Here is a 72,089-nt window from a genome sequence, read left to right as displayed (position 1 = left end):
GAGAGAGAGAGAGAGAGAGAGAGAGAGAGTCTCCTGAACCAATCAACCTTGGCAATGAATAACCGATGCAATGTACAATGGGAGCAACGGGTCCCATATATACCCACCTCAATAAATTTCCCTACCAGACTTTGACAAATAAGTAAAATAAACACCTAGAAGCCAGAATAAATAATGGGATCACATTGGGTAGTTCACTTGAGATGCCAAAACTCTAGCAACAACCTCTACTAGTGACAACATCATACTTTTGCAAAGATTTCTTGACCGTTTCAAGGAAAACATTGATCCAAGGAAACAACCCACTACGTAATTACGAGCGTACCCCACCCCAAATCAAGTAACTACTTAACCTTGGAGGTTTTCGTCGTTTGACATACAAACAATTATAAAGAAGACATGAACATGGGGATTAAAAGAGTAATTTACTAGGTTAGGTTAGGTTAAGTTCGTACATGTAGCAAAATAGTTATAATAATTTAGCCAGTCTTACTTATTTATGCCAAAAGTGTACAATCCACTGATGTGTTTGTTTATTGCAGGACTAATCAAAGAGATCATTGACAAGCTATCAGATATAGACGTGCCCGATGATCTCGTGATTGTTGAGGATGTAAAGCGATTACTAGCTACAAAAACAACCATCAAGCCCTATATCCTTGAATTGTTGCACTATGCCTACGACATTTCCCTCGACAACATGACAATTAGTGACGCAAGTGAAAGAGGTCAATGAGAAAACGCCATCCAGCACATACCAAAAAATCACGCACCATACAGGGATGTTTACAAAACACGATTCGAAGATCTCGATCCTTACGCCTACATCAACAACCAGAGCCAACACATAAGTCATTTTGCCTTCGCTCAATTTTGTTTAGTTATCAAAATTATGTATTCCATCATCCATGAATTTTACATTTCACACTCCGTCTCACACTGGCCTCATCTTTATTGTACAAAACACGATAGCAAGAACCAAATGTTGCTACTGAAACACGACAAATGAAGCGACAAATATCAGGTACACAATTTATTCCATCACCCAATGACTAAATGGGCGCAAGTACATAGGCACCACAAACAACTACAATAGAAGAAAAAAAGAATACACTAGAACTCCTCCTCCTAAGCTACATAATGATGTACAACGCTACCAACCATTCCATAAAAATTGTATTTTTTAAAACTCTCCACTTAAAGAAATATTCACGTAACATGTACTTTAGGAAAAAATATCATCCATAGATTCAATAACACAAGCTCCATTGATATAACATTTTGCGAGCTCATCCACTGCACTCCAAAAAAATACACCTACCCGAAACAAACAGCCAAGATATAGATTACTTATGCTTCTACTATGTATGCCACATTTAAAATTAACGTTCAGTCAATACATTTCTTCTCTTTCATTGCTTGCCCCTCATTTTTTTGCCTCCTAATGTCCACTAAGTTGATCGCTTACCAATAAAATGCTCACTCCTTCAAATCCAATAAAAGTAAAAATCAAGTACTAGCTGGTGCTGGTATTCCACCCTAAAACTACATATCCTTTAAATTTTCACTAGTCTTTTTGAATTGTATATCCCCTCATAAACTCTTGATGTGCTAGTCTTTACAAGGCCTTCAAATGTCCACTAAGATCATGTTTTGACAGTTACATGCTATTCTCTCAAATCTAAAATAATTCAAAACCACTTAAGTATTAATGTCCACTCATAAATTGTTCACATGTTTGCCTGCTTCGAAGTAGTGTATCCTTTAAATTTTCACATCCACTCAATCATACCCCTCCAAACAGGCCAACCAAGCAAGACTAGTTTGCACAACATTCGTAATCCTTAACTTCTTGATTCTTCCATTATGGCGTTGTGTGTGTGTGTGTGTGTGTGTGTGTGTGTGTGTGTGTGTGTGTGTGTGTGAGAGAGAGAGAGAGAGAGAGAGAGAGAGAGAGAAAAAAAAGGTTTTTAATGCCTATGTGAGGCCAAAGTCGGCCTATGAGACAAATCAAGTATACATGTGTGTATGTCTTCTGTCTATCGGAAAAGAAAAAATATTCAGGCCGGTACAAAATAAAAGAGAGAAGGACGTTTGGTGGGTGATGAAATCTATGGTGGAGCACAACTACTAGGGATACGTGCATATCTATATGTTGAGGGTAGTACATGATGGAAATCTGACCATGTTAGTTAGGGTGGATGACAAACAAACATGGTGCACACAAGTGAGTGTGTGTAGGCTAGATTATTACTCAAGCAAATTAGGTTCCAAGATTAATTAACTTGAATTCATAAACACGATCTTGAGTAGTTGCTATGCCATCACAAGCTCACCATAAACAAGAGAGATGTAATGCAAAATGGAATGAATGTTTATTCATGGAATGAATATTTATTCATGAGTTGAGCTTTAAGTAGCTCTACAGCCTTGCACCAATACATGTGGGATAATTCCACCATTTTCTCTCCTTGACTCATACTCTAGTGAATCTAGGACAAAGCTCACACCTTACAATCCTCCCATTGAGGTTTGGGCTAGGACAATACATTGAAGATTCTTTATTCACTAAGGATGACACATAGTATCCACACAAGATGTCAATACATATCCACTAAGGATGACAAAAAATCCTCCCCTTGAAGAGAGGCTATAATCTTCACAGTATGTCATCGCAGTAGACCAGGTTGTTCTCACCTAGGTCTTCGTTTTCTTCTACTATGTGAGCTGATCCTCTGGTAGGTTTCTTGCCTTTGTAGTTTCTACTCATGGTGCTGCCACTGCTACTTTCTCCACTTGAATAGCATCGAGAAGGAGGATGCCCCTTCTTACAATATTTGTTGCAAGACTTGTTGGTGTAGCAATTCTTTGCTACATGTCCTATTCTCCCAGAATCATAGCACTTCTTTACACTTGATGATGAGGATGCAACAAAAGCTCCGCCTGATGAAGTTATATTTCTTCCTTGCTACTTCTCCTCGGACATTAAAGAGTTGATTACATCTTGGAAATCTGGTGTTAGATCCTTTTCCTCAATAATGGTCATTATCATGTCAAAGCTAGGTGGTAAGGTTGCTAAAAGAACTGCAATTTTGTCCTCCTCTGGTGCTGCATTGTTTACATAAGCTAGTTGTGTGGTCATGCTTTTGAGGCGGTTGGCCAAGCTTGCAGTATCTTCGTTATGTTTCATTTTTAATTTGTTTAGATCCTTCTTTAAGCTCACTTTGCTCTTCTTTCCCTAGCTCCGAAGATTTTTTCCTAGTGCTTCCCATGCAGCTGATGAGGTTTCACAAATCATCAGTAAAGTGTACATAATTGTCATGTAGTGCAGTGAATATGATTCCTAATGTCTGCTCCTCCTTGGTTTGATTTTGTGCGCTCATAGCTTGTGTCTGTATGTATTCTCCATCAATGGATGACGGATCAGTAACTGTTGGCTTGACCATTCCCTACAATTTCTTTTTCATTAATTAGTCTTTCGACTTGGTTTGCAAGTGTGAAAACCCTCCCCGTTAAATTTCATATGCCCTTTCTCTTACATTGCCTAATAGAGGGATCTTAGCTTAGGAGACTCTCCTAGCCAATGTCTACCTCTTTACACAAGCACAACTAGAAGATTATCTCCATAAATAAAGATTATTGTAAATGGTGCTTGGTTGCAAAAAAATTAGAGTCAATAGATAGATAGATAGAGAGAGAGAGAGAGAGAGAGAGAGAGAGAGAGAGAGAGAGAAAATTATTGTGAAGCTCCTCTTCACAGGGGTGAAGCCTCTCTTTATGATCTTTGGTTGCTTGGGGAAGTTTTTGTAGTTTGAGAAACCTTGAAGTTTGAGGCTAGGCTTTGAATGGCCTTGGAGCCCTTTTTTAAAAAATGCTTGATGTAGCCCCCTTTGAGACTTTTTGAAGCTCGAGAGAATTGAATTCAAAGGCACTTGAAGCTTTTGATAGCTTTTAAGATCTGCTTTGAAATGTTGTCATTACTTGCTTTGTAGCTCGCTATTGTGGGAGAATACCCTTGGCAAGGATTTGTCTTAACAAAAAAACCATGAAAATGAGGGCTTAGAAAAGCCATGAAAGAAAAAAAAAACCATTAAAAAAAGCAAATTGCATTGACAGTGAGCCAGAACAACGTTGCGAGCAGGTCAGTGCGAGTGTAAAAGGTTTTGCAGAGCGGATGCTGACAGGTTGAAAGGGTATGTCTGCATGCATCAGCACTTGTTTGCTTGGTAGGACCCCAGTACTTGCCAGTGGCTATAGAAGAGTACGAGGAGTCGGACAAGGTTGCTATAGTAGATGATGAAGACCAAGTCGAAGTGGTGATAGCCGTTTGCAGAGCAGTCATACCCAAAAGGGATTATTCGATCCACTTTAGCACTTGTTTGAAGTCCACCACTCATGAGCCCTGTGACTCTCTATTTGAGGGGTTTCCACCTCGTGCCTCACAAAAAAGTGGTATGGCTTAAGAAAAAGGGACAATTAGCATTAAATGTCCCCAAAAAATAACACACACACACACACTTCCTTGAACTACTACAACAGAATGGTACAAACAAAAGATTCACACACCCCCTAAAATAGGAAATCAAATTAGATGGGCTAATTGTGTCTAAATGAAGAGGTTAGGGGCTCAATGGATTGCTCTCAACGATGGTTTTGCACCCACATTACTCAAGCGAATTAGGTTCCAAGATTAATTAACTTGAACTCATAAACACGATCTTGAGTAGTTGTTAAGCCATCACAAGCTCACCATAAACAAGAGAGATGTAATGCAAAATGGAACGAATCTTTATTCATGAAATGAGATTTAAGTAGCTCTACAACCTTGCACCAATACACGTGGGATAATTCGACCATTTTCTCTCGACACATACTATAGTGACTCTAGGACAAAGCTCACACCTTACATTACAACCATGCAAATGCATCAACCTACCTAGCTCCATTGTGTGCTAATGGGGGGGTGTAAAATGTAGTACATGGGAGGGTTGGAGCAAGGGCTTCCCTGATGAACGCATCTGGGTGAGCTATTATCTAGGCTCGTCTCACCTCAAACGCTCGATGTGATTGAGTCCGGATCTCCTCGATCTATCTGCGGTAGACTCGTGGGGCCTTGGCCTTTGGTAGCTCGCAGGCATCGTCGGGCTCGCCTCAGCCTGCTGAAGGGTCACTCCCCCTGGTGGGTCTGGGAGTGGAAGGGGTGTAGCCCTCTAAAAGAAATCTGTAAGATATAATTGTCCCCCCCCCCCCCCCTCTGTGGGTCTCTGTACGTGACTATAGAAGTGTGTCCTTGTACCTCTGTATCTCTAGCAAGTAATGCCTCAACTATCTCTGATCTTGAGAGTGCATGATATCTCGGAAGGTAGGTTGTCCTCTGAAAGGGGCTCGTATCAGCCTTTGATATCCGCATAAGCTTTGCATTTGCAAACTAAATGCTCCTCGCTCTCCACCTCCTCTCTGCATACTCTACACACTCTCCTCCATGGGAATGTCATGAGCTGGCCCCACCTCGATCTCTAGTCTGTGTGATGACACTATGAGCTAACCAATTGCCACCCGTGAGTTCTGTGGCATGTAGTTGTCCAAATAGCATGGTCGTGTATGAACCCATCCTCCAGTATGGTAAGAAAATCATCTTTGTAGTGTGACATCTTCCATTGGAGGGGGGATGTGATCCAAGACTGTCTAATGTAGAGCTTCCATAGATTGTATCGAATCACTATGTTTCTCTCACTACGTGAGCGATAAAGCTGGGGAGAGTTGGGGTGGTACTGGAAAGGTGAAAAACTCTTTAGGTCAAGGCTGTCTACTTTGAACCGTGCTCTAATATGTGTGTATCATGCTCTGTCGTATCCGATCTCTGATATTTGTATAGCTGACTCAAATGCTCATCGTGTGAGTCTGTCAGTCAAAATCTCTTGCACTCTCTGGAAGAAGCAGACCGTCTGGAAGAGGGACTCCACTACCGGGGGGGAGGGCGGGTAAGCTCTATCCTGATGATGTCCAATGGCACTATGTGCTTGCCTCGAAATAGACAAGAAATCATACAGATTTGTGGTCTCTCAATCCGTGCCCATTGGCTGTCTATTGATCCGGGTACCCACACTGCTACTGCATACATCAAGGCTGGAGTGACTAATGTGTCAAATAGTCACCCCTTCGTGCAGGGCTCTTGAAAGTGTGTCTGATGGCATCTTCGCTCTAGCATGGCCAATGCTGCATATCCTCTTGTGAGTCTGTCAATGGTGGCCTATGCCATGGAGAAGGGCCCCTGTCCGTTGGTGAATGTGACTCATAGGTGTAGGAGGCGACCACCTCTATTGGTCCTCCTGCTACTGTAAATCTGGTTGCTCGTCGAATTCCTCTAGAGGTGTGGAAGATCATGATCATGGTTTTCCAAAGATTCACTGTGAGTCCCTTATCTGTACAAAACTCATCCAAAGCTCTCAAATGGCTGTGTAGGCCCTTTGGTGACTCTTAATTCAATAAAATATCATCAGCATATAGCATAATGTGGAATGTGGTACTTGCTAGGTCCGCTCCTGCCCCTCCTGCTCATAGGATGTAGTCGGAGATCTCGTCAATGTAGAGTCTGAAGGGGGTTGGGAGAGGGGGCGTCCTTGCTTAGCACCAATGGTGCTAGCAATAGACTTTGACATACCGCCTAGTCAGCGAACTCTCCTAGTCACTCTCATAGAGAGCGTAGATGGCCCATATCTGAAGGTATCTCCAGACTCTAGAGTCGCCAAAAGAGCCTCTCCCGTGGGATGGTGTCAAACGCTTTGCACAAATCCACAAAGCAGTAGTAAAGCCTCTTCTTACCCACCTTTATCCCATCAATGAGGCAACGTAGAACAAAGATGTGGTCGATAGTAGAGAAGGTCTGCTTGAACCATGTCTGGCCACGAGCCCGTAGGCCCTCAGCCTCCCCGTATTAACTTAGCTCATCTTCAAGAACTGCCCCATATAGCTTGGCCATTGTATGGCCGATCATGATAGTCCTGTAATTCCATGGGTCCAAAGTGTCTCCAGTCTTGTGGATTGGCACAATGATGTGCCTAGTCCTCTCCTCTGGGAAGTCCTCCCCTATAGCTCGGTTGAATGCATGTGCAATCAACGGGGCTATCGTGGCGGCTACATAAATGAGGTGCTCACTTTGTAAACATGTATGGTCTGATGATCGGCGGTGTTGTAGTCGGCGGATGGCCTTCTTGACCATCTCCGTTGTGAAGAAGGAGGAGCTCGTGGGTTGAGGCCCGGGAGGTTGTGGAATCGGAGGCTCGTTCGTACCTCGTAGAGTTTCTCTACATAGTCGTGTCATACTTGTGGATCTTCAATGGGGGTAGTCGGTTGTGGCTCCTGAAGGGTGCGCCATGTTGTGGAATTGTCCATCCTCATGAACACGTGATATAGTTCTAGCTCATGTGCCTCCTTGAGTGTCTTCATATGGTGTCTCACCTTTGCAAAGGGAGCATCAGTAGCAAGCAGCACGCAAGTGCCGTAGCAGGGGGTGCCACAGAGAGAGAGAGAGAGAGAGAGAGAGAGAGAGAGAGAGAGAGAGAGAGAGAGAGAGAGAGAAGAAGAAGAAGAAGAAGACGAAGAACAAAATTTTAACATCGTAGGAAACTATCCCAAGAGACCTTAAAGATCTATCCAACGAGGAAAGTTGAATTCAAGACCTGTTATATGAGAGAGAGAGAGAGAGAGAGAGAGAGAGAGAGAGAGAGAGAGAGAGAGAGAGAAATGAAACGAAATGTTATATTAACGTCTTCAAAAGGCCAAATTGACCTATGAGACTAGAAAGTTACAATGTGGTTGTTACCATATACATGTGGTAGTGATGTGTGTGAACACACTAGGACCGTCGGGGCATTTTTTCCCTCTTTAGGAGGTTTTTTTCCCCGAGCATTGTATATATGCCCATCACTCTAGGGCTATCTATCTTTCCATTGCACACTAAGTAATACACTCTCTATTGTGTGCCTTGAGCTTCCTTCGTCTTCTTCAAGCCGTGTGCGTTTCTCTTTAACCCTAATTCCAACAATTGGTATCAGAGCAGGTTTCATCCTCCCGGGCTTAGTCTCCAGCAGCTCCAGCACACGCCTGCTCACTTTCTCCGATTTTAGTGAGCTTCGGCAAGCGTTCGCAAGTGGTGTTCCCGCTCCGTTTCTCCTATTTTTGGGCAGTTTTCACATCAGGTGCAGCATTTACCATGGCTGACAACAACACAGATGTGTTCAAGATGCTTGTTGTTGAGGACAGGTTGGATGGGGACAACTACCCTATGTGGGCTTATATGATGCAACATGTTCTTGTGTCAAAGGGCATTTGGAACATTGTGCAGGGCATTGATGTACGTCCTGGTTCTGAGGATGTAGGCGATGTTGAGGATGTTGCAGGTCTTGCTACAAGGATTGCTGCTATTAGAGTTGTTTTGCCTACGGCAGAACAAGCTCATTGGGATGTAAAGGATGAGCAGGCTCATGATTGATTGCGTTGTCTATGAAGCGCACCATTGTTCTTCACATCCATTCAGCAAAATCTGCAAAACAAGCTTGGGATATTCTAGCAGGTCTTTATGCAAGCCGCAATGAGGCTACAATTGCTTTGCTGCGTAAAGAGCTGGAATCGAAGATTATGCATGAGGAAGATGATATGGACACTTTTCTTGTTGGTGTCAAGGATATCAATGAGCAACTTATTTCTGCAGGTGAAGTCATTTCAGACAGTCCCCTTGTGCAGACTATTCTTGATGTCTTGCCAGATTCTTACCAGACTTTTGCTAGTACTTGGAGACTCATGACCCAAGGAAATCCAAAAGTTGTCAAGTTTGATGCACATTGCTGTTGCAAGAGTCACTTTTCAGAAAAAACAGGACTAGACAGCGTGCAGTTGAACAGGCTTTTATTGCTTCTCAAAGAAAGGGTGGTAACAACAATGCAGCCACTTCTTATGGTTCTGCTGCGAGTGGCAAAACTTCTGTTCCCAATGCTTCTGCTGGCAGCACTTCGTCTGGCAATTGTGGTGATAAGGGCAAAAAGAAGATACCTTGTCATTATTGTAAAGCTAATGATCACTTGATCAAGTCGTGTCCTAAATTGAAGGCCAAAGAGGCTAAGAAGAAAGAGGGTGGTTCCACTGCAAATGCTGGCTCCACTACAAATGCAACCATTGTTGAGTCTTCTGTGAAAGGAGACTGTGTTGTTGATATTGATGCAGAATGGGCTTTTAGCACAGAGTGCACTTACAATCCTGCTGTCCATGATGCATGCTTGTCAGTTGTTGCAGATTCATATGTGTGGTATTCTAACAGTGGTACTACAAAGCACATTACCTCACATCCTGAATTGTTTACCTCTCTTGAGTTTGTCCCTCATGGGAATTCGGTCACTTGTGCCAACAATGCCTCTTATCCGGTTCAGAGAGTTGGAAAGATTGTTCTTACTACTGCAAATGACAGTTCCTTCACACTTGTTGATGCGCTTTATGTACGTGGGATCAAGAAGAATCTCTTCTCTGTATCCGCACTTGCTAGACTTGGACTTGTAGTCAAATTTGTGGATGACAGATGTACAGTTCATGATCTCAGTTTTGGTGATGAAATAGTTGCGTCTGGCCTTTTGTGTCGTGGGATGTATAAGCTCACTTTGTATGATAAGTGTGGACAAAATTTTGCAAATGCTGTTGCAGATTCAAGGGCTATTTCATGTGCAAAACTTTGGCATGCACGTTTTGGTCATCTGAATTTTGTCAGTTTACTGCGTTTGCAGAAATCTGGTATGGTTGCTTCTTTTCCGCCTCTTGAAGCACCTGTCAAACATGTTTGTGAAGGCTGTATTTTGGGTAAGATACAGCGTTCTAAGTTTCCAAAGGATGGTTCAGTTCGGGCCACATGCAGGTTGCAACTTGTGCATAGTGATGTTTGTGGACCCATGCAAACTCCGTCCTTGGGCAATTACCTTTACTTCGTGACTTTCATTGATGATTACTCCAGGCATGCATGGGTATTTCCGCTTAAAGCGAAGTCCGAAGTTTTCGTTTTGATCGAGGGGGGGAGTATATGTCTCATGAATTTAATGCATTACTGGCTAGTCGTGGGATAAAACATCAATATACAGTGCCTTATACAGTGCCTTATACACCTCAGAAAAATGGTGTTGCTGAGAGGAAAAACAGGTCACTGACAGAAATGGCACGATGTGCGGTCAAAAGTCAAGCTTTGTCGCATTCTTTTTGGCTTGAGGCCATCATGTGTGCCACTTATGTACTTAACAGGTGTCCTACAAAAGCTTTGCAGTCTATTACTCCATATGAAGCATGGCATGATAGAAAGCCTTCTATTGAGCACATGCGTGTTTTTGGTTGTTTGGCATATGCTTTGGTGCCACAAACACAGCGCAAAAAATTGGATGATAAGGCTGTCAAATGTATTTTTGTTGGCTATAGTGCTGAAAGCAAAGGTTACAGGTTATATCATCCGCAAACAAAGCGTATTCTGGTTTCATGGGATGTAGTGTTTGTAGAAGATTCTGTTCAGCCCTTGCTGTCATGTACTAGAGACAGTAATGTAAGCTCACAGGACATTTATGACACTTTGTTGCCTCTTTTCAATGGTGGAAATGCGAATTTAAGTTCCAATGAGGCAAATGTACAACCTATGGGGGTTTCTGAAAATGTTACAGATCAGCCTATTACTGCTGCAGACGTACATGATGTACTTGATGAGGAAAGGGCTGAAAATGAGCAGGTTAGAGGGATGCCAAAATGGCTGGTGCACACTTTGCGTGACAGTAAATTGGATGCACCTTTGTCTAGTCGTACTCGTTCAGGCTCTCGCCATGCATCTTATGCATCACATTGTTATGCTTTGGTTGTGTCTAGCTTACATGATGTTGAGGAACCTCTGTCTTTTGATGAAGCACAGAATTCAAAAAATTGGATGGCTGCTATGCAATCAGAATATGATGCACTTATAGAAAATGACACATGGACTTTATGTGATTTGCCTCCTGGCAAAAAGGCCATTGGTACGAAGTGGGTTTACAAGTTGAAACGCAAGCCAGATGGTGAGATTGATCGCCATAAGGCTCGACTTGTTGCAAAGGGTTATGCACAGCAAAAAGGCATAGATTATGAAGAGACTTTTGCTCCCACTTGTCGTATGACTACTGTGCGTTTTCTATGTGCATTGGCAGCTCATTTTGGTTGGGATGTACATCAATCAGATATTGTTACTGCTTTCTTGAATGGTGACATATTTGAGGAAGTGTATGTAACGCAGCCTCGCGGTTTTGTCATAAAAGGACAAGAGGACAAAGTGTGCATATGTACGAAGGCTTTGTATGGGTTGAAGCAATCTCCTCGTGCTTGGTATGAGAAAGCTGACACTCATTTGGTCAAACGAGGCTTTTGTAACAGTCCAACAGAAAGCACACTATATGTAAAGCGTGAGGGTGATGTACTTCTCATTGTGTTCTTTATGTCGATGATTTGCTTATCAATGGACCAAATGAGAGACATATTGCTGAATTTAAAGCTGATTTGAGTGCTACTTTCAAGATGAAAGATTTGGGGCTGTTGCATCATTACTTGGGTATACAGTTTAAGCAGTGTGATGGTGGTATTGCCTTGTGTCAGAAAAGTTACATACACACATTGCTATGTAAGTTTGGACTTGAGGATTGCAAACCTATTGCCACTCCCATGGATACAGGTTTGAAGTTGAGTCTACATGATGTTGGCAATCCTGCTGATGTCACTCTTTATCAAACTGTTGTTGGCTGCCTCATTTAGGTATGCAACACGAGGCTGGATATTCAGTTTGTAGTCTCACAGGTTAGATGATTTATGCATAGCCCAGGGTCTAAGCATTGGCAAGCTGTCAAGAGGATTTTCTGCTACCTTAGTGGCACTTTACATCTTGGCTTGTTTTATCCCAAGGAGGGATCATTGCCGCCAGACTTACATGCTTTTTCGGACTCAGATTGGGCTGGTTGTTTTGACACGCGAGTGTGCACAAGTGGTTTTTGTTTCATGCTTGGCAATTCATGTATATCATGGTTGAGCAAGAAGCAACCTACTGTGGCCACTTTGAGTTGTGAGGTTGAGTACAGGGCAGTCTTCACAGCTACGGTTGAGTGTGTATGGCTCAGACGCCTTATGGCTGATTTGGGTGTTGGACAGGACACTGCCAACACTATCTACACTGACAGTCAGAGTGCATTGGCAGTTGCGAGGAACCCAGTTTTTCATGCTCGCACAAAGCACATTGAGATGCATTACCACTATGTCAGGGAGAGGCTCTCAGCAGAAGAGATCAGCCTGGCTTATGTGCCAAGACAAGACACCCTTGCAGATCTTTTCACAAAGGCATTGTCTCATGAGAAGCTTGAAGCTTTCCGCAAAGCTTTGGGCTTACTCCCCTTTGTGAACTGATCATGTCCTCAGGGCATGGCACTTCCCATTACTCATGTGCCAGCTCTCGTTCACCGCATCACTCCAGGGGGGGATTTGTTACCATATACATGTGGTAGTGATGTGTGTGAACACACTAGGACCGCCGGGGCATTTTTTCCCTCTTTAGGAGGTTTTTCCCCCTGAGCATTGTATATATGCCCATCACTCTAGGGCTGTCTATCTTTCCATTGCACACTAAGTAATACACTCTCTATTGTGTGCCTTGAGCTTCCTTCGTCTTCTCCAAGCTGTGTGTGTTTCTGTGCAACCCTAATTCCAACAGTGGTGGATCTGATACAAAGTCAGAGTAACAAAAATGACAAATAAAATACTATGGAATTCTAAACTGCTAGGCATGAGCTAAGCAGCTAGGTGGGATAGCTAAATCACAAAAGATCCAACATCGATCGCTGGCGGATCTCATCAATCTCTTCCATGGTCAATAGCCTAATCGGGCATCGTGCATGTCGGGCCAAAGTTATCCGAATTCTCTGATGCAACCTCCGTTGATGTTGTGTAGTCCTCCGCAGTCGTGGGCGTCTGGATCTCCCTACCATCTCGGTCGCTCGGTCAATCAGTGTCCCTCTGGTGTGAGGTGACGAGCTCTCGTGTGGTAGTAGCTCCTTCGGGTGTCCAGTGTCTGCTCGAAAGAAGTCTGTAATCCATCTATGAGACAGGCTAGCCTCTCCCCTCATCAGGCTCTCTCTGTGTCTGCGCGGCTCGAGCAAAACCAGACCCAAGCATCTCTGATCCTCGTACCGCATGACTCTGGAGAGTGGCCCGAAGCCCTCTCTGAACAAGCAGTGGAAGCGGCCTCGTGTCTCGTAGTAGATGGGACAGTGGCATGTGTAGTGCAACTCTTTCTCAGGCTCCATGTCACACAGGAGGCATGTCCTTGCCTCTGCCGGTACTCCACTGTATCTCCCAGTCTCGATCCGCAGCCGGTGTGAAGATGTGTGTATCTAGCCAATAGCACATAGTATCCCATGAGACAAGTGGGTGTCCATGTATCTGGGCCTCGTCACAAAACCGTTCTCCGTAAGCTAGAGAAGATGCTCTTTGTAGAAAGCCATCTTCGTGCCCAACTCCCGTGCTGGCTGTATCCATGTCCTCCTGATGTCTAGCTGAGTCAGGTCCTAGCGGATGAGCCTGGTGATCCCGGACTATGTAAGAGTCAAAGAGGGTGCATCCAGTGAGTATTGGAAGGCGGGCAATCTGTCTATGTTGAACCCATGCACCTGAAACCATGATGTCATCTCCCCATACCAATAAGATGTATCTCCCTGCATGGCTAACTGTCGAGAGGACTCAAGTGCAAGGCGGGCATATCTGTCTCTAGGAAGTTCCCATATGCGGTGTATGAAGGAGATAGATCTGGTGAACGCCTCCACCACTAGTGGGGGGGCAGCTAGCTCTGCCTGGATAATGGCACGTGGTATTGAAGGCTTGGCTCTAATAAGCCGCAAGATCATAGAGACTAGTGACTTCTCCATGTCCCCCCATCCATCAGTGCGACATGTCCTCCCTTGATGGTCCAATGAAGGTCCCCAAATCTCAGCTCCGTAGAGCAATACAAAAGCCACCAAAGTGTCAAAGAGCCAGAGCTTCATCCGAGGCTCTTGAAACTGAACATGTGAACACATCCTCTCCAATCTACCCAATGCTACATGGGCTCTCGTCAGTCTAGTCTCTGCTGCTCTCCTCAATGAAAATGTTGGTCCACTGAAAATCACTCCAAGGTAAGTGTAAGCATCTGTATACTCCATTGTCTCTTTGCCATATGTGAATGCGGGCATTGACCTCCTGATCCACTGTGGGGTGGTATTAAATACCATGACCTTGGTTTTACCAAGGTTGACAGACAAACCACTTTCATGGGCGAACCTATGCAAAGCATATAAGTGATGTTGCATCCCCTCCGGAGAGTCGGCGATCAACACAATATCATCATCATATAACAATAGTGGAATCCATGTCCCTGCCAATTGTGCACCTCTATCACCATCTCTCTCAATGCAGTCAGAAACCTCATCCACATACATATCAAATAGAGTAGGAGAGAGCTGGCAACCCTGATTCACCCTAATAGTGGAGTGAACCGTTGTAGATAGGCCCTCTGACATGCATACATGCCCCACTATTGACCTATATAATGCCATGACCCCCAAAATGAGCTCTGTGGGTACTCCCATCTCCTGTAATCTACCCATCAATCTAGCTATGAGTACTGTGTCAAATGCTTTGCGGAAGTCCACAAAGCTACAATAGACCTAGAACGACGTCTTTGCTCAGGCTGGGTGTGTAGGTATGTCTCTGCTGCTGCATCATGTAATGTCAGTGTCAGTATAGTAGTAAGCTCCTCTAGAGGTCGCCCTAGCTCTTCTGTACACAAGCGTCTGTAGATCCCATCTATGTATACACAGTTCGTCTCACGCGAGAAGGTGTAGCGAGTAGGGACTGCTGACTGTGGCCTGTGTGCTACACTAAACTGGAAAGAGATAGTCAGCGACACAATAGCATGACCCACTGTTACACCAATAGGTCTAGGTCCAACTATGAGATCCTAGATACTAGAGATAAAACTCGGTTGTGCCATGACATAATCTATTGTGCTAGCTCCATGTCTGTGTGGAAAGCATGTAAAACCCCCCGCATCGGGAAATCTCTGTAGGCCATACAAGATGACCAATGTGCAATCCCCATCCATGTCTATCGAGTGTCGTCCATACTCAGTATGTTCCCCAACATGTGATAGTCTGGATAGGCCCGTCTCTGCAACATGCAGCTCTCTCATCATCTCCTCTGAAGTATCATTAAAAACTATCTGATGATGGGCGGCCCTAGCATTGAAGTCCCCTAGAATGATGATATCACCGTCTCTAGAGAACTCCAAGATGTCATCATCCAAAATAGAAAAGGGGGATTGTCCTCTGGGTGGTGCATACACTAACGTACTCAAGAAAAAGTAGCAAATAGCAATGTAAAGATATATGTCTGTCTCTGCTCTCAATCTCACCCACATGTACCTAGCTTGCTCGTCCCTGCGAGCTATATGTATCAATGGCTGCAAATCCTCCCTTAATAACATTGCCACTCCTCCTGAGCCCCGCCCTCTGTGCTCTGATCGTGTCTCCAATCTACAGGCGGTCTCCCATCTGTATCCACTAATGTGAGGCATAGACTACCAAAGGACCTGATGTGTCTCAATGTAGAAGATGATGTCTCCCCCATTAAAACTTTCCTCAAAAGCACCCACATCAAGATGCATAGATCCATTATAATTCCAAGTAGCAACTTTGAGTGTGGTCCCATAGGTCTCACACCGTCATGTGGAGCGTGGCTCCAATATCACCACTCTTCCATCTCGATAAAATGCAAATTTACCTTTTTTCTTTGCCGCTCTAATCTCTGGCATTACCTCCTGTATACGAGCGATCTGTGAGAGGGTAAGATCATCCCCAAGAAAGATGCCCGTTTTCTTAAGAGTTGCTCTTCTTCAAAAAGTCCTTCGTCGCTTCCATGGAGGAAAAACGAAGAATGAATGTCCTTTCTTTCAAGGTTTCTCCCTTGCTCCCATTTTTCTTGTTGTCCACTCTCTAAGCTTTTGAGTGCATCAGCTCATGAAACCCCATCGAAGCCATGAGTTCTTTTACCTCTTCGTCCACATTGTCCATGTCTTTAAGGCTGCAAATTCTCACATGTAGAGAGCGTGTACGCCTTCTTTGCTCCTCTTCTACTGTCATGTTAACTATGGTGGATGTGGACGTTGTTGTTTCCTTGCTTTTCTCTTTCTTGGCAACCTCAATCCATTTCTCGACCTTATCGGTCTTGTGTTGAGTCTTTGTAATAAACGTCCACTCAAGAGGTCGTCATTTCGTTGTGCTGCTCTTCCCCCTCTTTGATGGCTCGCACTTGCTCTTTGATCGTTTTGAGCTCTTCTATTATTGAAGGTTGCAATTCTCTTTCTTCAAGTGTATTTCGTGATCGTGCCTCAACGAGCTCTCTCTTGGGTGACGCAATCTCTTCGTCTTGGGCTGTCACAAGATCTCCTAGTGTAGTTATCTTGCTTTCTTGGGCCAACACGCGTTCGTCGAGCATTTTTATTGTGCCCAATAAGTTACGTTTGATCTTGTTAATGGTTTCGGTAATTTCTTCTTTACACTTTTAAACTATATCCTCTAACGGCTCGAGCTTATCACTCAATTTCCTCATGCTTGGTCGCCGTAAAAAACGAGAGAAACTTGCGACAGTAGTACACGCACCACATTATGCATACATGTTCTCCCACTTTAAGCATACATTTGCACTTCCTGCAATTTCTGCGAGTCAAGACAAAGTCACGCTTTCTGCAATTGCCAATTCTGCAATTTTTTGTAAATTCTACAATTTTTGAATTTTCTGTAAATTCTGCTTGCAATTTCTGTTTTTCTGCAGGACTGAACAAAACCGTTTTCAAACTCTGTTTTCTCAAAAACCTGCGCGGGGGGGGGGCGGGGGGGGGGGGCGGCGCTGTGGGTTGGGCACTGCCTGCAGATTATTCGATGGGCTGCAGGTTACGCGCGAAAGGAGGGGGGGTGTACTGCAGGGCTTACGCGAGAGAGAGAGAGAGAGAGAGAGAGAGAGAGAGAGCTGCATACACACCCCAGGATGACGCAATCTAAACATGAGGTGCTTCATTTCCATAATAATGTTGGTGAATGTAGTTCAGGACATTACAATCATTGATTACATCTTCTGCGTGCTTAGCATTCGAATACAAAGGAAGCTTGAGGATCATCTATTACACATCCGCTGCTACTTGGCAATAATAGTTAAAAGGCCGACAGTGCAGGTTAGAGTCTCTTAACCAAGCGTTCTCATCACACAGCGATTACTGCTGAATGTTCTCGTCTCTGTAAACGTCTTGTAGCTACTTTGCAGAATCCTTCACTAGAAGATTCGTGTTCTGGGTTACGCCCGTCTCAGTGTTGTTAAAAGTCTGTTTTGGTGCACTGTATCAATTACTAATAAATCTGTTGAGGTGCAGAGGCTTCAACGTGGAAGCATGTTATCTTCCATAACCACCATGCGAAGCATACTCCTCCCTTGACGATCTTCGCACTGTATCACTTTCCAACAGCTCTAACACAGAATTGACCACTCCTTTGCCTTGGTCATGAATATCCAATTGTGGCTGCTCTATCTTTTGTTGCAGGAGGCCATCAAGCTCTCTCCGAAGTTCCTAAATGTGGAAGCAGTGCTCAATAACCAGAAGCTCTTGTATTAAAAAAAAAATCGAAAGAGATGTCGACTTACTTGCACTAAATGCGCCACTTTCTTCGTCGCCGAGAATTGCAAATAGCCCCCTAGCATTTCCATGCCATCTCCCTTCTTGTTTGGGATCAAATTTCCCCCAAACAGAAGTACTGCATAGTCAGTAATATTGGTAGAGTCCCTGATGTAAATGTCTGTTGTTTTCACCTTCTCACTGTAGATGAGCCAAGGAAATGGAAAGTAATTCACTCGTGCATTCACAGATGCTGGGTGAAGGGATACTTTCCCATCTTCTTTTGTAAAACATGCAGTCCGCTTTCCCCTTTGTTTGCACTGGGCGATACTAGGGAATAAACCAGCACACAAGACCGCACGAACCATGTCCAGGTTTGAAGAAAAACGATTGTACAACTGTTGTTGCAGCAACAACCAGAACAAGGGTGAGTACATTGCTAATGTCTGTGTAGGACACGGGTCCTCATGCAGGAGCTTAGTTGAACATACAACCAAAACCATGCAAATTACGGCTTGCCCAAGTTATAACGAGGAAAACAGCACCTAACAGGACACATACATATCAACCACAATAGCTATTGTCTATTAGAAATTTCTGCAAAAAGAAGATAGAAATCTTCACCTGAACACCTCTTGAACGGTTATAAAAACCAATATCTGATAGAAGGTCCAAAAACTGAAGGCGCATTTCTTCCATCAGATTGAGAGTGGCTGAGGACAAGTAATTTTGCCAGCAATACTGTCGATCCCTACCATCATGTTTGGCCATCTGCCATCCTTCAAATGCTCGCAAGATTGCAATATGATCACTACAAAAGGCATCAAAAGCGGTCATTAAAATACCATCCTACAACCATAAATAAGTACCTTCCGAGTACTGAGGCAGACCTGTAAGACTCTCCAGCAAACCTCCTCCTTGCTTCATCAGCTGCTTCCTTTCTGTCAATAGGAAGAACAAAAGGATCTCGATGACCAAGAGCTGCAGCAATCGTCAAAGCAGGTCCTAAACACTGGAAGATAGCTCCCATGAGAAGCATTTTCCCAATCCTCGGATCCATTGGCAGAGTTGCAAGGTGACAACCTTTTCAGAAAGTGGGATCAAAGACTGCCTACTATGATATGGCACCAAATAGCACAAACAGCTCACCTAATGGCGTAAGCTCTTCAGCGTCGTTCAAAGCACCAATCGTCATGAGTAATTCAATGGCATTCTGCACAGCAAGAGGCTCTGGAGGTTGAAGAGCTTTTGATAGGAACTCAGCAATGCGACCCAACCGCAAACTCTTAATCTGTAGACACAGCTCTTGCAGGGGAGTGCGGAGGATCTCTGGCAGTTGATACTGAGGCATGGCTTCAAAAACAAGTTTTGGGTAAAGATGATAGCATACACCAGGTTGCACACGTCCTGCTCGACCCTTTCTCTGCAGTGAATATCAGCACAAATACGCAAAGAACAAGATCAAGTTAAAATGCATGTTTGTTTGTGCAACCAAGGTAGGACTGACTCCTTGTTTCCTGCTTGAAAGGCCAAACCCCTATTTTAAAACCAAAGCAGGATATATACAAAGTACCAATTGTGATCCATACATTCCGTCCGTACATGGGTACGTTGAAAAGATTACATTACCAAATCATGCATGTATTTGATCATTAATCACTCTTAGAAGCTTAGAAAATGACCATCAGGGAAGGTCTTATAGAAGAGACCTAATAGACTTCTATAAAAGGGAGACTATCGCCTAATGGCTACTGTAAGCCTGTTTGACTCGCAATTAAGCAAGTCAACAATGCTTTCACCTCACTCCCACGCTTGTTTCTCTTGCTACTGTCTAATTGTGTTTTTAATGTGCAGCTCTGACAGCAGATGTCTGCATGAAACCTAATGCATGATACAGAATAAACACATGAACTAAAAGAAGGCTGGCACCTGAAGAGCAGAGGCCTTGGAAATCCATGAAGGAAGTAAACAAGCCAGCTTGTTCAACGCATCATAACTTGTTTCCTTGGCTTTCCCACAATCCAGTACGTACACAACATCATCAATGGTTATACTTGTTTCTGCAATATTAGTAGCTACTACAATCTTCCTGTGAGGTACAAACAAAAAGTGTCAGTGCATTGAAAAGTAGTCATAAAGATCGTCTGTTTTTTCTGGCTTTTCATAGTGTGCTTTTCTTTGACTCTAAAAAATGATCATGCCCCCAACAAGCTGTTCAAGAAGAGTGAAGCATAAGAGAAAGCAATTTTCCCCAGCACGAGAAGATGATGACCTCATTCCATCAGGTGGTCGTTGGAAAATCTCACGCTGATTGATAGTGGGCATTGAACCATGCAATGGAAGAATCAAAAACTTGTTTGTGTCTCTCAACAAAGAATTCTCTTTTAGCTTGTCCATAAGCTTTGAGATATCATCCCATCCAGTTAGAAAGACAAGGATGGCCCCCTGTCCTTCATGCCTGCAAATGTACTCAATACTTGCCTCAACCTGTCACCGAAAAATACAGAGCAGAAGAACAGAAAACTGTGTCAGATCTCTCACAAGAGCCCAGTCAGGAAAGAACTATGTTCATTCCAACATTAAAACTATACCCAAGCAAAATGGAAAAACTCTTTTAAAAGACTAAACCCTTCCTAAAACTAGTTCAAATATTTATCTCCAGCACTATGTAGGTACTTGTAAGCCAAGCAAGCCTAATGTCATTAAGAAAAATCGTCTAGACATGATATCGAAGGATCAAAAAAAGTCAACTGGCCCATTCATGACTTCATATACATACAACCTGAAATGAAAGCACAATAAAAGTAGTAGAGAGCTCAAATGAATGCCTTACAAGATCTATATCTAACTTCTCACAATTCCATGCTTGAAGGCTCTGCTTGGTCATCCTACTGAAATTGCAATACTCTTTTTCGATGTCTGTTTCCTGCAGAACAGCAAAAGATTCCCTTACCATGCAGCCTCAAAAACTCAGCAAGCCATGCAAAAGATGTAGAGTCGATCTAACCTCAAAAAGAACTGATAGAGAATCTGCTTTATCTTGATTCCTTCTGTCTTGATAACCTCGTCTTCCACCTCCATCGTCTGAGTTGACCCTATAGCCTGTCCTCTCAAGAACGTCTTCCAAAAAATATTGGGTAACAGGAAAAGTGAAGCCCTGTGCCATAAAGCAAGAGTAGGTCATGACAAAACTAGTTGTGTGAAAGAGCAAGCTAGCACATAGGAACCCATTCCAAGCAGCAATTTTAGACGCCTTGATATTTTTAGTGGTAAAAGTCTTAGCTCCTCGACCAAAAAAAAAAAAATATGCATGCACACAATAAACCTTTTTAACTTCTTGGAGACAGATAATTCAAATAAATGTAAACAACCAGTATGTGTTTGCCTTTGTTACAAGATAAGACTTACTGGGATATGGATCATCGGAGCATTGCTGAAGTACCGAGAAAACATTTCAGCATTAATGGTTGCACTCATCAAAACCAGCCTTAAATCAGGTCTCTGAGGAAGTAGATCTCGAAGTATGATAATCAAAAAGTCTTCGTTCATTCCTCGTTCATGAATCTCATCCACAAGCACATGGCTGGTGCCCTTCAAAGTAGGATCTTGCACCTGATAGGATAATAGATCAGCAGCAACATCGTAGGGATAAGAGAGAAAAGTCTTCATTTACAAGCAAAGCCCAGTTTATCTCGGTTGATTTTCCTATGCATCTATTTCATTGCCATTTGCTAATGACTTGTGCATTACAACAAAAGCCAGACATCTAGATGTAACATTGACATAGAAGCATATTGAGAGCACAGTTACATGCCCAATGGTGATATCTGTTGACATGCACACATTAATGCACAAAAAATACACTAACAACGGAACCATACCAGTTTTCGGAGCAGAACGCCTGTGGTACAAAAAAGTAGCCGGGTACTTGCAGACTGTCTAGATTCAAGCCTGATTTGATACCCAACAGTTTCTCCAAGGTTATCTCCTCTTTCAGCTGCAACACGAGTTGCAACAGATATAGCAGAGATACGACGAGGTTGAGTGCAAATAATATTGCAGTCAGCTCCCCTTCCATTTGCAATTTCATGTTCCAAAATAAACTGAGGTAATTGAGTTGTTTTTCCACAGCCAGTCTCTCCAGACACTACCAGCACCTGCCATGAATCCTTGAGCTGCTACTTTGAATGCTCAAAATTCAAATACTCTATGGTCCTCTGCCAACCAGCAAAAACATGACTGTACCTGACTTCTTGCAACAGCCTGTATCAGCTCATCCCTCATCTTGAATGTGGGAAGCTTATCTCTAAACATAAGCATTGCTCTCACAGAGTCGCTGGCCTGAGTCCAACCATAAAGTAACAAGTTTTAGAGCCTCACACAGAATCACACAACACAAGTGTTGTAGGCTCAACCCATATACTTGTAATCGTTTATTGTAGAGCTTAACTGCCTTTACTGCCAATCCATGTATTCATGGCACAAACCTATCAGCTTCACAAAATAACTGCACTGATGGATACCAAAATTACTTCCTCCACACATTCCTTTGAAGCAATACAAGTTTTATAGCCTCAACCTACTTGCAACCCCTCATGATATATGATTGTAGACCTTTACTAGCTGAACTACCAATCAATGCATTTATGGCACAAGCCTACCAACCACACGAAGTAATTCGGCCTAAGGATATGAAAGCAGCTTCCTCCACACACAGATTTCAAGCTCTACAAGAATATTATTTTTCTTGACTAAAAGTGGAGCAGGTAACACACCTTCCCTGCTCCTCCATAAAACTAATTATACAGTTATTCATGCAAGTGAGCCATCTCTTCATTTTTGACAAAAACTATCCACTATTTATTGTGCCAGGCCGAGCACTCCAGCAGAAGTGTACAATGTTAACAGGAAAAATGACGGGCTCCGTAGGTTTTGATGCATTAAAGATGATGTTAACTCTGGTGATTGATAGTTACAATGTAGACTAGCTAATTGGCATTGAATGTTGTGTTGCTTGATCCCTTTTGAAGACCCCTTAAGACAAGACTGTCATAGCAACAATCTGACAATTTGCAGCCTTACTATATCACATAGTTCTGACAATTGGTGTTTAATTTATGTTGTATTCTTAAACAAAGCGTGTAAATAGTAAGAGATACCTGTAGCTGCTGCTGTTGATTCTTGAGTTGTGTGTTAAGATCATTCTTCTCAGTCTCCAGGGCTTGTGTATCATCCTTGTCTGCAACTTTGAGTTGCTTTGATATTGGAGCTGAACCATTTGAACTGACCTGCCTTGAAGAAGATGCAGCATTTGTGCTTCGAAATTTGGACAGTACATTCTCGACACGCTGCTCAGTGTCAGCAGACATTTGTATCTGCCCAACCCAATCAACAGCTCTCTTTACAAATATTGTAAACTAGAAATGCAAGCTTTATCTGAAAAAAACTCTGAGCTTATAAACTTGATGGCTAAAAAGAAAACCTCAACCACACCATTCAGTCCACAAATTTTCTTGAAGCAAACCTCAAATGATTAAAGTTTTTCGCGAATAGCCCATACATATGTAGATGAGCAGTGATTTAAGGAACATGCCTAATTAACCATATGGACAGAATAACAAGGTACAAACTCTCGGCGGTCATCCAAAAGAATGACTGCTTAAAAGCAACCAAGAGCATCATCATTGCCATGTGTTGATTCTAATCTACGTGATAAGCAGACACTCACAAAACAGCAAAAGAGCCAAAAAATAAGATCGATATTGTTTCTTATGATGCAATTTAATATTTAATATAGAATTAAAACAAGTTAATAAGAATCTGTTACCTCCCGCTGACTGGAACCATGCCTCTTGTCTAAGTCTGCACGGTAATTTGGAAGGGGTATTTTGCTCACAACGCAGACGGTGTTAGTGCCCTTGTTGTATGCATGGCTTCCTTTCACACACACACACACACAGACAATGTTACAAGTCAATTTTTTGAGCAATTTCAAATGTACTGCAAACAAGACAAATTAATGCTTAGTAAGATCATACAAGTAAAGGCCAACTTCAGCAGCTAGTCTCTTCAGTACATCTCCTCCATCACGACCAATGTTCTCCTTGACAATAAGCTCCTCAATGTCTGTCCGAGCTTTTAGATCCTCAAGTTTGCCCATCCATTCATTCTCATCCAGCATTACCTCAGGAGGCCTCTGTTACATAAGTTTCAGAAAACCCCATTAAGTGTTTACAAGATTTGTATTTGATGCCCAGATGCAACCAATCTCTACTATCACCACATCCATTTATCAATAGCATGCTTGGCAAATTTAAAAACCACTCTTGCTCAAGAGAGGCACTGTGGGAGCAGTGCTTCCACCATCCGTCTGTTGGAACATACATTAAACCTGACCCTTCCTACTAAGTCCTATACAGGCAGGTAGCATTCGTGGGCCATTTTGTAGCTCTTCTCAAGCTCCCTTTGACCTGTAAAAATGTTCAAACCTGCAAACCTTCAAGCCTCAGAAAATTTCTTCCAAGTCCCCTCTTAAGCTCTCCTCCGGCGAGTGATTGGACAGAAACAGATAACCGCAATCTACACACTTGGCAACACTTTAGCACTTCAAAACACTTGAATAAAAGAGAGAAAAGACGACACGGCGCGGCGGAGTTCGGGGCCAAGACACGTTGGCCCCAAAGACTAGCGCCCCTTTCGGTATTTCTTTATTATTGACTTGCAAAGGTACAACTCCCATTGGGTCCACATCTTCCAGCTCTGCGTCCAAATGCCTGAAAGAATGGCCCTAGGGGCACTTTTGAGCTTAAATGGATTGCCCAAAAGCCGAGCCCAAAAATCTTATTCCTAAAAGCACTTGGAACCAAAAGCTATGGCACCCAAAAATAGGGCGCAAAAACCTACCAGTGCAGCCTACGGAGATCCATACAATCAGTGCCACGTGGCAGCACAAAACACGGAGGTTGTCCGTACAGTCAACGGAAAACGCGGACAAATCCGTATGGTCTGCCATGTGTCATTCTGTCGCGCAATTTGCGGGGGACCGTACTACCGAGCCACGTCATCTTTTATGCCAGCTTGTGTGTGGGTGTTCCCTCTTTATTAGATTAGGCCCCTCGGCGGAGCTTATCAATTCGTCTCGTCAACTACATACGTACGCATGCAAGCAGAGAAGACAAAATAACGTTTTGCATTGGCTAAATACATTTAAACCATGAACTCTTCTTTTACCTGCCTTTTAATAGCTTAGGCCCTTCGACCGAACCCTTAAATCAATACTTCTTCCCCTCAGCCAAAATCTGCAAAGGGCAATCAAGTTAGTCCTAAACTCAAAGGTTACTCAAATGTCATAGAATCATGCAGAGGTTCTGAAACCGGCCCGTAGGGCGGTAGACGTTAGCTTTCACCCGATTCTTTAACACTTGACTTTACGACACAAAGCAATGACTTAAAGAGGAACCTGTAACTGGGAATGGGATTACACTTCAAATCAAAAGAACGGCCCGGAAGCTAGAATGCTTCCAAGCAGATAGCGACACCTGTAGGCCCCAAAGGTTGGTGCCTAAAACCGGCCCCTGGGACGGTAGACGTTAGCTTTCCCCCGATTCTTTAACACTTGACTATACGACACAAAGCAATGACTTAATAAGGGACCTGTAATTGGGACTGTAATTACACTTCAAAACAAAAGCACGGCCAGGAAGCTAGAATGCTCGCAAGCAGACAGCGACACCTGTAGGCCCCAAAGGTTGGCGCCCCTTTCGGTATTTCTTTATTCTTTCACAGAGGGAATAAAACCTGTGATTTCCTACAAGCTGCCCCGCACAATCTGGGCTGAGTTCCATCTGTTCTGGCCCGATTTCGTCATCATAACTGTACTAGGTCACTTCACAGTCAGTATCCCCACGCAATAGATGACTTTCCCGACGCATACGGACACTTTGCAAAACCTGGCGAGAATCTGCAGCAAGCTGAATTCTCTGTTTTCTGCCCCGAAAATGCGCCAGATCACCTCTACAAGGAAGTCCACTGTCTTGGCATTGTTTCGAATGCTTAGCAAGAAGGAATTGTTGAAGCCATCGGCCACTCGATTTGCCTACTACTTCATCATGTTGGCTAGTCTTGTGGATGAGAGATGTATGCAAGGTGTGCGTAGGCTTATGATTGATGCAAAATTTGTGAAAATGAAGGCATCCAGGACTGCAAAGGCCATAGTGGTCTCGGATATTGTGTTTAATGCATCCTTTTGGCAAGAGGCCAAGTTGATTTTGAAGATTTGTGCTCCCATCTTGAAGATACTTCGTTTGGCTGATAGGGAAGGAGCCACCATGGGGCTTGTGTATGAGCTTACGGATCGCATGGTTGAGCAAATTCAAAACATGCAAGGTATTGATGCGGCAAGGATGCAAGAGATCAAGGACCTATGCGTTGATAGATGGAATCTGATGCACACACCATTGCATGTTGTGCGATACTTGTTGCATCCTATATGGCGAGGAAGAGGGCAGTGAGGTTCATGACAGGTGGATGACATTTTTGGACAGGTATACCAAGGGTGATTTGACCATGCAGGGTACCCTCATTGATGAGTTGGACACTTTCCTCACTAAAAGAAAGTCATTTGCTCATCCTATTGCAAAGGATCCAAAGAGAATGCAAGAGGGTGTAAAATGGTGGGAGACTTTTTTTGGGGCTTGCACGCCCATATTGCAGACTCTTGTACTTAAGGTGCTTTCTCAAGGGACATGTGCCTCTCCATGTGAGAGAAATTGGAGCACCTTCTCTCTCATTCACACCAAGAGAGAAATAGGCTACTTCCTTGCTCATACCGAGAGGCTTGTCTCCATACACACCAACTTGAGGCTCTTATGCAAGATCAAAGAGCGCGGCAATGAGAGAATGGAGGTGACATTGGAGATGCTTAACAAAGAGAAGGATGAGGAGCGCTTGCTTGAGTTGCAGGAGATTCAGGAGGCTATTGCACAAAGCACTGATGATGTTATGGAGTCTCTTCCAATTAGCATGCCCAGTGATATTGGGACTTCATGCTCCGTTGTTGAGGATGAGGATGATGAGGGTGATGATGAGGAGGTGGCCTTTGATGAGAGTTAGAGCTCATTGCATTTTGCTCTAGCCTCGGTCCTAACTCCTCTTAGCTCTACTTATGTTTTGGATTCATCATTTAGCATCGAGCGGATAGACTCCACCCTCTAGGCTCTATTTATGTTTTGTCATTTGAATTTTGGAGTACTCAGTATACAGTCTTGTTGGTTTTGCAGGCTCCATATTTTGCCATCTCCTGCTTTGCTCTAGCCTCTACTTCTAGTATGATCATTGATGTATCATCACTCATGTATGATTGTATCTATTGATCTGAGACCTTGATTTAGCTAGATTCTACATTTTCTAATTTCTATGATGTATCATGTTTTAATGCATTATGTGGCAGCTGGCTTTGGGCTGCTCTCTAGAGTCTAGTATTTTAAATTTAATTGCTATTTGTTATGATATATATATATGCTAATTTTTTAGTGCCGTATGGTATTCCACATATGAAATCTTCGGGGGGTCTGAATCGGGCTTATATTGGGCTTCCATACCCGCCCGAGTGAGACGCATGGTTGACGTATGAAAAAACTATGCTGGAGACTGGTTCCCTATCCATTCAATGCAACAATTTGACCCTAAAAGGTGGCGGGCTGAACTTGCAAAACCTGTGGAGTAGGGATCCTCACCACCTGTTCATGGACAAGAGGGACCTGTCTAAGAGCCTAACGTGACTCCGCAACATGTGTATGCTCCATATCCTGCTCGGTCCCATGGGGGACCTGGGCTTGAGCCACAACGAGCTCTATACGCTGAGGGCATTCCCTTGCCTGCTGTGACTTTAATGGTGCTTGCAGATAATCCATAAACCTGGGATTCTGCACCAACTGAGTGAAGACGTTCACAGCAGCAACTAATTGTGTCCCGAACGCATCCTCTCAAAGTGCCCAGTCATGAACCCTTGAACCTGTTCTCACTGTGCATTCACACGAAGAAAGGCGTAGACAGTGGCGGTCATGAACTCTCCCCAACTTCATGCTATAAATGAATAGCCTGTCTACCCTGGGAAGAGGAACCCTCTTCTCTAGCATCGTCTGTCCTGTCAGCCATAGTGTAATTCCAAGTTCTTGTGGTTTGTGTCTTCGCCACAAACCAACCAAGGCTCACTTCTTGAGAGAAAAGTGATCTTATCCCGGCAATGGAATCATGAAACGGGCCCATAGGGTGGTAGACATTAACTTTCACCCGATTCTTTAACACTTGACTTTATGACACAAAGCAATGACTTAAAAAGGAACCTGTAACTGGGAATGGGATTACACTTCAAATCAAAAGCACGGCCCGGAAGCTAGAATGCTTCCAAGCAGACAGCGACACCTGTAGGCCCCAAAGGTTGGCGCCCTTCTTGACGCATACGAACACTTTGCAAAACCTAGCGAGAATCTGCAGCACGTTGAATTCTCTATTTTCTGCCCCGAAAATGCGCCAGATCACCTCTACAGCAGTCCCTTCACTTCCCCAACCCTCCTGCAGGTATTAGGGACCGTTTAGGGCCGAAACCCTAAACCTGCAAAAATACACAACAGGCTGTAATTCCCTGTTTCGCGCTCCGTTCGCGTGCGGGTCGCATCCGTAGCAAGTCCTCGAGCTCCCACACCTGTAGGGCTACTTGCCCTTTTGAATCGGACGAGATTTCGCACGTGAACCTCTCCAAATTCACCTGTACCTGCGGGCGATTAGCCACTAGCTAATCCAGTACCTGTGCAAGAGGCTCTTGCCTCGGCAATCGCGCATGAACCCACGTAACTGTACATTGGTCAAATGAGAAGACCACTTGAGGGGCATAACATAACTACTCGTAGGGGAGAGAGAGAGAGCAGTGCGTAGCGTGCAGGGCATCACTCCTGGCACCGCACTATACATAAGAGGGAAAGGAAGCACTCCATAGCTCTTGCACCTATTGCAATCCGCCTGTATGCTGAAAAATGCGCCCCCTTTCTCTTCTTGTAGGCTCACCCCAGCTCTCCTAGAGTGGCAGAAATGCTCACAGAGTGACACCTCGCCCAATTTCCGACTTTGGCCAACTTGGCTAAAAATATCTCACTTGGCAGCAGAGCAATAAAATGTTCCCCTTGTCATTCCAGAGCTAATGACGCGAACACATTTTCAGGTCCATAATAGCAGTTCCCTAAATTTTAGGAGATGCTTCCATGGCACTCACACTAGTCATCCGACCAAAAATCACCACTGGAACCACATCGAAAAATGCAATGTCGGCCAGCTATCAGGTGATTTACACTCGTAGCCCCACCGTGGCTATCCTTAGTCCATTTGCCCAACTCCAGTGCTCACTGGCCGTCCGACCTAGACTCTTATTGTCCGCCTCACACCATGCAACTCGGGATTGGCATTTCCAGAGGGGTGCTTTAAAACAAGTCCAATAAAATTCCCCCAAAAAGAAATCAACAAGTAAAGTTGCCACAGACTCGTGACAGGTTCACATATGCAAACACCACATAGAGGATTCTGGCTTTGACCTGGAGATTGGCAGGGACCACCTTTCTAGGGAGAGTGAGTCTGAGACACGCCAAACAAATGCATTGAACCGATGATCTCAACACAAAAACCCTAACCCTAAAACCTGTCACATACCGCCTTCTAAAATCAAAGCAATCGTCCTCGATTGGAATGCAAAATGTTCGCAATTCTAACATTCACGCAACTTAGAATCTCCCAATTGATCATTCAGTCATGCATTCTCGTGTCATGTGTCACAAAGTGATGACGTGGCGGATAGCAGAAACCCTAAAATTCCTGCAAACCCTAATTTCCGAAAATCGCGGAGACTGGAAAAGAAAAATTTTAAAATAATGAGCAACGCGAATTTTGCTTTTTTTATATAAAAAAGAGAAAAGACTCTCTAAGAGAGAGAGAGAACTGATGCTTTTTATTTTAAAAGCTTTTGAGGCTTTGCTTTTGGGCATCCCTTGTAATCTTTAAATTAGTGGTGAGGGCCTCACTTCTCAGAGCATCTGGACGTATAGTCTGAGAGTGAAACCCTAGCCACTCTCTTGTACTTTGAACTGATTAATATAAAAAGAAATACCGAAAGGGGCGCCAGTCTTTGGGGCCAATATCTCTAGGCACGGAACTCCGTCAGGCCAATGCAAATCTATTGTGATCTGTGAATTGTTTTGAAGTGGTTATTTCGTGCTGTCGCGATTGATTTTTGACTTGGAGTGTCCAAGTCTATTACATCATGATGGCCGTGCACACATAAAAGCTAACTACAAACACCTCAAGTGCGTCTCAAAGTCTGTCTTTTGATCGGTACCTTAGCCAACGCCTATAAAAGGTCATTGGATCTTGCTTGGATGTCGATCACACACCCAAGATCTTAGCCAATGCTTATAAAAGGTCGTTGGACCCTACTTGTGGTGCGCGCACATCAAAGATCATAATCATAATCTTTATTATTCATGAATTCATACAGAAGAATTCTCAGTTCATCCTAATCTATATTCATAGTTCTTTCTTAATCTTTGGTCGCTCCTTGAGTAGCTTGATTACTGAAGTCCAACACCAACTCTTTTTCTTGTGCTTCAATTGGATAGTTCGTTCTTTGGCATCAAATCAGGCATGATACTTGTAAAACCATGGCATGCCCAATAGAGCATCACATCCTCCCGAATCCATAATGTAGACGTTAATTGGATCTGTAAATGTCTCAACTTGTAGTCGAAGGGATCCGATCAACGATGTCGATGATCTGTAGGTTCCATTAGCCATTTGTGCTTCAATTTGTGTCCCCTTGGCATATTCCTCAATACTTATTTTTGCAGCTAATTCTGGAGATAAAATTTTGCATGGAGCCTGAATCGAAGAGGATAAGGACATTAACTTTTCCCATAGCTTTATATAATTCGTTGGATGCGTCGATAGAAGAAACACCTATCAAGTCAAAATCAATCCAATTGCAGGTCGGGACTTCTTATTTCATGTGCTTCATGCGTGGAGGGTCTTTTGTTACTGGGGATTTCTGGGCAGTTCCAAGCAATATGATAGTGAAGGCCACATTTGTAACACCTTCTTTTGTTCGGTAATGTGTCATCTCTTCCGGAGTCAGCCGTCGAGTAGATGTGTCGGCCACTGTGCTAGTTTGTAGTAGTGAGGGATCTTAGGCGGATGCGTTGGGGTTCCTGAGGGTCTTGAGGTTCTTGCGGGTCTTGAGGTTCTTGAGGTTCATGAGGGTCTTCTTTCGTTGGCAATCTGTGTTTGACAAGGATCTTCTCTTTACCCAAGTTCTCCTCTTTTCCGCGGACGCACCCTCGGCGGCCTTGCGCTCACACCAAGGTTGCTTTTTCCCACCTCACGTCGATTGGCCGGCCGCTAAGTGCACGGTCCGCTCTCAATGAGTGAAAAGAGGCACAAGGGGAGGTTGGACAAGCCCTTCTTTCTTGGGTTTCCTGTCACTCTTCAAAAACACGATCAAGAATTGACACGCCCAAGAGAACTTGGGTTCGTGCGACCTCAACAAGCAAAAAAAAAAATTATGTGGTTCTTGTGGTTCTTTCCTTGAGTGATACATAACGCTGCCAAAGCTCTTATACCAATGTAAGGTGCAACGGAATGAATGTTTGAACTTTGCTCGAGATGAGTGCTCCGAACTGTGCTCGAGGTTCCTTTTGTTCTTATGGAAGGGAAACCCTTCCGTTCTTAATGAGAGAGTGAAATGATCATAAACAAAGTAAATGGACACTGTGCGTGCAAGTGTATGAGACTGAAAGATAGAGAGAGAAGAGAATACGACACCAGAGACGTTGTAAAACCCTCCTCCGAAGGCCCCTCTCTCTATAGCGAGAGTGGTCTACTTTATGATTGCACAAATCTCTACAATGCTTGGACTTGCCGACGATGTCGACGACGATGAGGACGACGACGAGACGGGCTGAAATCTGAAAATGCTAATGGCTGATCTGCAAATCTTTATCTGCTGAATTCTGACACTTATGTTGGTGACGATGTCAATGACGACGATGCAACGACGACGCGCTGAAAAAGCAGATGCTGAAATCTGTGTTTGCCGGGCTGAAATTGTAAACCTTGCGGAAACTGACCGTGCGGCGAGGAACTACTGCGGGAAGCTGAGATTTGTGAGGTTCGGGACTTGATCTGCGGTCTCCAAGGGCTGAAAACTGAAAACGCTGGTGATTCTTGATGATCCGTCGCAGTAAATCTACAAAACGCTGGGGCTGATCTGCAAATCAAAAATGCTAGGGCTGAAAATGGCTCTGCTGTCGCCGGATGGCCTGCAACTGCAAAACGCTAGGTCTCTTGTTGAGTCTTCTGTCGCCAGGGATCTACAAAAGCAAAACCACTGGCTGATCTGGTCCAAAAACGCTAGGTGGTTGTTGTGGAGCAAAAACGCTACGGCTTCGGGTTCTGCTGAGAAGTTGTCTGTTGAGCAATGGTGCTCTTGCTGCCTCTTCTGCCAATTAGTGCTAGTCTAGGTTTGCTTATATACAAACTTACTCAATTTGTCCTACCTACTTTCCAACAAAAGTCACTTAAAAATAATATGTGAAAAATGTCAAAAATAGGGAAAATAGGCTAAATGCACTGGAAAATTCCCTTGAAGGATTCTGATGGATTCTGGTGGCAATGCTTATGATCATGCTGTGTGCAACCAGAGGATATGCATCTACACTAAGTGCATGTGCATTCACGATCTACGAACAGACTCACAAAAGTGCAAGATCGCTTCTAAATCTAGATTGACTTGACTGACAGAACCCTGGTTGTGTTGTAACTTGTCCACGGACACATAGGGTTGGATGTGTCACGTGACATCCCCTCCTTTTCAAAGTGAGGTACTGGTACCGAACTGTATGGCGTCGAGGGAGATCGCCAACAACATCCGGAATGCTGGAAAGGACTCTTTGTCTGCCCACTCTGAGGTGTGGGTCGTGCTTTACTTGAACATCATAAAGGTCTGCAACGCTTGCTTCTTTGGGCCGCGCCGAAAACGACACAAAGTCTTATGTGGCTCCTTCAATGCTTCAACTTCGTCGAGGGCCATGCTTCTTTCTTCTTCAAGAATCTCCACGGCTGAAAATTCCTGAAACCATTTCCAACACAAAACCATGAACATACCTATTACATGTAAAGTGAGTGGAAAAAATCATGTCTTCCTCAAAGTCTATGCATGCAATGTAGATGAACAAATAGACGGAGTGCCAAACCGTTCACCACACACACGCAAACGATGAGATCGAATCTTTCTCTTATGATCTAGACCAATCAACTATAGCAATTCACAACGGAAATGCCCATGCTTGGTGCTCATACTTTCATGTGCTCTTTCTACAGCAGTGTCATGCCAAGGAAGAGACATGAAATGTGACTTCCTTGAATGCATACTTTTCAGCTTTTCATGAACAATCCGCATACATCCGTGCTCATTCATGAGTGAAACGTGCTCAACGTACAATATATCATGCCTAGTAAAAGGGATCACATAAAGACGCTGACTAAAATATAGGAAACAATCACGAATGAAACACTCGATCAATGCGTGCGGACTAATCATGCAAACACACAATACTTCCTGTGAGGGTTCTTTGGACCTAGGCTCAAGAGCCAAGATCGATCCTTCGTGATTGATCAAATCTGCAATGAGGTTAGCTTCGCTAGAAAAAGCATCAACTAACTCATCATCCTTGTGAACAATCACGTCATCTTCATGCAACTCATCATGCTTGTGAGAAATCACATCTTGATAATGCAAATCATCATGCTCATCATTAACATCCAAATCATCATGCATATCATTGTCATTCAAATCATCATGCAAATCATTGTCATTCAAATCATCATGCAAATTTTGTGTGTCATGCTTGGGAGAAGAAGAGAATGAGAGAGTCTCCGTCTCCTGAATCTCTTGCATCTGTGCCTGCACTTGAGAGAAGAGTCGCAAGAACTTCAATGTCTTGCTTTGGATGCCTTTCTTTCTGCTTCTCTTTCTGCATGTCTGCGATCCATTTCTGCTTTTCTTTCTGCGTGTCTTGCTTCGCGTTCTAACTTCATGTCCATCACCATCTTGTCGAAAGCCTCCATAGGAGTTAGTGCAATCCTTGACGTAGATGGGGAAGGGGGAGGGTCGGAAAAACCTCCTGGTGGGGAAAATTCTTCTTTGCCTCTCTCATGCTCATCACCTCTAAGCGAAGTATCCATTCCGCTTCGAGTGATGACCATTCTGAAGTTGTGGGTACTTGTGGTCTTGGGTTCTTAAGTTCACGAGGAACTTGGGTTCTTGGGGGATCTTGATTCTTGGGGTTCTTGAGGGTCTTGAGGTTCTTGCGGGTCTTGAGGTTCTTCAGGTTCATGAGGGTCTTCTTTCGTTTGCAATCTGTGTTTGACAAGGATCTTCTCTTTACCCGAGTTCTCCTCTTTTCCGCGGACGCACCCCTTGGCGGCCTTGCGCTCACACCAAGGTTGCTTTTTCCCACCTCATGTCGATTGGCCGGCCGCTAAGTGTACGGTCCGCTCTCAATGAGTGAAAAGAGGCACAAGGGGAGGTTGGACAAGCCCTTCTTTCTTGGGTTTCCTGTCACTCTTCAAAAACACGATCAGGAAACGAGACGCCCAAGCGAACTTGGGTTCGTGCGACCTCAACAAGCAAAAAATATATATATGTGGTTCTTATGGTTCTTACCTTGAGTGATACAGAACACTGCCAAAGCTCTGATACCAATGTAAGGTGCAGCGGAATGAATGTTTGAACTTTGCTCAAGATGAGTGCTCCAAACTGTGCTCAAGGTTCCTTTTGTTCTTATGGAAGGGAGAGCCTTCCGTTCTTAATGAGAGAGTGCAATGATCATAAACAAAGTGAAGGGACACTGTGCGTGCAAGTGTATGAGACTGAAAGATAGAGAGAGAAGAGAATACGACACCAGAGACGTTGTAAAACCCTCCTCCGAAGGCCCCACTCTCTATGGCGAGAGCCGTCTACTTTATGATTGCACAAATCTCTACAATGCTTGGACTTGCCGACGATGTCAACGACGATGAGGACGACGACGAGACGGGCTGAAATCTGAAAATGCTAATGGCTGAAATCTGCGACGATGATGCGACGACGACGCGCTGAAAAAGCAGATGCTGAAATCTGCGTTTTCCAGGCTAAAACTGTAAACCTTGCGGAAACTGACCGTGCGGCGAGGAACTGCTGCGGGAAGCTGAGATCTGCGGTGTCTAAGGGCTGAAAACTGAAAACGCTGGTGGTTCTTGATGATCTGTCGCGGTAAATCAGCAAAACGCTGGGGCTGATCTGCAAATCAAAAACGCTAGGGCTGAAAATGGCTCTGCTGTCGCCGGATGGCCTGCAACTGCAAAACGCTAAGTCTCTTGTTGAGTCTTCTGTCACCAGGGATCTACAAAAGCAAAACCGCTGGCTGATCTGGTCCAAAAACGCTAGGTGGTTGTTGTGGAGCGAAAACGCTAGGGCTTGGGGTTCTGCTGAGAAGTTGCCTGTTGAGCAATGGTGCTCCTGTTGCCTCTTCTGCCAATTAGTGCTAGTCTAGGTTTGCTTATATACAAACTTGCTCAATTTGTCCTACGTACTTTCCAACAAAAGTCATTTAAAAATAATAAGTGAAAAATGTCAAAAATAGGGAAAATAGGCTAAATACACTGAAAAATTCCCCTGAAGGATTTTGATGGATTCTGATGGGAATGCTTATGATCATGCTGTGTGCAACCAGAGGATATATACTACACTAAGTGCATGTGCATTCACGGTCTGCGAACAGACTCACAATAGTGCCAGATTACTTCTAAATCTAGATTGACTTGACTGACTAAACCCTGGTTGTGTTGTAGCTTGTCCACGGACACATAGGGTTGAATGTGTCACGTGACACATACTATCTTAGCAAAAGCATCTGCTGCATGTCCATCAACTCTTGAATACTTCAACTTTTATGCTTCAAGCAATAGTGATTAAGCTCCGTAGGAAATCCACATCAATACTCTTCAATCTGTCCTGTAAGTGAAACTTGTCTAAAATATGTCCCAGAATAGTATGCCTTCCCGTATGTTTGATGGTATTGGACCAGTGAATCTCTCTTTTTCAGTTTGAATTCATTCCAAATCTTGAGGATATCAGCTTCAAATTCGACAATCAACCATAATGAAGCAAAACGCCGTTTGACCATGTTCCTTCCGCCTCATGTTGTGTAACAAACTGCTGACGTGTCAAAGCCTAAAGAATGGAGCCAACTTACAGATGCCGGCCGAGGGGCCTAAACCCTAAGAAGCAATAGAAGAAGTGTCACAGAGTGAGGACGTGGTAACCCTAATTGCTGAAACCCTAATTCTGGAAACCCTAACCCTAAAACCTGCAAACCCTAATTTCTGCCAAAAACCCTAACTGCTGAACCCTAATTCTGGAAACCCTAACCCTAAAACCTGCAAACCCTAATTCTGGAAACCCTAACCCTAAAACCTGCAAACCCTAATTCTAGAAACCCTAAGAAGAACAAGCAACAAAAGAAGTCCTACCAACTTATGGGGATCCCGTCCGATGGGGTCCCAAGTGGCATAAAGGCATTAAAAATAAAGCAGAACACACTCAAAAGACTTTGCACATCAAAATATGATGATGTGGCACCTGTACGGACGTCCCGGAATTCGCGGCGGATTTTTAGGGAAATCCCGAAATTTTAGGAAAGTGATTTTTTGGGGTCAGCTTTTCATATTTGATGCTTTTAGGCTTTGGGCCTTTAAATATGAGCCTTGGGAGCCCTCTCTGGACTCTTCAGTGCGCAGATTACTTTGCGAATCAACAGTAATATAAAGAAATACCGAAAGGGGCGCCAAGGTTTGGGGCCAATACTCTCTGGGGTGGAATTCCGCCACTCCGTGTCGCGTGTCGTCTCTCTCTCTCTCTCTCTCCATTTCAGTTCAGTTGTTATTCGAAGTGCTTAAAGTTGTTCAGTCTGTTCTTTTCTATTGGCACGTGGTGCCCGACTTGTGACATGTTGAGTAAGCAAAGTGTTCCACCATGTCAAAGTAGTTCTCTTGAGAAAGGATGCTTCTTTTCTGATCTTGGAAGCCTCTGTGAAGTGCTGATGTGAAAAAGCTGCATCAAACTATAGCATAAAGATGAGTGTTGTCACAAGACGGGCACCACGTACCAATAGAAAAGAACACACTGAACAGACTTTTAGCACTTCAATAACAACTGAACTGAAAGAGAGAGACGACACACGACACGGAGTGGCGGAATTCCACCCCAAAGAGTATTGGCCCCAAACCTTGGCGCCCCTTTCGGTATTTCTTTATATTGCATCAACCCAGTACAAGCCACTACTCAAGACTCTGCGCCTTCTCCAAGAAGCATGCCAGAGAATGAGCCCTAACCTCATATTTAAAGGCCCTAGGCCCCAAAAGGAGTTTACAGTAAAAAGCCTTCAAACTCAAAAGCATCTGGTCCAAAAGCAAAGCCAAAAAGCTACCAACGTAATTTACGAAAATCCGTACAACCCGCCACGTCATTAGCCAACACAAAATGCGGAAATCCGTACAACCTGCCACGTCATCAACCAACGTAATTTTCGGAAACCTGCCACGTCATCAGTTCCACGCGATTTCCTTCAATGTGTGTGTGTGTGGGTCCTGCTGTATTTAAACCTTTATGTCACTAGGGCCCCATCGGACGGGGTTCCCATAAGTTGGTAGGACTTCTTGTTCTGTTACTTGTTCTTCTTAGGGTTTAGGCCCATCGGCCGGCATCTACAAGTTGACTCCATTCTTCAGGACTTTGACACGTCAACAGTTTGTTACATCTCCCCTACTAAGAGAGTAATCGTCCGCAATTACAACATATCTGCAAAACAACTCAAGTTAGCTCAAAAATTTCCAAGGGTCATTCCGAGGGACATTCCGAGAGACAATCAATTTGCTCTTTTTGTTAAGGAGTTAGCTTCTCCTTTCGGCTCTTTGATCAAGGAGTTAGCTTCTCCTTTCTGCTCTTTTGATCAAGGAGTTAGCTTCTCCTTTTGGCTCTTTTTATCAAGGAGTTAGCTTCTCCTTTCGTCCAGATCGGAACTCATGATATTCCAGCGTAGTAAAATTAGCCATCACACCCACACCGTACTGATCTTCCACGAGTGTCTTGATGCACTAAAATTACATACCTAGGCAATCTCATCCAATTAGGAATATCCAGTAGTTGACACATCACAATGCAACACAAATGCTTACATATGCATGTTACAAGACACAACAAACAGCGCCGCTGAGCACTCCCCCGAGACAAACGGTCTGCGGTATGAAGCTACTCAATGACTACCTCGTCAGCCCCCCGCAAATAACCTAAAAAGGTTCGGGCCATGAGCTCAAAGGACTGTACAACCAAACGCTCCCCAGACCACAGTCTGCGTCGCTTGGAGGTTCAAGCATACAACCAAACGCTCCCTAGGCATCGGCCTGCGTCCAGGCATCAGCCTCCGTCGTTCCGAGGTTCAAACAATACCAAAACAATATTTCTCACTTCTCCACCCGGGAGTAAAATCACCAATCAATGAAACCGGTATTTAAAAAGAGGGTCAAACAATTCAAAGGCACCAAGACAAGTTTAAAACAGATAGCATCCATTTCAAACAAATTTCAAACAATACTTTCTCAAACAATGTTTAAAAGTATCTAACTAGAAAACGACTAGAGAGGCCATTCAAGGTTTTGCTCTAATACCATTGTCACAAGACGGATACTGTAACAAACTTGGACACTCCAAGTCAAGAATCAACCGCGACAGCACCAAATAACCACTTCAAAACAATTCACAGATCACAATAGATTTGCACTGGCCCGGCGGAGTTCCGTGCCTAGAGATATTGGCCCCAAAGACTGACGCCCCTTTCGGTATTTCTTTTTGTATTAATCAATCATCAAAGTACAAGAGAGCGGTTAGGGTTTCACTCTCAGACTCTGCGTCCAGATGCTCTGAGAAGTGAGGCCCTCACCACTAATTTAAAGGTTACAAGGGATGCCCAAAAGCAAAGCCCCAAAAGCTTTTAAAATCAAAAGCATCAGTTCTCTCTCTCTCTCTCTTAGAGAGTCTTTTCTCTTTTTTTTTTTTTTAAAAGCCAAAGCTAAATTCGCGTCGCTCATCATTTTCAAAAAAAAAAATATTTTTTTTTTTTTTTAATAATCCGCCTCCGCGATTTCCGGAATTTAGGGTTTTTGGCAAAAATTAGGGTTTGCAGGAATTTTAGGGTTTCTGGCAGAAATTAGGATTTCTGCTGTCCGCCACGTCATCACTTTGTGACATACCCCCCTCTTGAAAACATTGTAATCGACCGCGATTACGCCTGCAAAACCGACAAAAGCCATAAACCGTCTTAGCAGACACTGACTGTTAGTACCTACGTACTAGGAACACATATCTAGCACATGTACAAAATCGACAGTCACATCACACGACATCACGGGACATCACCAGACATCACAGGACATCACATGACATTCAACATTCATTCGGATCTTAGACCATGATTTATCGGCAATGTAGCTAGCAATCACATCTAGGTCCAATCGGGACCTCATCGATGTCCGATTGACTAACCCCTATTGCAACCATGTCTATTCGAGATCAAGTAGACCAAAATGTTGCAATCATTTCGGCTATCAGTTCCTGCACTCACAAGAAGTCAAGAACAAATCAGTATCATAATCAGGAATTCCATTTCATAAAGTCATCCAACAGAATACTGTCAGCTCTCAGTATCCCTGAAGCTCAAAGAGACATCAGTGACTTTAGTATCAAAATCGAGGCATCTGTTGACAAAGGAGTGGAGTAACTCCCCTCTTGTGCATCCCACTGCACCATATCTTCGGCCAAGCTCAGTTTCTGGGTTCCGTTTGGAGTAGACTATGCTAAACCAAAACATCGAGGTAAAGTTTCACAATCCGAGGAGTATCTGCTAGGTCCTCCTCCTCCATCCACTTCGCATCAAATGCAGGAAAGTTCTTGAACTTAACCAAGAACCGCCTTCGGACTTTACCTTTCTTCGTATCATTATGTGCCAAAATCTGTTCAGGAACAAGGATCTCCTCGTTTTCTTCCACTTTGGGTTGCTCATCAGGCTCCCCATCATCAGGCACATCACCCTTAACAGGTTTCAAGAGACTCACATGCAATGCATTGTGAATCCTCCAAGTATCTGGCAGTTTCAGTCGGAAGGAGACTTCATTTATCTTTTCAGTAATCTGGAAAGGGCCGTAGTATCGCATACTAAGCTTTAGAAAAAGCCTCTCCTTTCCCTTGTTCTTTCGTAGGTGTGCCTTCTCAAAACGTAAGAGCACCCAATCATCCTCCTTCAGTTTCCAGTCGCGACGATGGCGATCCGCTGCCGTTTTCTGTCGTTCTTGAGACTCCTGCAAAGTCTCGCGAACCTTGGCAAAAGCCGTATCCAAATCTCGCGAATATTCATCTGCTTCAAATTTCTAATCTTTCGTGCTCAGGAAGGATGGAACCTTCGCAGCAGTTTCAACAATCTCTCATGGCGTCTTCCCCGTCGAAGAGTGTATCGTGTTATTGTAGGTAAATTCCACCAAAGGTAAGTTCTTTTCCCATTGAGTCTTCTGATGCGAGATACAAGACTTCAATAAATCTAAAATCACTGAATTGGCAATCTCAGATTGCCCGTCAGTCTGCAAGTGGAACGATGATGAGAACTGCAACCGCGTGCCAACGTTCTCCCAAATTGCCTTCCAAAACAAACTCATAAATCTGGGGTCTCTGTCGGAGACAATCATCTCAGGCGTGCCATGTAATCGGAAAATCATCGTGATCATTCTGTATTCTCGGGAGATTAAAAAAAAATGAAATCCATTTCAATATTTTCCCAGGGGCGGGTGGGTATGGGTAAAGGCTGTAACAATCCCTGTGCCTTATGCCTGTCAAACTTGACCTTCTGGCATACCAAGCAACTGCGCACAAACTCTTCCACAATCCTTCTTCAGTCTCCGCCAAAAGAAATCTCTCTCTACCCCTTTCATTGTGGTAGCAATGCCGCGGTGACCCGTAAAAGGTGGACAGTGGCAATCAGTCATAACCTTTTCCCTCAGCGGCTGTGTAACTCACAACATAGTCTTTTTCATCAAGTAGCCTTCCCGAAGGGTGTATCCAGCTACTGTCTCCCCATCCCGTATCCGTGTGAAAATATCTGCAAAACCTGTATCTGTGGCATACTGATCGACCATATCCTCGAAGCTCCTATGATGTATCGCGGAAATAGCCAGAACCAACGGTTTCCAAGACAAAGCATCTGCCACCACATTCTTCTGTCCCTGCACATGGACAATCTCGAAGTGGAACTGTGACAAGATGTTCACCCACCGCATCTGCTTTTCCGAAAGCTGCTTCTGTGACAAGAAGTAGCGCAAACTCTGATGGTCTGTAAAGACAGTAAAATCCGCTCCGAGTAGGTAATGCCGCCACTGAGTAAGAGAGTGGATAACCGCCAAAAGCTCTTTCCCATAGATCTGTGCTGCCATCTCTGGCCTAGAGAACAAACGGCTCTTGTAAGCTATGACATGGCCTTCTTGCATCAAGACCGTACCCAGACTACGACCACAGGCATCACAATATACTTCAAATGACTTCTGCAAGTCCGGCAAAGTCAAAATATGGTCCTGTAGTGAATTTCTCTTTCAATGTCTGAAAGACAGTCACCTCTGTGGGTCCCCACGAAAAAGGTACTCCTTTCTGTGTCAAGGTATGCAAAGGGGAAGCAACCTCTGCAAACTTTCGTATGAACCGCCTATAGTACGAACACAGTCCCAAGAAGCTTCTAGCTTCATGGACATTCCTCAAATCGGGCCAATCACGGATAGTCTCTATCTTGGCCGGATCCATTTGCACTCTTGCGGCTGACACAATGTGTCCCAAAAAGTGTATCTCTGGTAGGAAAAATTCACTTTTCTTTGCATTAATCACTAACTTGTGATCTCGTAATGCCTGAAAGACTTGAAGCAGATGATCTCTGTGTTCTGCCTCATTCTTGGAGAAAACAATGATGTCGTCAAAGAAAGTGCCAACAAATAGCCTGTACTCTCGAAAAATCCTATCCATCATCCGGTTAAATGTCGCAGGAGCATTGGTTAAGCCAAAAGGCATCACCAAAAACTCAAATAACCCAAAAGTCGTCCGAAAAGCTGTCTTGTAGACATCTCCTGGTGCTATCTTGATTTGATGATATCCACTCTTCAAGTCAATCCTGCTAAAGCACGAGGATCCCTGTAACCTGTCGAGTATATCATCGATCCTAGGAATCGGAAATCTATTCTTGATGGTGATTTCGTTGAGAGTGCTATAATCGATGCACATTCTCCAAGATCCGTCTTTCTTCAAAACCAACAACACTGGAGAGCAATACAGTGAAGTACTAGGCTGGACAAGACCCTTTTCCAAGAGGTCTTTCACTGAGTTCATAATCTTTTCATTCTGTACTCGGCTCACACGATAAGGTGGCCGATTCGGTGGCGTGCTTCCAGATATCAGATTAATGGTATGATCTTCAGGCCCTCTCAAAAGCAATCGGCATGAGCGTGGAGAAAAAAAATATTGGCGTTCTTTTCTTCAGGTCAAAACATATTCAACCTTTATCCATCGTTCAGTTCTCCCAAAAGAATGAGTAAGAAAACTGAAGTTCATCAAGTACAATCTCTAAGCCCTTCATTTATCAAAGTCGCTTTCTCGGCCCGGTAGTCAACCACGACGTAGTTCTTGTGGTACCAAGGGATCCCGAGTAGAACGTCACTCACGTGCCCTGAACACCCCTGTCATTGCAAACGAAGTTTGCCAATGCTCGGAGTAATGGCAACATCCCATCCGGGTGCCAATCGAACTACCTCCGCCTGTGGCGTCAGTCTGTCGGGCGTAGTTCCAAATCGAGCCGCCAATTCCAAGTGAAAAGAAGTTGGCCTTGGCTCCTTCAAAAGAGCTTCTTGATCCTTCACTTTGCCCCGAAAGCGGCAAAGTTTGTACTTTCATTCATTAGATTCGGTGCAGGTCCCATGCCATGTGGTACCAGTTCTGCTTTTCTATCTGCCTTTTCTGTCACATTCCTCAGCTGCTCTCAAACTCTTAGGCCTGTCGTCGTCTTTATCATTCTGTTCTTTCTGTGCCTTTTTAGGGCACTTCGCGGAGATATGTCCAGTTTCCCCGCATCCAAAGCACTTCCCCTCCCTGATGTAGCGAGTCCGCTCCTGAGGAGTAAGTCTAGGTCGTGCATCCTTTTTTTTTCTCTGGGTTGCTCTTTTTCATTCTACTTTCATTCCCAGAAGTCTGTTCGGCTCGTTGTGTCATGGCCTCATCTGTGCGGTAGGTCAGACTGCCAGAGTGAATGGCAAAGCCCCGCTTCGCATGACTCATCAACTCCTGAATAGAAGCTGACTTCTGTTCCAAGCAGTGATCTCGGATCTCTGTAGGTAGACCCAAGGTAAACCGCTCAATCTGTTCTCTGAACGAGATCTTCTTGAATGAAGAGGCGGGTAGAAAAGAGCTCCAGAATCTTTCACAATAAGCATTGATTGTATCTTTCTTGGTCATCCGAAGATGGTTCCAAGCAGCTCGTACATCTCGTTCATATTCTTGCGTCAACCAAGAAGAAATAAAAAGCTTCTTAAATTTCAGCCATTTAACTGGCGCACTCTTGTTAAAAGAAGCGTGGACCACCAAGTACGAGCATTCCCCTTAAGGTAAGAGGTAGCTCTCTGAATCTTGGAGTGCTCTGAATAGCGTCCTCCCGCGAAAGCGATGTCAAACTGCTGAATAAAAGACAAAGCCTTCGAAGCATCTGAGTATCCTAAAAAGTATCAAACTTGATCGAGTGGCCACCTTCCTTAAACTCTCGGACTTTCTTGCTTTTATCTTCGAGAAAGTCATACTGGTTGGCTTTGTAAAAATTCTTCTTGTTCGCATAAAACTTTCCGTCATCGGAATCTGAGCTGTCTGTAGACGAGTCCTCAGTAGAACTGTGAGTCTCTGGGCGAGATTTAGCCTTCTTTGCCTTTCTCTTGCCCTTTCCAAAGCGTTGCTTCTTGCTTCGCTTTTTACCTTTTCTGTCTTCTTCGCTCAAATCCGAGGAGTTAGAAGAACTGTCAGAAGAAGAAGAAGAAGAAGAACTGGGTAGGTCTTCAAACTTGACGCGCTTCTTCAATTTCTTTGCCTTGTCAAATGTCGACCGACGACCTAAATATCCCGGGAAGTCAGTGCCTTTCTTCTGCTTTTTGCCGTGCTTTTTGGCTTTCTTTTGCGTGTCAAAAAGCTGAGCAATCCGTGCATCAACCACGTTCTCCAGTTCCTTCTCCGTATATTTCTTGGAGGCAGAAGGTTTCTTGAGAGCGGGTTTCGGGAGTGGTGTTGTGGTTCTCTGCCACTCCATCTGTACCTCTTCCAAAGAGGTCTGGTTCATATATTTTGCCATCTTCGGGTCCTTGGCAAAATTGAGCATCATCATTGTTGCATCGCTGATCAACTGGCGACGCTCTATCTCTCTTTGCTCCGCCTGAGTAGGCCGAGGCGGGCCATACTCTCTATCTGAATCTTCGTTGTGATCCCAACCCGCATCTCCAAATGCAGAGGGAGTCGACTGATCATTGCCTGAAGCCATAGGTGCCGCAGAAAAAAAAATCGGGGATCGGATTTCCCGTAGAAGAGAAATCGGCCGTGCTCTGATACCACTGTAACAAACTTGGACACTCCAAGTCAAGAATCAACCGCGACAGCACCAAATAACCACTTCAAAACAATTCACAGATCACAATAGATTTGCACTGGCCCGGCGGAGTTCCGTGCCTAGAGATATTGGCCCCAAAGACTGGCGCCCCTTTCGGTATTTCTTTTTGTATTAATCAATCATCAAAGTACAAGAGAGCGGTTAGGGTTTCACTCTCAGACTCTGCGTCCAAATGCTCTGAGAAGTGAGGCCCTCACCACTAATTTAAAGGTTACAAGGGATGCCCAAAAGCAGAGCCCCAAAAGCTTTTAAAATCAAAAGCATCAGTTCTCTCTCTCTCTCTTAGAGTCTTTTCTCTTTTTTTTTTTTTTTAAAAGCCAAAGCTAAATTCGCGTCGCTCATCATTTTCAAAAAAAAATTATTTTTTTTATTTTTTTTAATAATCCGCCTCCGCGATTTCCGGAATTTAGGGTTTTTGGCAAAAATTAGGGTTTGCAGGAATTTTAGGGTTTCTGGCAGAAATTAGGGTTTCTGCTGTCCGCCACGTCATCACTTTGTGACAGATACCACGTGCCAATAGAAAAGAACAGATTGAACAGACTTTTAGCACTTCAATAACAACTGAACTGAAAGAGAGAGAGACGAAACGCGACACGGAGTGGCAGAATTGCACCTCAGAGAGTATTGGCCCCAAACCTTGGCGCCCTTTTCGGTATTTCTTTATATTGCATCAACCCAGTACAAGCCGGTACTCCAGACTCTGCACCTTCTCCGGGAAGCATGCCAAAGAATGAGCCCTAACCTCATATTCAAAGGCCCTAGGCCCCAAAAGCAGTTTATAGTAAAAAGCCTTCAAATTCAAAAGCATCTGGTCCAAAAGCAAAGCCAAAAATCTGCCAGCGTAATGAAAATCTATACAGTCCGCCACGTCATCAGCCAACGCAAAACGTGGAAATCCGTACAGCCTGCCACGTCATCAACCAGCGTAATTTTTCGAAAATCTGCCACGTCATCAGTTCCACGCAATTTCCTTCATTGTGTGTGTGTGGGTCTCGCTTTATTTTAATCCTTTATGTCACTAGGGCCCCATTGGACGGGGTCCCCATAAGTTGGTAGGACTTCTTCTTATGTTACTTGTTCTTCTTAGGGTTTAGGCCCCTCGGCCGGCATCTGCAAGTTGACTCCATTCTTCAGGGCTTTGACACGTCAACGGTTTGTACAAGTGCTTTCCTCTCATCTTGTTTGCCATTAAAGATGGAAAACTTCACACTTTGGCATCTATCCTTGTAGTCTTTTAGGCGGCTCATTGCACTCAATCCATTAAAAGGAATTTTACGATGGAGATTATTTTGTGTGTATCCATAAGCATCTCCAAATCCAAGTTGCTCGTCTCCCGTAAGCCTAGCAAAATGGTCACTTGTTTCATCTTCAAAATTTCCATAATGAGCATGTCACCAAGAGGTGTATTTTTCATGTTGCCTTCTTCAAAGATGTACTACATATTTTTATTTATTGTATCTTTGCTTGTTTTTCCCAAAACCCTTGAAAAGGTGCAACTTGACATTGCATGGCCAGTGTGAAACAGCTATAGCCAAACAGGTTTCTCACAACCCAGAATCTAGGTGGCCGAGCCAGTAATCACTGAATTCTGATGACTATGGAAGTGTGTGTGCACCCAAATGGAATTTGGGCCTCGCGGAAAGTCACTAACAACTTTATAAGTTGAGAAAGGTTGGGAAAATGAACCTTAAGGGGCATAGTGGACACATGTCCGTAGGAGTGCTACCTACTTGACAAGTCAACATCCCAAGAGCACAGGCCCTGCTCGGTGTCATGGACACGGGCACCACGTGCCAATGGAAAAGAATAGATTAAACAACTTTAAGCACTTCAACTGAACTGAAAGAGATGCAAAACACACGAGACGAGGAGTGGCGGAGTTCCACCCCAAGAGAGCACTGGCCCCAAACCCTGACGCCCCTTTCGGTATTTCTTTATATTGCTCGAACTAGTACATTGCCTGTCACAAACTGTTAACATGTCAAAGCCCTGCAGAAGGGAGCCAACTTGCACATGTCGGCCGAGGGGCCTAAACCCTAAGAAGAACAAGTAACAAAAGAAGAAGTCCTACCAACTTATGGGGACCCCGTCCGATGGGGCCCCAAGTGACATAAAGGATTAAAATAAAGCAGGACCTACACACAAAGAATTACGTAGCAGTTGATGACATGGCAGCTGTACAGACAATTGCGCTGACATGATGACGTGGTAGGCTGTACGGATTTCTACGTTTTGCGCTGACTGTCGTACGGAAATTTCGTGATTTACACTGGCAGTTTTTTGGCATTACTTTTACACCAGATGCTTTTGAGTTTGATGGCTTTTCACTGTAAACTACTTTTGGGGCCTAGGGTCTTTAAATATTGCTAAGGGCTCATTCTCTGGCATGCTTCCTGGAGAAGGTGCAGAGTCTGGAGTACCTGCTTATACTATGTTGATACAATATAAAGAAATACGAAAGGGGCGCCAAGGTTTGGGGCCAATACTCTCTGGGGTGGAATTCCACCACTCCATGTCACGTGTCGTCTCTCTCTCTCAGTTCAATTGTTATTGAAGTGCTACAAGTCTATTGAGTCTGTTCTTTTCTATTGGCACGCGGTGTCCGTCTTGTGACAGTGGTATCAGAGCATCAGGCGTGTGCTTTTCTGAAAGCATACCCATCCTACAAAAGAGGCATAGGGCCTTTAAATATTGCTAAGGGCTCATTCTCTGGCATGCTTCCTAGAGAAGGTGTAGAGTCTGGAGAACCGGCTTATACTATGTTGATACAATATAAAGAAATACGAAAGCGGCGCCAAGGTTTGGGGCCAATACTCTCTGGGGTGGAATTCCACCACTCCGTGTCACGTGTCGTCTCTCTCTCTCAGTTCAGTTGTTATTGAAGTGCTACAAGTCTATTGAGTCTGTTCTTTTCTATTGGCACGCGGTGTGCGTCTTGTGACAGTGGTATCGGAGCATCAAGCGTGTGCTTTTTTGAAAGCATACCCATCCTACAAAAGAGCAAACAGAGCTTTTGGAATTTTATTTGAGGTATCCTCGGCTACCGACCCCAGACTTATTAGCAACTCCCACCCTTACTTCATCACGCATCAGGTGCGCTCCCGTCTTCATCGCTGTGTCTTACAAGGCATAAGCCATAAAGAACCCAAGACTTGGAATTCATAGATTCAGCAGAATATTTGCAGTTTCTGCTCAACGAACTCCACAACATTCTTTCGCGGCATCCTCAACAGAATCTTCCAATGCTGCAAAGTTTTCAACAATTTTTGAACTACATGTTACCCCCTCTGATACCCTAGGTGGTACCTCCTCCTCCGGAATCAGGAAGTACGAGAGCTTCCAACTGACAAACTTCTCAACCGTCTTTTCCAATCAGGGGAGTTTTCAGGAATATGGTGCAACCATCTGACCCTGATCCAATGCAACCACCTTTGCCCCCACCTCCACCACCATTGCCACCAGGCTACAATGGTTGGAGCCCATATAGATACCCTTATTATCCATACCCGGGATATGCGCCTAACCAACCCAAAGATTTCAAAGATGGTGGCATGACAGTCAAATTTTTCACTTTTTCCGAGGTGAAAGATCGCAAGAAAGCATTGCGGTTCCTACAGCAATTCGACAACATCTATGCTTTAGGGAACTATACAAAAGAATCCAAGATTTCTCGAGCAGCGGGATTTCTTAAAGGCAATGGTTGGAGTTCAATCGCGACACAACCGCATGCTCCAAGGACCTGGTAAGCTTTCAAGACAGTTTTTGCACGTAGTTACATGACTTCTATGTTTGAAGTCCGGATTTTGGCAGAGTGGGGCAACTTGAAAATGCTTGCCACCGAAACCATGGACGAATATAACCAAAGGTTTCTCAACGCTGATATTTATGGCATACGCCTTGAGAGTACAAATGAATTGTGTAGAGCATATGGCAAAGTCAATGACTTCAAAGTCTTTATTTTCTTTGACCCCAGAGCTACACAGAACTTCATCCATCCAGAATTCTTTAAGCACATGCACTTTGATTATGATGCAGAGGGTGGAGAAATTGAACCTAAGCTAGCCACGCGGCAAACTCAGAAAGTAGTACTGCTCATTGGTGCTCTTCCAATGACTATCCACGATTATCATGGAAAAGCTGATTTCCACATCATGAAGTTGGGCAATTGCGACGTTCTCTTGGGCATGCCTTGGCACGACAAGAATGATGCGACTCTCCAGGTTCGGAACCGAACCATCACCGTGATGCAGAAGGACAAGCCAGTTGTCCTCAAAGTTTGGTTGTCCGAACAAAACCTCGAATGAACTCTCTCTACTTGTTTTTCTTTATAGCTAGAAAGTATTGTTTGAAAATTTGTTTGAAATGGATGGTACCTGTTTTGAACTTGTTGTGGTGCCGATTTGAAATGTTTTACTCTGGTTTTAATACTGGTTTCAATGATTGGTGATTTTACTCCCGGGTGAAGTAGTGAGAATTGATGATTGAAAAGTGTTGTTTTTGACTCCCGGCATGGACCTGGATGGTTATGCGGGAGGAGTATTAAAAAGTCTGAGCAGTGATTACTCTCCGCACCTCCAAACGATGCAGGTTGCGGTCTGGGGGGCGTTTGGTTGTACAAGGCCTCTATATCTCCCGGCTCGAACCTTTTTAGGTTATGCGGGAGGAGTGATGAGACAGTCATTGAATATCTCCCGGCTCGGACCTTGTTAGGTTATGCGATAGAAGGTTCATCGGCAGCTTTATGTTTCTATGTCTTGCAACATGCATATGTGAGCATTTGTGTTGCATTGTGATGTGCCAACCACTGAATATTCCTAATTGATGAGATTTTTTGGGTATGTAATTTTAGTGCATCAAGACACCCGTGGAAGATCAGTACGGTCTGGGTGTGATGGCTAATTTTACTACGCCGAAATATCAAGAGATCCAATCTTGATGAAAGGAGAAGCTAACTCCTTGATCAAAAGAGCCGAAAGGAGAAGCTAACTCCTTAACAAAAAGAGCAAACTGATTATCCCTCGGAATGACCCTCGGAAATTTTTGAGCTAACTTGAGTTGTTTTGCAAATATGCTGTAATCGCGGACGCTTACTCTCTTTCAAGAAGGGGAAATGTCACAAACTGCTGACGTGTCAAAGCCCTGAAGAAGGGAGCCAACTTGCAGATGTCGGCCGAGGGGCCTAAACCCTAAGAAGAACAAGTAATAGAAGAAGTCCTACCAACTTATGGGGACCCCAAGTGACATAAAGAATTAAAATAAAGCAAGACCTACACACAAAGAATTACGTAGCAGCTGATGACGTGGCAGCTGTACGGAAATTCCAGAATTTGCACTGACATGATGACGTGGCAGGCTGTACGGATTTCCGCGTTTTGCTTTGATTGCTATACAAAAATTCCGTGATTTACGCTAGCAACTTTTTGGCATTGCTTTTGCACCAGATGCTTTTGAGTTTGAAGGCTTTTCACTATAAACTGCTTTTGGGGACTAGGGCCTTTAAATATGTGCTAAGGGCTCATTCTCTAGCATGATTCCTGGAGAAGGTGCAGAGTCTAGAGTACCTGCTTATACTGTGTTGATGCAATATAAAGAAATACCAAAAGGGGCACCAAGGTTTGGGGCCAATACTCTGTGGGGTGGAATTCCGCCACTTCGTGTCGCGTGTCGTCTCTCTCTCTCAGTTCACTTGTTATTGAAGTACTAAAAGTCTGTTCAGTCTGTTCTTTTCTATTGGCACGTGGTGCCCATCTTGTGACATTCCCGGTACTCCATCCTCTGCACCTTCACACAGAAGCATACCAAAGAATGAGCCGTTCGCTCATATTTAAAGGTCCTTGGCCTATGAAAAGCAATTACATGAAAAGCTTCAAACTCGAAAGCATCTCGTCCAAGAGCGAGTGTCCAAAAGCTACCAATACGTTTTGCGGAAATCCATACAGCTGCCACGTGGCATTGTCAGCGCAAATTGCGGGACTGTCCGCACAGTCTGCCGCATCATCATGCCAGCGCATTTTGTGGGGGATTCGTACAGCAGTGCCACGTCATCACTTGAATTTGCAAGGGAGTTAGAGAGTGTGTCTTGCTTTATTTTATTGTCGTTAGGTCCCTTGGGCCCCATCGGACGAGGTCCGGTAAGTTGGTGGGAACTCTTCTTTAAAAATAGGCCACTTGGCAAGACTTTGTAAGTTGGTAAAACTTGTTCTGCTGCTTCTTCTCGTGTTGCTGCTTCTCTTAGGGTTTAGGCTCCTTGACCGGGATCTGTAGGTTTGCTCCGTTCCTCAGTGGCTTGACACATTAGCAGTTTGTGACATCCCCCCTTCTTGAAAAAAAGTAATCGTCCACGATTCCAACATATCTGCAAAACAACTCAAGTTAGCTCAAAAATTTCCGAGAGTCGTTCCGAAGGACATTCCAAGGGACACTCAGTTTTCTCATTCCAGATGCTCTTGGCTTCCCAAAAAAAATTCATCCAATAAGGAGTCTCATTCCAGATTGGAGCTCTTGATATCCTAGGTCGTTGGTTTTGCCAGAAAAATCTCATCCAATAAGGAGCATTTTCAATGGTTGGCACATCACAATGCAGTACAAATGCTCACATATGCATGTGACAAGACATAGAAACATAAAGTCGCCTATAAACACTCCCCATGCAAATAACCACGAGGGTCCGGGCCATGAGCTGTTCAACGATTCCCTCATCACTCTTCACGCAAATAACCTAAAAAGGTCAGGGCCATGAGATATAGAGGCCTTTTACAACCAAACGCCTCCCAGCCAGTAGTCTCTGGTTTGCTCTGTCTGCTCTTCTGTAGGACCAGTATGCTTTCAGAAAAGCACACGCCTGACGCTCTGATACCACTGTCACAAGACGGGCACCACGTGCCAACGGAAAAGAACAGATTGAACAGACTTTAGCACTTCAATAACAATTGAAACTGAAAGAGAGAGCACGCGCGACACAGAGTGGCGGAATTCCACCCCAAAGAGTATTTGCCCCAAACCTTGGCGCCCCTTTTGGTATTTCTTTATATTACTTGAACTCAGTACAATGTCGGTACTCGTGCTCTACACCTTCTCAGTGAAGCGTGTTAGAGAAATGGTCCCCGTCTGCGTCCCGACGTCCCCCGTCCCGTCCCCGCATAAAAGGGCTGCGTCCCCCCGTCCCCTGTTTCTATGTATTAAAGGTCCTTGGCCTTGAAACAATCACACTCAAAAGCAACTAGTCCCAAAAGCTAGCGCTGAAAACTGCCCAACGTAAATCACATAAATCCGTACAAGCTGCCACGTCAACAGTCAGCGCAAAATTCAAAAATCCGTACTGCTGCCACGTCATCAGCTTCTATGTAGTCTTTTGTGTGTGTGAGGGTCCAGCTTTAAATTACTGCCTTTATGTCACTTGGGATCCATCGGACGCGGTCCCATAAGTTGGCAGGAGAACAACTTTAAAAATAGACCCACTCGACGAGGATCTGTAGGTTGGTCAGAACTTCGACTTCTTCTGCTGCTACTAGGGTTAATGCCCCTCGACCGGGATTTGCAAGTTAGCTCCGTTCTTTAGTGGCTTGACACGTCAGTAGTTTGTGACAAAGCCACTCCACTCCTTTGTCACAGATTGCCTAGATTGGATAAAGTCACTCATTTCTCCTTGAGATTTTAGGCAACTGACGGGCCGACGGTATTTTGCGAATGACTTTATAAACAGATGTGCATTGAATTGGAAATTTCCCTAATTGAATTGAAGATATGTGCTCTTTCATGTGTCTATTGTTAGAGGCATGTAGAAAAAGATGAAATGTCTGCAACACCAATGCGAAGTAGGTCTTGAATTTAACTCAGTTCGCTTTACCTTCTTTCTTTCTTTCTGTGCCAATTTCTGTTCTGGAACGAGTATCTACTCGTTTTAGTCCAATTCGAGTTGATTATCATCACCTCCAAAAGGCTTCAAGAGACTCACATGAAAAAGAACATTGTGAATCCTCCAAGTATTCTAGCAGCTTCAATCCAAAGGAGATATCATTCATCTTTTCGGAAAATCTGGAAAGGTTCACACTATTTCATGCTAAGCTTTCAAAGAAGCCGCTCCTTTCCTTTTTTTTTTTCCTTTCTCGGGCGTGCCTTCCCATGATGTAAGAGCACCCAATCCTTCTCCTTCAATTTCAAATCGCCACAATGGTGATCTGCTGCCTTTTTCTGTCTTCCCTGAAATTTCTACAAAGCCTTGGACCAAGTACCTGATGAATTGGTCGGCTTTAAAGAAAAATCTTATCTTTCGCGCTAAGGAAGGGTAGAACCTTCGTAGCAAATTCAAAAATCTCAAATGGCATCTTCCCCATCAAAGAGTCAAACGTGTTTCTGTAGGCATATTCCACCAAAGGTAAAAACCTTTCCCAAGTAGTCTTCTGATCCAACCAAGAAGACTTCAACAAAGCCAGTACCATTGAATTAGCAATCTCTGATTGCCTGTCAGTCTACGGGTGGAGCGATGACGAGAATTGCAACCGCGTGCCTATGTTCTCCCAAATAGCTGTCCGAAAACAAACTCATGAACCTAGCATCGTCGGAGACAATCGTCTCATACATGCCATGTAATCTAAAGACATGGGCAATAAACAATCGTGCCCACGCTGTGTTCTCGAGAGATGAAATCCATTGCAAAACTTTCCCAAGGCGGGTGGGTATGGGTAAAAAGGCTATAACAATCCCTGTGCTTTATGCCTGTCAAACTTGACCTTCTGGCATACCAAGCTACTGCGCACAAACTCGTCCACATTCTTCTTGAGTCTCGGCCAAAAGACGTATCTCTCTACCCCTTTCAAGGTGGTAGCAATGCCGCAGTGACCCGTAAAAGGCAGACAGTGGCATTCAGTCGTACCCTTTTCTCTCAACAGTTGTGTAACGCAAAACATGGTTTTTCTCATCTAGTAGCGATCCCGACTGGAATAGTCCGCTAGTATCTCCCCTTTCTGAATTCAACTGAATACATTTGCAAAATCTGTTCTGTGGCATACTGACCGACCATATCCTAGAACTTCTATGATGTATCGCGGAAATAGCCAGGACCAACGGCTTTCGGGACAAAGTTTTTGCCACCAATTTCTTCTGTCCATGCACATGGACAATCCTGAAGTAACTGTGATAAGATGTTTGCCCACCACATCTGCTTTTCCGATAGCTGCTTCCATGACAAGAAGTAGCATAAACTCCTATTGTCACGTGACACATCCCAACCCTATGTGTCCGTGGACAAACTACACCACAACAAGGTTCAGTCAGTCCGATCAAGTTAGATTAGCAGTGATCTGGCACTTTTGTGAGTCTATTCGTAGATCGTGCATGCCCAGTCACTTAGCATAGATGCATATCCTCCAGTTGCACACAACATGATCATCGGAATTCCCATCTGAATCCATTAGCATCAGTTAGGGGAATTTTCCAGTGCATTTAGCCTATTTTCCTATTTATTGGGATTTTCACTTATTATTTTTAAGTGACTTTCCTACAAAAGTAGGTAGGGCAATTTTGCTAAGTTAACACACTTTCTGGCAGAAGAGGCAGCAGGAGCTTCCCGCTCAACAGGCAACTTCTCAGCACAACCCTCTCCATTCCCTTGGCGAGGCCAACCCATCAAGGCTAGCGTTTTCATCATAGAGCACTTCTCCCTCGCCGGCGTTTACAAGATCTGCCATCGCCATCCCTCTGGCTACCCTAGCGTTTCTCCTCCCATGCAAGAGATCGCCAGCAAGTAGAGAAAAGGCCAGCGTTTTTCACTTTGGAAGCATCAGCGTTTTTGCCATCCACTAACGCCAGACAAATCCCAGCCAAGGCAGCGATTCCCTCAAGCAATTTGCAGCAGTTGACCATGGCCGGGTAAGGAGTTTCTTAAGCACTTGAAAACCTGCAATTTTCAGCCAGAAACCCTCTGCTGTCCCAGCGTTTTTCAGCAAGGAATCTCGCCCCAAAAACGCAGCCAAAAAGCAGAGCACAGCAGCGTTTTTCATCACCTATTCGACCCCGACCAAAACAGTCATTTTCAGCCACTAACACAGCGAGAAAACAGCCTTTGTCAGCCACCAAAAGGATCCCAGATTTCAGCCTAAGTCGCCGCCGTCTTCGTCGTCGTCGTCGTCGTCATAGTCCCATTGCATCAGTCCATTGCGTTTGAATTGTACGCATTTGTGCAATCAAGTAGACCACTCTTGCCGACGAGAGTGGGGCCTTCGGAGGAGGGTTTTACAACCTCTCGGTGTCGTATCTCTTCTCTCTCCTTCTCTCAGTCTCATTCACTTGCACGCACAATATCCACTCACTTTGTTCGTGACCACAGCACTCTACAGACAGAAAGCTCTCTCTTTCCCTAAGAACAAAAAGAAACCTTGAGCAATAAAGATCACTAATCTTGAGAAAAATACAACATTCATTCCGCTGCACCTAACATTGGTATCAGAGCTTTGGAAGTGTTCTGCATTACTCAAGGAAAGAACCACAAGAATGTTTTTTGCTTGTTGCGATCGCACGAACCCAAGTTTACTTGGGCGTGGCGATTCCTAATCGTGTTTTGTTGAAGAGTGACAAGAATCCCAAGAAAGAAGGGCTTGTCCAGCCTCCCCTTGTGTCTCTTTTCACTCATTGAGAGCGGACCGTGCACTTAGCGGCCGGCCAATCGACGTGAGGTGGGAAAAAGCAACCTTGGTGTGAGCGCAAGGCCGCCAAGGGGTGCGCTCGAAGAAAAGGGTAGAACTCGGGTGAAGAGAAGATCCTTCTCCAACGCGATTTGCAAGCGAAAGAAAACCTCAAGACTCAAGAACCTCAAGAACCCAGGATTCTCACGAATCAAGGACCTCAAGACCCTCAAGAACCCAAGTTCCTCGCGAGCTTAAGACCCCAAGATCCTAGTGCATGGTCGTCACCCGAAGCGGCATGAATACTTCGCATTCAGGTGATGAGCATGAGAGAGGCGACGAAGGATTCTCCCCACCAGGAGATTTTTCCAACCCTCCCCCTTCGCCATCTACGCCACGAGTTGTCCTCACTCCTATGGAGATGATGGTCGAGTCGATGTTTGACATGATGGCACAACAACAAGAAACGAATCGAGTTGCCTTGGCACAACTCGCAAGCAAAGCAGATGAACAAGCAGCAAAGGACCGTGCACAAGAAGCCAAGAACCGCGAGCGCGATGAACGAAACGACAAACTTGCTGCACAACAAGAAGAAAATCGACTTGCTCAGGAACGTGAGCGCCTTGCTCAGGAACGTGAGCACATTGCGCTTGCCGCAAAACAAGAAGAACAGCGACTTGCTCTCGAACGCGAGCGCGTTGAACGAAAAGAACGCAAAGCAGAAAAGGAGGCCGAGCGTGAAGCTCAAAGGGAGCTTCGCAATCAAGAATTTATAGCCCAAATCCTAGCCTCGAAGACTGAACCACCCAAAGATCATGGAAGTTCGTCAAGTGGCGCAAGCCACGGTGCGGATTCACACAATCCAGTCACAAAGAAGATGACTTTCAGTAAGTATGACGGTAAGATGGATGCTACTGTTATTCATTCTTGGTTGCATCAATTTAATGCTTATTTTGCGACAACTAAGAAAACAGCCAATAGCAAAGTTTTGACGGCAGCTATGTACCTTCCCGGTGATGCCATAAATTGGTATCAGGCATGGCAAGAGGCACAGCTAGCCGCGCACCTAGAGGCAGCCGACGATTTCACGCCCCTCTCTTTTAGTTGGGCTGATTTCCAAGACAAGCTCAAGGCGTGGTTTATGCCACCTCAGTACCTTGCACGATTGAAGGACGATTGGCGAGCTCTCAAGCAAAACGGTATGCCAGTTATGTCTTTCTCTAATCGTGTTTTGCAGCTTGGCACTCAATTACGCAAATCGGATGCGAAGCGCAAGGAGGCATTTCTTTACGGATTGGACGAGTATATCAAGTATGATGTTGAGGTACTCGATCCAATCGATATCAACAAAGCGGTAGCAATTGCTCTCGCAGAAGAGATGAAGCACAACAAAGGAAGCCTAAGGAGAACAAGACTTCCACAAGTACCTCGCAGACTTCTCAGAACCCGCAGAACGGTAAGAACGGTAAGAATGGTAAGAATGATAACTCTTCGAACCAATCTTCCAACGGTATCTCATCAAAGAATTCTTCCAATGAATCTAAGGGTAAGGCTAACACAATTGCTAAACCTAAGCTTACTCCAGATGAAAAGGTAGCACAAGGAATTGTAGGAGGTTACATCACTTCGGAAGAACAAAGCACGTATTCTAAAGAAGGTCGTTGTTTTCATTGTCACATTAAGGGTCACATAAAAAGAACATGTCCTAAGCTTGAATCGAATGAATCTAAAGAATCCACAGCACCCACTACATCTGTCAATGCAATGAATGATAACACGATTGTGCCCAAAGTTTCTCAAGACCCTCCCATTGATGATTCTCTCATTAAATGTTATGGTCGTACGTCGGGGCACCGTTTTGTCATATTGTTTGACCCAGGTAGTATGCATGATGTGATCAGCCCCTCTCTTGTTGAGAGAGCCCGCCTCGAAGTTAGTCCGAGATCTCCTATCGAGGTCTCTGGCTTTCGTCCTGGTATGGACGCTCTCATCACGAAGAAGTGCCTTGATATGTTGTTTGCAATTCAACAGACTGCCTTCACTAGAAGATTTGTTGTTTCTCCTCTCTCAGGATGTGATATGATTTTAGGCATGAAATGGTTTCGTGAAATAAACCCTCTCGTTGATTGGGAGGCTAGCACTTTAACTCTCAATGCCAAAAGTGATTCTCCTATTGTCTCTCATGGAGTGGACATTGATCATTCTCCATCTCTCATTGCTACTATGCAGGACAAGGTTGAAAGGATTCGGGATATGGAAACTCTCTGAGTCTCTTTGTCTCCACAGCATGACACACAGAATTTGCATGATTATGAGAAGCATGATGATTTGAATGATAATGATTTGCATGATGATTTGGATGAAAAAGACAAGCATGATGAATTGCCTCAAGATGATGTGATTGTTCACAAGGATGATGTGTTAGTTGATGCTTTTCCTAGCAAACCTAACCTTGTTGTAGAATCGATCAATCACCAAGAATCGATCTTGGCTTTCGAGTCGAGGTCCACAGATCCCCCACAAGACGATTCGATAGATCCCGAAGAAGCGATCTTGGCTCTCGAGCCTTGGTCCAAAGAACCATCACAAGAAGTATTATGTATTCGCATGATTGATACGCATACATTGTTCGAGTGTTTCATTCGTGAAGGTTTCCTGTATTTCAGTCAGTATCGTTATGTGATCCCTTTTACTAGGCATGACATATTGTATGTTGAGCACGTTTCTCTCATGGATGAGCACGAATGTATACGGATTTTTCGTAAAAAGCTGAAAAGTTTGTATGTCAAGAAGTCACATTCCATGTGTCTTCCTTGGCATGACACAGTTGTTGACAGAGCACATGATTGTATGAGCATCAAGCATGGGCATTTCCATTGTGATTTGCCACCGTTGATTGATTTCGATCAAATAGAAAAGATTCGACCGCACTGTTTGCATGTGTTTGATGAACGAGTGGTCACTCCGTCTCTTTGTTCATCTACATTGCATACACACTCTTTAGAGAAGACAAGATTTTTTTCCTTCACTTTACATGGAATGGGTATGTTCATGATTTTGTGTTGGAGATGGTTTCAAGAATTTTCAACCATGGAGATTCTTGAAGACGAAAGAAGCAAGACTCTAGACGAAGTTGAAGCAAGAAAGGAGATTCAGAAGACTTTGTGTCGCTTTCGGCGCGGCCCAAAGAAGCAAGCGTTGCAAACCTTTATGAAGTTCAAGTACCGCTCGACCCACACAGCAGAGTGGGCCGGCGAAGGGTCCCTTCCAAGATTCCAGATGCTGTTGGCGATCTCCCTCGACGCCATACAGTTCGGTACCAGTACCTCACTTTGAAAAGGAGGGGATGTCACGTGACACATCCCAACCCTATGTGTCCGTGGACAAGCTACACCACAACAGGGTTCAGTCAGTCCGATCAAGTTAGATTAGCAGTGATCTTGCACTTTTGTGAGTCTATTCGTAGACCGTGCATGCCCAGTCACTTAGCATAGATGCATATCCTCCGGTTGCACACAGCATGATCATCGGAATTCCCATCAGAATCCATTAGCATCAGTTAGGGGAATTTTCTAGTGCATTTAGCCTATTTTCCTATTTATTGGGATTTTCACTTATTATTTTTAAGTGACTTTCCTACCAAAGTAGGTAGGGCAATTTTGCTAAGTTAATATATAAGCAAACCAAAGTTCACACTTTCTGGCAGAAGAGGCAGCAGGAGCTTCCCGCTCAACAGGCAACTTCTCAGCACAACCCTCTCCATTCCCTTGGCGAGGCCAACCCATCAAGGCTAGCGTTTTCATCATAGAGCACTTCTCCCTCACCGTTTACAAGATCTGCCATCGCCATCCCTCTGGCTGCCCTAGCGTTTCTCCTCCCATGCAAGAGATCGCCAGCAAGTAGAGAAAAGGCCAGCGTTTTTCACTTTGGAAGCATCAGCGTTTTTGCCATCCACTAACGCCAGACAAATCCCAGCCAAGGCAGCGATTCTCTCAAGCAGTTTGCAGCAGTTGACCATGGCCAGGTAAGGAGTTTCTTAAGCACTTAAAAACCTGCAATTTTCAGCCAGAAACCCTCTGCTGTCCCAGCGTTTTTCAGCAAGGAATCTCGCCCCAAAAACGCAGCCAAAAAGCAGAGCACAGAAGCTTTTTTCATCACCTATTCGACCCCGACCAAAACAGTCATTTTCAGCCACTAACACAGCGAGAAAACAGCCTTTTTCAGCCACCAAAAGGATCCCAGATTTCAGCCTTAAGTCGCCGCCGTCTTCGTCGGCGGCGGCGGCGGCATAGTCCCATTGCATCAGTCCATTGCGTTTGCATTGTACGCATTTGTGCAATCAAGTAGACCACTCTTGCCGACGAGAGTGGGACCTTCGGAGGAGGGTTTTACAACCTCTCGGTGTCGTATCTCTTCTCTCTCCTTCTCTCAGTCTCATTCACTTGCACGCACAATATCCACTCACTTTGTTCGTGACCACAGCACTCTACAGACGGAAAGCTCTCTCTTTCCCGAAGAACAAAAAGAAACCTTGAGCAATAAAGATCACTAATCTTGAGAAAAATACAACATTCATTCCGTTGCACCTAACACCTATCATCTGTGAAAAACCGTAAAATCGGCTCCGAGTAGGTAATGTTGCCACTGAAGAAGAGCATGGATAGCCGCCAAAAGCTCTTTCTCACATGTCTGTACTGTCAATTCCGGGCTTGAAAACAATCGGCTCTCATAGGCATGACATTGGCCTTGTTACATTAAGACCGCATCTAGACTACGACCACAAGTATCACACTATGCTTCAAACGACTTTTGCAAGTCCGACAAAGTCAAAACTGGTCCCGTAGTCAATTTTTCTTTTAAAGTCTGAAAGGCAGTCACCTCTGTGGGTCCCCACAAGAAAGGAATTCCTTTCTGTGTCAAGATATGCAAAGGAGAAGCAGCCTCTGCAAACTTCTGAATGAACAGCCTGTAGTATGAACACAGTCCCAAGAAGCTTCCAACTTCATGGACATTCTTCAAATCGGGCCAATCACGGATAGTCTCTATCTTGGCCGGATCCATTTGCACTCCTGCTGTTGAGACAAAGTGTCCCAAAAAGTGTATCTCTGGTAGGAAAATTTCACTTTTCTTTGCATTAATCACTAACTTGTGATCTCGTAATGCCTGAAAGACCTGAAGCAGATGAGCTCTATGTTTTGCCTCATTCTTGGGGAAAACAATGATATCGTCAAAGAAAGTGCCAACAAATAGCCTGTACTCTCGAAAAATAATGTCCATCCTGATGATATCCACTCTTCAAATCAATCCTGCTAAAACACGAGGATCCCTGTAATCTGTCGAGTATATCATCGATCCTAGGAATCGGAAATCTATTCTTGATGGTGATTTTGTTGAGAGCTCTATAACCGATGCACATTCTCCAAGATCCGTCTTTCTTCAAAACCAACAACACTGGAGAGCAATACGGTGAAGTACTAGACTGGACAAGACCCTTTTCCAAGAGGTTCTTCACTTGGTTCATAATCTCTTCATTCTGTGCTCGGCTCACACGGTAAGGTGGCCGGTTCGGTGGCGTGCTTCCAGGCATCAAATCAATGGTATGATCCCCGCGACGAGTGGGTGGTAACTCGCGTGACAGGCCCTCTGAAAAGCAATCGGCATGAGTGTGGAGAAAATCTTGGCGTTCTTTTGTTCAGGTCAAAACATATTCGACCTTCATCCATCGTTCAGTTCTCTCCCAAAAAAAAGTGAGTAAAGAAACTGAAGTTCATCAAGTACAATCTCTGAGCCCTTCATTTGTCAAAGCCGCATTCTCGGCCAGGTAGTCAACCACAGCGTTGTTCTTGTGGTACCAAGGGATTTCGATTAGAACGTCACAACCTTCGAAGGCAATTACGTAAAACTCCGCGTGCCCTAAACATCCCTGTCATTGCAAACGAAGTTTGCCAATGCTCGGTATGATGGCAACATCCCGTTGGGTGCCACTCGAACTACATCCGCCAGTGGCCTCAGCTTGTCGGGCGTAATTCCAAATCGAGCCGCCAATTCAAGAAGATGGCCTTGGCTCCTTCAAAAGAGCTTCCTGATCTTTCCTTTTGCCCTTAAAACGGCAAAGTTTGTAATTTCATTTATACAATTCGGTTCGGGTCCCACGCAATGTGGTACCAGTTCTGCTTTTTTTATCTGCCTTTTCTACCACGTCTCTCAGCTGCTTTAGAACTTTCTGGCCTTTCTTCATCCTGTACATTCTGTTCTTTCTGTGCCTTTTTAGGGCACTTCGCAGAGATATGTCCAGTTTCCCCGCATTCAAAGCACTTCCCCTCCCTGATGAAGCGAGTCGCTCCTGAGGAGTAAGCTTGGGTTGTGCATCTTTCTTTTCTGAGTTGCTCTTTCTTCTAATTTTCTGTCAACCAAGAAGAAATAAAAAGCCTCTTGAATTTCAGTCGTTTAACTCGCGCAGTCATGCTTAATAGAAGCGTGGACCACCAGGTTCGAGCATTCCCCTTACAATAAGAGGCAGCTCTCTGAATCTTCGAGTGCTCTGAGTAACGTCCTCCCGCGAAAGCAATGTCAAACTGTTGTACAAAAGACAAAGCCTTCGAAGCATCTCTATATCCCGAAAACGTGTCAAATTTAATTGACTGTCCACCTTCCTTAAACTCTCGGACTTTCTTGCTTTTGTCTTCGAGAAAGTCATACTGGTTGGCTGTATAAAAATTCTTCTTCTTTGCATAAAAGTTGCTCTCATCAGAGTCTGAACTGTCTATAGACGAGTCCTTTGTAGGACTGTCACTCACGGGGCGAGATTTAGGCTTCTTTGCCTTTTTCTTGCCCTTTCTGAGCGTTGCTTCTTGCTTCGCTTTTTGCCTTTTCCGTCTTCTTCGCTCAAGTCACATGAGCTAGAAGAACTATCCGAAGCAGTGTAACGGGGAACGAGGGGAACACAGCCCAAACATTCCGAAACGGCGTTCCGGACGAGTCCCGTTCCCGAAACGAAGATGGGGAACGGAACGCCGTTCCGGGGAATGGGGTGTAACCGGAACGGTGTTCCGAAATGGGGGGAACGAGGCGGAACATGAGGCGGAACGGCAAAATGCGGGGCGGGACGGGCAAAAGTAGGCATTTGGGGGATGAAAAGTGGGCTTTTGAGATTTGGGGTTGTTCCTGGAACATATTTGGTGCAATTTGAGGACAGGTTAGGGGGCAGATTTGGAATTGTTTGGGAGTTTATTTGGGACTAAGTTGAATGGAGGTAATTCAAGCCTTACTTTAGGTGGACCATTCCGACCCCATTCCCGTCTCCCCCCCCCCCCTCCTCCTCCTCCTCCTTGTTCCCGTCCCGTTCCGAACCCTCCCGTTCCCGTTCCGGGTAACTATGGTCAGAAGAAGAAGAAGAATTGGGTACTCCTTCAAATCGAACACACCTCTTCTGTTTCTTTGCCTTTTCAAATGTCGTCTGACGACCCAAATAGCCCGGGAAGTCAGTGTGTAAGGTGCAGCGGAATGAATATTGAACTTTGCTCAAGATGAGTGCTCCGAACTGTGCTCAAGGTTCCTTTTACTTACGGAAGGGAGAGCCTTCCGTTTCTTTAGTGAGAGAGTACAATGGACACAGTGAATGGACACCGTGAATGGAAGTGCATGAGACTGAGAGATAGAGAGAGAAGAAAATACGACACCAAAGATGTTGTCAAACCCTCCTCCGAAGGCCCCACTCTCTATGGCGAGAGCGGTCTACTTATGATTGCACAAATCTCTACAATGCTTGTACTTGCCGAAGATGTCGACGACGATGAGGACGACAACGAGACGGGCTGAAATCTGGAACTCTAAGGGCTGAAATCTGCAAATCTTCTATCTGCTGAATTCTGACTCTATGTCGGTGACGATGTCGATGGCGACGATGCGACGACGACGCTCTGAAAACGCAGATGCTGAAATCTGCGTTGTTCGGATTAAAACTGTAAACCTAGCCGTGCGACGAGGATCTGCTGCGGGAAGGTGAGATCGGCGAGGTTCGAGACTTGATCTGCGAGTTCTAAAGGCTGAAAACTGAAAACGCTGGTGGTTCTTGATGTTCCGTCGTGGTGAATCTGCAAAACGCCAGGGCTGATCTGCAAACCCAAAACTCTAGGGCTGATTTGAAGTCTTCTTGAAAAAAACGCTAGAGCTTTTGCTGGTTCTACTGTTGCCGGATGTCTTGCAATTGCAAAACGCTAGGCTGATTTGTGGTTCTACTATCGCCGGGAATCTGCAAGTGCAAAAACGTTGGCTGATCTGGGTTCTTGATGCAAAACGCTAGCCTCACTGCTGTGTAGCAAAAACGCTAGGCCTTGCTGGGGTTCCTGCTGAGAAGGTGCCTGTTGAATCGAAGCTCCTGCTGCCTCTATTGCCAGAAAGTGCTAGCGCTAAGTTTCTACTTATACAAACTTAGCTAAATTGCCCTACCTACTTTCCAACAAAAGTCACTTAATAAAAAAGTTAAAAATGTCAAAAATAGGGAAAAAAATGCTCCTGATGGGTTCTGAGGGAAATCTGATGGTCATGATGTGTGCAACCGGAGGATATGCATTTACTCTACGTGTCTGGTCATGCACGGTCTGCGAGCAGACTCACAAAAGTGCCAGATCACTTCCTATTCTAGACTGACTTGACTGAACTGAACCCTGGTCATGCTGTAGCTTGTCCACCGACACATAGGGTTGGATGTGTCACGTGACACAGTGCTTTTCTTCTGCTTTTTGCCGTGCTTTTCAGCTTTATTTTGCGCGTCAAAAAGCTGAGCAAGTCGTGCATCCACGACCTCTTCTAATTCCTTCTCTGTATACTTCTTGGGAGTAGGAGGTTTCTTGAGAGCAGGTTTTGGGAGTGGTGTTGTGGTTTTCCGCCACTACATTTGCACCTCCTCCAGAGAGGTCTTGCTCATATATTTTGCCATTTTCAGGCCCTTGGCAAAATTAAGCATCATCTTTGTTGCATTGCCAATCAATTGTCGGCGCTCCATCTCTGGACGCTCCGCCTGAGTAGGCCGAGGCGGGCCATACTCATCGCGCGAATCTTCGTTGTGATCCCTTCCCGCATCTCCGGATACAGAGGGAGTCGACTACTCCTTGCTTGAAGCCAAGGGTGCCGCGGAAAAAAAAAATGGAATCGGATTTCCCGTAGAAGAGAAATCAGCCGTGCTCTGATACCACTGTAACAAACTTGGACACTCCCAAGTCAAGAATCTACCGCGACAGCACCAAATAACCACTTCAAAACAGTTCACAGTTCACATTTGATTCAACACTGGCCCGGCGGAGTTCCGTACCTAGAGATATTGGCCCAAAAGACTGGCACCCCTTTCGGTATTTCTTTTTGTATTAATTCGAGTTTAAAGTACAAGAGTGCGAGCAAGCGCTCACACTCAGACTCTGCGTCCAGATGCTCTGAGTTGTGAGAGGCATGCTCACATATTTAAAGTTACAAGGGATGCAAAAAGCAGAGCCCCAAAAGCTGAAAATCAAAAGCCTAAAAGCTTTCTGCATTTTTTTTACAATTTCTCTCTCTTGAGAGGGCAGTAAAAGCAAAACAAAAGAGCTCTCTCTTATCAATTTGCGTGGCTAAAAGCAAGTCCAAAACAGCCCACGCAAAAGCAAAAGCAATGCCAAAAATCTGACCAGCTTTTCGTGAATCGCGCTGGTGTTCGTACAGCAGGCCACGTGTCAGTCCACCACATCAGCAAATCAAAGTTAAGGTTAGGGTTTCAACAAAATGAGGGTTTCTCATTTTAGGGTTAGGGTTTCAGTAGAGCGGACTGTAGACAGCTGGGTAATCACCATGTGGGAACGTGTTCTTAGAAGATGGGCAGCGAATTACTTAGTAATTACTACAGTAATTACTACAGTAAAATCGAAGTGTATAAATAGGGCCCATTACATTATTATCGGGTGGGCAATTGTTATAACTTGTATTAGCGCTTTGGGTTATAATTGTACTTGAGCATCAGTGGCAGTATTGTCGGCTATACTTTCTCTCTCTCTGTAATCATATTCGCCGTAATCTCAATCATGATATATATTTCAGTGATACTTACTTCTCGACCAGTCTTCTGAATCTGAATTTGAACCTTACTACAGTCTATAAGTCTGATTCTTATTTCAGTATCCACGTTTCAGTTTAGTCTCTGATTTCTGTCTAGTCTGCTGTCTGAAATCTTTCCACACTAGTAGCTGAAATCCTTCAACACTGGAATTAGTTGTCTCAAGAGATCAGCTCCAATTCCACGGACAGCCACGTCATCACTTAGGTTCTCATTTTAAATGGGAGTGAATGTCACAATTGTGACTATGTTAAATAATTACATCTAGTCCTGGATGCAAATACGAGAAGTGGCATGCCAAAGAGGTCCCCTACACTTGGATGGTCACGACTCTTCGCTCTAGAGACATGCTTCTTCATCAAAAGCCACACTCCTTTGACGACTGGTCACCCCCTTCACCCTACGGTTCCAGCTATTCATCCAAAGGATATGTCTCTTCATCAACAGTTATGTCTATTTACCATGAGACATGCCTTTTCGTTTATGTCTCTTCGTCTCCTATATAAGGTGCCTGTTGTATTTAGTTTCAATCAATCAAGCACCTGTGTTTAAGTCTCTCAAGTCTAATTTGCAGCCTTCAATCTTAAGAACACAGATAACTAGGATGAAATACTAAGTAGTAACAATAATCCTCACACGAGACAGAAATGAGAGAGAGGGAGGCGGGAAAAGTGGCAAGGCGCGGCTACGGGTAGGCAGGACACAAGCATGAACACGGGTATAGGGAAGCTAAGCACGGGGGCACGAGACGGAGAGGCAACCGCATGCGAGCAAGGAACAAGTGCGGAAGGCTGTTGGGCAGGCTCCTGAGGCCACGAAGCAAACGAGATAGGACACGAGGATGCAAGATGTGAGGGTAGGGTGTGAAAGCAAGCTACGCATCCAACTCCATCACTAGGGTTTCTCTCTCTCTCTCTCTCTCTCTCTCTCTCTCTCTCTCTCTCTCTCTCTCTCTCTCTCTCTCTCTCTCCCCGCAAAAGAAGTGGGGCTTGGTACCCTTTTGTATTACATAATCAAAATTACAAGCCCAAAGGCATTACATCACTCCATAGGCATACAAGGATAACGGATCTCATAGTGACAAACCCCTAAGATATTCAATGATTGGGGGCATATTGAATCTGCAAATTGTTTGATATCCATGTAATAGCTGGCCTCGACCATCGTTTGCTCCTGTGTGATATCATTGACAATCACACATCTACAGCCTCTCGCGTTCAAAAGATATCCTCATGGAAAACCCTCACTCTAAATCTGATCATGGGTGCTCTCTATGGACCACAGGCTGCAATGCACGACGGGCAGGAAAGGGGTGGGACGTAGAAATGTGAGGAGCAAGAGTTTGAATGCGGGTGTTTTGCATCATAGAACAATGAACATAGAACACTAGCATGCACATGCCCACACGCGCACACATGCGTAACGAATCTAGCACTTACATATCTACCTGCTGAATACAGTAGAACCATGAACAAACAAGCATACGCATCCATATGAGCATGCACACCCACACTAGAAATTCCTACAAAATACATTGAATGTCTGCATGTCCTTAGCAATATGTAGAGGCTCAAGTCAACCAAAAACTTTAAAAATGGTTTGCATTGAAGCATGATGACCTACTTCTTCACGCATTTGTTTAAGTCGTTCCGCACGCCATTGAGGATCCCACCATCGTTGTTGCCCACCGCCACCTCTACCACCGCCTCTACCTCCACCCCCTCTACCACGTCCGCCTTGACGATTGGGCCCACCTCCACTGCCACCTCGCATCGCTATGTGCAACCCCTTCTTCTGTCGAATGCCCGAAAACCTTGAGGAAGGGGGCGCCAAATATCTACCGCAAAAAGTTGTGTTGAGCTGCAACCTGCACGGAAGTTAAGACCGAGCAAAACCAGGAAACGTACAGCAGAAAAACAAGGCGTTCATCTGTGCAACCTCGAACAACAACCTGCTCCTAACCATGAAAAAGATAGTCCACACTGACTGCACGCGACCATGCAAAGCTCTCAACAAAACGCAGCAGTCTCTTGTTACCTGAACATATCACTCTACAGCAGCATTGTATGTCGCTGTGACCATACATACGCTAATAATGCAGAAATCCCACGAGGTTTTTAATGAAGACCCGCCGTGGGATCTACAACGAAGAACTAGGTGTGGGTGATGCAAGATAGGTTTGGTCATTCTATTTTATCCGAACTAGTATGTGACCCGCACGTTGTTGCAGTTACATGTGTGTCAATTGAAGCAACCATTGTTTTTTTTCCCTTCAAAAAGAGGGCAAATGCTAATGATTCTCAAGTGAGATTTTATAGCTCTTTAATACACTTGTGCATCAACCACCACTATAACTACTTCTAGACGACAATGTATGACAACACACAAGGTCTAAGTGCCCTCCACGTTCACATCAACCAAGCACAAATCTATCTTTTGGATCAACACTATGTCAACATTTTCGAGTGTAAGATCGAACAACTAATGAAGTGTAGTTACTCTCTACATTCTTGTGGATTGACCAAGGACAAATCTCTTTCTAGTTATTCATGCCAAGCTCCAACATACTTCTCCTAATCATGGCAAGTTTGTCTCTCCTCTCTACCTCCCCCCCCCCCCCCCCCCCCCCCCTCCCTTCTATATGTGTGTGTGTGTGTGTATGTGTGTGTGTGTGTGTGTGTGTTAAGCTCAAGAATTATCAGGTCAATTTAAGGTCTCTTGGGAATGAATTAAGTAATGGGCTCCCTTCGCATGATGTCTTGTCTTAACATCCTATGTTTCTCTCTAAGGAGGCGATGAATTTGCGATTAGGCTAGAGACGTCCCCCTCACACAATTGATATGGGACCCTGGTGAGTGATAGTGGCCCTCTAAATAGACTAATAGAGAGTTAGTGTCCTTCTTTGGATATAGTGTTTGCATTGAACGACGAATTATTTAGATGCATTAGCATCCCCTCTCACCATCCTTACCAATCAAAGCATTGGTCATGATAGCAACTCTCCCATGCTTCTCTCCTGTAGTTTTGGTCTTGCATTTGGGGAATCACAGTCAACTAAGTCATGAACTGCTATTTGTTGGCACTTAGGATACATGTACCAACCATGACCCAACATGCCAACATTACACCACATAGTAGTAGAAGAAACTTTCCATTGGTAGGCACAATTGATTTAGTGAGTAGTGTGTCATTTGCTTCTCAAATGCAATATTCCAACTTTGTCTCTATATGTAGATAAATTTCAAAATTTACAGGTTGGATTGCACTCAATCTAGCTAGCATGTACACTTGCATCTACCAAAACTCGTCGCATGGATGTTGAGGTCTCTTGCAATTGACCATAAGCATGCTAGTAATATAAGGCGCATATTGTTTTTTTGTGTCCATTTGGGCACCATTGGCACCTTAAAATGTGAGGGCAATTTAAGAGAGAAGACTGTATTCAACCATTTACATGCTTGCCCTTATCCATATTTTATACCATAGGAGCCATTTGGCTTAGCTCCCACTCCCTTAAATGTGAGAGAGAGCATTAAGGCACTACATGGAGGAGAGTCTCTTTTTGTACACGAACTATATCCTTTAACAATTTGAGAGTGCGATCATCATACCCTACATAAGTGCTCAGCTTTTGATCACATCAAACTTGCTTTACCCACATTTTGGCCCATACCATGGCCTACATACCTTTGTCTCCTAGCCACCTCATGGATTCAACTTGTTAGTGGCCTCCCTTATATCCACAGTCTTCAAGTATGTTACATGATGTACTTGGTCCGTAGGTCAATTTGATCTTTAAGGATTATCTCTCTCTCTCTCTCTCTCTCTCTCTCTCTCTCTCTCTCTCTCTCTCTCTCTCTCTCTCTCATTAACCTTTTGAGGTCACTATGTCCCCCTCTCCTTATATAAGTATGTGAGCATGCAAGCCCTTGAGTTCGAGAATCAACGTTCATCAGCTAAAAAATTTAGGTCTCCTACGATCTTCTTCTTCTTCTTCTTCTTCTTCTTCTTCTTCTTCTCTCTCTCTCTCTCTCTCTCTCTCTCTCTCTCTCTCTCTCTCTCTCTCAGGCTGCATGTCTAGTTTGTATTAAAATGAAGCATGTGAGAGATGAAGAGCTTGGTCACGTGTACCAGCGAGATTGCTTTCTGCCCAGTCACGAGCCGGCTCTTCTCTCTCTACCTATCTAATCGTGGTAGTTAAGAGCCTCGAAACGGGCACACTCTTTCGCATGATTGACTTTTGTTTCCCTCTTGGTTAGCAGGAATCTGCTCAAGATCTGTCTCATCACTTAGTCAAATCAAGCATTTATCTTCAAAAGCCACCGATTTTCTTGACTTGCAAACAAAGCTGTTAGGCTATTTAGCCGTTCCAAAGTGACCAGGCTCTAAATGTAAGCAAGATGACATGGAGGCAGTCCTACAATGGATGCACATGCATGGAGGTAGCCCTACAATAAGAGACCGAAGTCATCAATTCTAGGGGGAGGCAAAGGGTCCACATTAGGTATGCAACACCAAGGAGGATCCAAATGAGCAAAGGATTGCTAACTCCAAGACCAAGGTCAATACCCTCGACTGGCAATGATCATCTCCAATGCAATCACATCAGTGTTTTGGAAAAATCTTTTTTTGAAACATACAAAATTGCTTTCCTTTAATTTTCCAAGAGGAAATTTAGAAAATTAGGTTTATTTTGCAATTTTTTAGGCTATTTTTTTTTCTATTTTGAAGCGGAATATCTCCTTTTCTCCTTGGAATTGAAAACAACATGATATTAAGCTGAGACACATTTTTCCCAAACATGAAGACCCGCCTTGCACGATTGTTGCGTGAACACTGTAGCAACAGTCAGGAGTTTGAGATGTGAAAACTTGGGAAAGCTAAAAAAGCTTGGATGATCACGTCGGAGCTCTCAACATTGTAGCATCCACTGAATGGCCAAAAAAAGTGTGGAGACGGATATGGGACTGACTCTCTCTCTCTCTCTCTCTCTCTCTCTCTCTCTCTCTCTCTCTCTCTCACACACACACACACACACACACACACACACACACACACACACACACACACACACACACACATGGTGTGGAGGCTCGTAGCTAGGCAAAAATGGAGCTCGTTAAGATCAAGGGTGGCGGACAGGCAGCGGTAGAGGAATAGGTGCCTCAGCAACCGCTTGTGGCAAGTGGGACGTGTATTGGATCCAGAGTCTTGGCATCCTGGGCAACAGAGGATTGAGGTTATATAAGGGTGTGGGGCTTGTGGCGGATTAACTATTGGCAGCTAGGGGTGTTGATAGAGTAAACTACATGCGGCATGTTGTGGAAATATTTGAGAAGTTGTACATGAAGTAAATGGTGGGTTGTGTTCATGTCGAGTTTGGGGTGGGGGGGGGGGGGGGGGGGGGGGTCAAGCGCCAAGGCCAATCAATGGCACTCTCTCTCTCTCTCTCTTTCAAACAGAAATAGACATATGGCACTGTGGGATTGGCCCTCTCTCTCTCATACACACACACACACAGCTACAACAAATAACAAAATCGTCTCTCTCTCTCTCTCTCTCTCTCTCTCTCTCTCTCACACACACACACACACACACACACACATGAAGACCCGCGACATACACGACGGTGCCGTTGAAAATGAAACCCATTCTCTCTCTCTCTCTCTCACACACACACACACACACACACATGCACGTTTGATATAGACCAACTTATCGACGTGTGGTACAGCTCGTTACTCGTTATTTTTCCAAGTTGCGAAGTAGAGCCATCCTTTACAAAAACATAAGTAATCACCCTTCAAAATTGAAAGCTGACTTAAACTCTAGTCTCTATGGCCTTGCTAAAGAGTTTATATAATATAAATATATATATATGGTACTAAGTATTGTGACTTTTTTTTTGACAGAACTCAACTCATAAGTCAAAACTAAGTCTTTTCATTTTTTACCTCATTGTACTTTCTACTTACCCTTCACTTTTACATTTCAAACCAAATGATTTATTTTATGACTTACCTTTCACTTTTACATTTCAAACCAAATGTTTCTTAAGTTCTTGAAATGAAGGAGAGAGTGACACATGGATGCCCTCTCCTTCCTTGAAAATTTTAAGCTCAATTATATTAAGCATGATATTAAGCTAAGACACATTTTTCCCAAACATTGAATGGAAGACCCGCCTTGCACGATTGTTGCCATGAGCACTGTAGCAACAGTCAGGAGTTTGAGATGTGAAAACTTGGGAAAGCTAAAAAGCTTGGATGATCACGTTGGAGCTCTCAACATTGTAGCATCCACTGAATGGCCAAAAAAAGACAGAGAAAGTGTGGAGACGGACGTGGGACTCTCTCTCTCTCTCTCTCTCTCTCTCTCTCTCATGGTGTGGAGGGTCGCAGCTAGGCAAAAATGGAGCTCGTCAGGATCAAGGGTGGCGGACAGGTAGCGACACAAGAGTAGGTGGCTCACCATACGCTTGTGGTAAGTGGGACATGTATTGGATCCAGAGTCTTGGCGTCCTGGGCAACATAGGACTGAGGTTATATAAGCGTGTGGGGCTTGTGGCAGATTAGCTATTGGTAGCCAGGGGTGTTGATAGAGTAAACTACATGAGGCATGTTGTGGCAACATTTGAGAAGTTGTACATGAAGTAAGTAGTGGGTTGTGTTCATGTTCGAGTTTGGGGTGGGGTGGGGGGGAGCATTTGTTGTCAAGCGCCAAGGCCAATCAATGGCTCTCTCTTTCTCTCTCTCTCTCTCTCTCTCTCTCTCTCTCTCTCTCTCTCTCAAACAGAAATAGACATATGGCACTGC

At 44.4% G+C, this 72,089-nt stretch overlaps 1 protein-coding gene across 7 annotated transcripts; it reads right to left on the bottom strand.

The window, feature by feature from the left end:
• Positions 1 to 17,104: 17,104 nt before the first annotated feature.
• On the bottom strand, positions 17,105 to 67,465 carry LOC147430309 (RNA helicase family protein). 7 transcript variants are annotated; one of them, XM_086494781.1, is made up of 17 exons: positions 67,312 to 67,465; positions 66,898 to 67,141; positions 23,761 to 23,918; positions 23,550 to 23,655; positions 22,882 to 23,097; positions 21,968 to 22,063; positions 21,604 to 21,879; positions 21,131 to 21,334; positions 20,730 to 20,879; positions 20,556 to 20,648; positions 19,995 to 20,209; positions 19,652 to 19,811; positions 18,872 to 19,145; positions 18,613 to 18,805; positions 18,347 to 18,533; positions 17,752 to 18,120; positions 17,105 to 17,677 (listed from the first exon to the last, which is right to left on the bottom strand). In XM_086494781.1, the coding sequence occupies exons 1-17, from the start codon at positions 67,317 to 67,319 to the stop codon at positions 17,504 to 17,506; spliced, it is 3,123 nt and encodes a 1,040-aa protein (XP_086350907.1). In that variant the 5' UTR covers positions 67,320 to 67,465; the 3' UTR covers positions 17,105 to 17,503. The 7 variants fall into 7 exon arrangements, with proteins under 7 accessions (XP_086350907.1, XP_086350909.1, XP_086350904.1 ...); XM_086494783.1 differs by having other exon boundaries at positions 66,898 to 67,134; positions 67,312 to 67,456; XM_086494778.1 differs by having other exon boundaries at positions 67,213 to 67,430.
• Positions 67,466 to 72,089: the final 4,624 nt, after the last annotated feature.

Source organism: Adiantum capillus-veneris, chromosome 22 (genome assembly GCF_014529385.1).
Source record: "Adiantum capillus-veneris isolate H3 chromosome 22, ASM1452938v2, whole genome shotgun sequence".
Taxonomy (NCBI): domain Eukaryota; kingdom Viridiplantae; phylum Streptophyta; class Polypodiopsida; order Polypodiales; family Pteridaceae; genus Adiantum; species Adiantum capillus-veneris.
The sequence above is the reverse complement of the archived record's forward strand: the minus strand, read 5'-3'. Positions and strand labels throughout refer to the sequence as shown.

Coding starts and splice junctions, on each gene's coding strand:
- LOC147430309 (XM_086494778.1), bottom strand. CDS start 67,274: ATGGTCGCGTGCAGTCAGTGTGGACTATCTTTTTCATGGTTAGGAGCA. Junction 19,812..19,994: donor CGACCACCTGATGGAATGAG/GTCATCATCTTC, acceptor TGTACCTCACAG/GAAGATTGTAGTAGCTACTA. Junction 18,806..18,871: donor TGAAGAGCTTACGCCATTAG/GTGAGCTGTTTG, acceptor CTTTCTGAAAAG/GTTGTCACCTTGCAACTCTG.